General features: G+C 50.7%; 1 protein-coding gene and 1 pseudogene across 3 annotated transcripts; one reads left to right on the forward strand and one right to left on the reverse strand.

Annotated features, from left to right (window-relative positions):
- Positions 1-10,752: 10,752 nt before the first annotated feature.
- LOC129538602 (large ribosomal subunit protein eL18 pseudogene) lies at positions 10,753-11,491 on the reverse strand (annotated as a pseudogene).
- Positions 11,492-15,547: 4,056 nt separating this feature from the next.
- On the forward strand, positions 15,548-52,886 carry RPS6KA1 (ribosomal protein S6 kinase A1). 3 transcript variants are annotated; one of them, XM_055398814.2, is made up of 22 exons: positions 15,548-15,759; positions 21,901-21,945; positions 30,324-30,440; positions 30,722-30,803; positions 32,648-32,728; positions 32,910-32,989; positions 34,563-34,669; positions 35,638-35,675; positions 36,014-36,156; positions 36,564-36,634; positions 36,945-37,033; positions 37,997-38,061; positions 38,316-38,418; positions 39,813-39,943; positions 41,414-41,539; positions 41,763-41,852; positions 42,224-42,382; positions 49,330-49,491; positions 49,723-49,799; positions 50,080-50,197; positions 51,436-51,573; positions 51,928-52,886. In XM_055398814.2, the coding sequence occupies exons 1-22, from the start codon at positions 15,697-15,699 to the stop codon at positions 52,048-52,050; spliced, it is 2,208 nt and encodes a 735-aa protein (XP_055254789.2). In that variant the 5' UTR covers positions 15,548-15,696; the 3' UTR covers positions 52,051-52,886. The 3 variants fall into 3 exon arrangements, with proteins under 3 accessions (XP_055254789.2, XP_088699957.1, XP_088699951.1); XM_088843831.1 differs by lacking the exons at positions 15,548-15,759; positions 21,901-21,945 and adding an exon at positions 27,391-27,535; XM_088843825.1 differs by lacking the exons at positions 15,548-15,759; positions 21,901-21,945 and adding an exon at positions 29,244-29,474.
- Positions 52,887-70,205: the final 17,319 nt, after the last annotated feature.

Below are 70,205 nucleotides of genomic sequence, written 5' to 3' on the forward strand. Positions count from 1 at the left end.
TCTAAAGAGCCTTTGTAAGGAGGGCAGAGGGAGACGAATAGACCTGAGCAGAAGAGTGGAGGGACCTGGAGGAATTTCCTTCCGGCCCCACTCAGGAAAAGCTGCTACTGAGAGAAGGGAAGGCATCTGGCAGAGTTTGGGTGGTCAGGAATTTGGTAAAAAAGAAAAAAGGGAGAGCTTGGGGAGCTGTTGTAATAGAGTGGAACTTTGAGGAAGAGAGATTTGGGAGGCTTCTGAAAAGAGGTCTTGCCATGCATTGTGCTGCGTAATCCCTTTGCAGTGTCCTCCAGAGAGTTTTGGTAACAAAGCTTTTTGTTTCCTGTCAGTGCTTTCTGCAGTTGGATCGATTTCTTTTGGGTGAGAAGGGAGCTTTCTCCAGGTTCGCATGCGTTGTTTACTTTTTCTTTTATGAAAATGAGATAGCTTCTCTACTCTTGCTCCCTCAGTACCCGCCCCCTGGAGCGCCCTCTCTTTCCCGTATCCTTCTCCAGTCCCCTCATCCTTGAAGGCTCACCTCTCCACCTCTTTCCCTCCTGTTGGGCCTTGCTTTTCCCAAGTCCCTCATGATAGCCCAAATCAGGACAGATGACTGGCCCCTTGCTGGTAGGCCATATTGAGTAGGAATTTTGCCCCCACCAGAATCTCTTTGGTTACAAGAAACTGTGCTGGTTTGCTGGCTTTAGAAATCTCCTGCTGTCAAGCAGAGTACCCACGCACCAGTTATCATTATCAGGGGAAGACTCTATAAACACGTCCACCCATTTCCTTTTGGCATCTGAGTAGTCGGGGAAGACCCAAAGCAGTCAAGCACCGGATAGAACAATGCTTTACTCACATAGAGAAAAGACAGAACAAGATCAACTTCAGGAGTGGGTGTCAGTCTCTCATTGCCGGGGGATCTCTCGCAGTGATCAGCACAGGGAATTCACTGTATTCATCGTTTTGTGCCACAGAGGAAGGACCTTGTCCCCTCTGAGAGAAGGACAGATACAGCAACGGGGTTGGCTCGACGCCAAATGACCGACATGCTTTAAGCAGAGATGAAAGGGTACTCATGACACCTGAAACAAGGAAAGAAACACACACACAAGGTGATAAGTCCAGCCCTGGTTGCATGGGCTCTTTATCTCCTGGTTAGGAAGAGTTCCAGGTCCAGGGCCCATTCTTATGTGATTGAGTAAGGGTTAAAAAAACTGCAGGCACGAGACTGTCTCAACATTTGGCCATCATGACTCTTGTTTCCATCTTTGTTTTGACTGCTAAGAAACTCAGAACTTAAAAATCAACATTTTGTTTGTTTAAAATTATTGACATATTTTTGCCTGCGCTGGGCCTTTGCTTCGTGGGGCCTCTCTAGTTGCGGTGCGTGGGCTTCTCATTGCGGTGGCTTCTCTTGCTGCAGAGGCGAGTGGGCAAGATAGTTGCGGTACACAGGCTTAGCTGTGCCACTGCATGTGGAATCTTCCCGGAGCAGGAATCGAACCTATGTCTCCTTTGTTGGCGGGCAGATTCTTAATCACTAGACCATCAGGAAAGTCCCAGAACTTTTCTACTGCTGGATCAGTATTTTCTCTTTGTCCCAATTTTCTTAATTACTTATTTTTAGCCTTTAAAAACCTTTTTATCATGGAATATTTCAGCATTTATTTATTTATTTTTGGCTGCCTCAGGTCTTAGTTGTGGTATTCCAGCTCCACTGTAGTTGTGGAGTGCAGGCTTAGGTGCCCCAAGTCATGTGGGATCTTAGTTCCCCGACCAGGGATCAAACCTGCATCCGCTGTATTAGAAGGTGGATTCTTAACCAGTGGACCACCAGGGAAGTCCCTTTATTATGGAAGATTTCAAACACATGAAAGTAGAGAGAAGGTAATAAATTTTCGCATACCTATAACCCATCCTTAATAATTATCAACATTTTGCAATCTTGTTTCATCTGCCTTCCCACTTTTCCTTCCCTCTGAAGTATAAACCACACCCCAGACATCATATCACTTCACTGGAATTATTTCAGCATATGTCTTTAAAAGACAGGGCTTTTTCAAACACAACAGCAATGCCACTATGGTACCTAACAAAATTAATACAAATTCCTTAAAACCTTTTAATACCTAGTTCATGTTCAGATGTCTTTAATAGTTAGTTTGTCTCAATCAGGACTCAAATAAGGCTCACATAGTTCACTTGGTTGATGTATCTCATAAGTAACTTTTCATCTGTAACAGTTTTCACTTTTCTTTCATTTTTCATGATATTTATTTGGAAAGGAAACCAGGGCATTTGTTCTATAAAGCTTCCCACATCCCAGAAGATTTGGCTGATTGCTTCCTGATAGTGTAGTTTAACTTGTTCTTCTGTCTCTTGAATTTCCAGTAGACTGAATGTTAGATCTAGAGCTTGATTGTGTGTGTTAGTCGCTCAGTCGTGTCCAACTCTTTGCGACCCCACGGACTGTAGCCTGCCCGGCTCCTCTGTCCATGGGATTTTCCAGGCAAGGATACTGAAGTTGGTTGCCATTTCTTTCTCCAGGGGATCTTCCTGACCCAGGGATCAAACCTGGGTCTCCGGCATTGCAGACAGATGCTTTACTGTCTGAGCTACTAGGGAAGCCCCAGAGCTTGATTAGGTTTAATGTCTTTGGCAAGCATAGCTTATTGGCGATGGTGTTGTCTACTTGTTATTATGTCATATTTTCAGTTCAGTTCAGTCACTCAGTCATGTCTGACTCTCCGTGACCCCATGAACCGCACCTGGCCAGGCCTCCCTGTCTATCACCAACTCCCACAGTTCACTCAAACTCATGTCCATCGAGTCGGTGATGCCATCCAGCCATCTCATCCTCTGTTGTCCCCTTCTCCTCCTGCTCTCAATCTTTCCCAGCATCAGGGTCTTTTCAAATGAGTCAGCTCTTCACATCAGGTGGCCAAAGTATTGGAGTTTCAGCTTCACCATCAGTCCTTCCAATGAACACCCAGGACTGATCTCCTTTAGGATGGACTGGTTGGATCTCCTTGCTGTCCAAGGGACTCTCAAGAGTCCTCTCCAACACCACAGTTCAAAAGCATCAGTTCTTTGGTGCTCAGCTTTCTTTATAGTCCAACTCTCACATCCATACATGACCACTGGAAAAACTATAGCCTTGACTAGACAGACCTTTGTTGGCAAAGTAATGTCTCTGCTTTTTAATATGCTATCTAGGTTGGTCATAACTTTCCTTCCAAGGAGTAAGTGTCTTCATTTCATGGAGGCAGTCACCATCTGCAGTGATTTTGGAGCCCAGAAAAATAAAGTCCCCCACTGTTTCCCCATCTATTTGCCATGAAGTGATGGGACCGGATACCGTGATCTTAGTTTTCTGAATGTTGAGCTTTAAGACAACTTTTTCACTCTCCTCTTTCACTTTCATCAAGAGGCTCTTTAGTTCTTCTTCACTTTCTGCCATAAGGGTGGTGTCATCTGCATATCTGTGGTTATTGATGTTTCTCCCAGCAATCTTGATTCCAGCTTGTGCTTTCTCTAGCCCAGCGTTTCTCATAATGTACTCTGCATATAAGTTAAATAAGTAGGGTGACAATATACAGCCTTGACATACTCCTTTTCCTATTTAGAACCAGTCTGTTGTTCCATGTCCAGTTCTAACTGTTGCTTCCTGACCTGCGTACGGATTTCTCAAGAGGCAGGTCAGGTGGTCTGGTATTCCCATCTCTTTCAGAATTTTCCACAGTTTATTGTGATCCACACAGTCAAAGGCTTTGGCATAGTCAATAAAGCAGAAGTAGATGTTTTTCTGGAACTCTCTTGCTTTTTCGATGATCCAACAGATGTTGGCAATTTGATCTTTGGTTCCTCTGCCTTTTCTAAAACCAGCTTGAACATCTGGAAGTTCACAGTTCATGTGTTGCTAAAGCCTGGCTTGGAGAATTTTGAGCATTACTTTACTAGCGTGTGAGATGAATATAATTGTGCGGTAGTTTGAGCATTCTTTGGCAGTTCCTTTCTTTGGGATTGGAATGAAAACTGACCTTTTCCAGTCCTGTGGCCACTAATGAGTTTTCCAAATTTGCCAGCATATTGAGTACAGTACTTTCACAGCATCATCTTTCAGGATTTGAAATAGCTCAACTGGAATTCCATCACCTCCACTAGCTTTGTTCATAGTGATGCTTCCTAAGGCCCACTTGACTTCACATTCCAGAATGTCTGGCTCTAGGTGAGTGATCACACCATCGTGGTTATTTGGGTCATGAAGATCTTTTTTGTACAGTTCTTCTGTGTATTCTTGCCACCTCTTCTTAATATCACCTGCTTCTGTTAGGTCCCTACCATTTCTGTCCTTTACTGTGCTCATCTTTGCATGAAATGTTCCCTTGTTATCTCTAATTTTCTTGAAGTGATCTCTAGTCTTTCCCATTCTATTGTTTTCCTCTATTTCTTTGCATTGATTGCTGAGGAAGGCTTTCTTATCTTTCCTTTCTATTCTTTGGAACTCTGCATTCAAATGGGTATATCTTTCCTTTCCCCCTTTGCTTTTCGCTTCCCTTCTTTTCACAACTATTTGTAAGGCCTCCTCAGACAGCCATTTTGCTTTTTGGCATTTCTTTTTCTTGGGGATGGTCTTGATTCCCGTCTCTCGTACAATGTCACGAACCTCCGTCTATAGTTCATCAGGTACTCTGTCTATCAGATCTAGTCCCTTAAATCTATTTCTCACTTCCACTGTATAGTCATAAGGGATTTGGTTTAGGTCATACCTGAATGTTGTAGTGGTTTTCCCCACTGTCTTCAATTTAAGTCTGAATTTGGCAATAAGGGGTTCATGATCTGAGCCACAGGCAGCTCCCGGTCTTGTTTTTTGACTGTATACAGCTTCTCCACCTTTGGCTGCAAAGAATATAATCAATCTGATTTTGGTGTTGACCATCTGGTGATGTCCATGTGTCATATCATATCCATGTCACATCATATCATGTCCATATCATATCTAGTGGTACATAATATTGCCTTGAAATATTTTTATTGACTCATCCATGGTTCCAGGGCCCTTGGCCTACTCTCTTCATTATAGAGTTCCCGCCCAAGTTTTATCTGTTATTTTTAGCATCCACTGATGAGCCATTATTTCATTAGGTGCTACAAAATGGTGACTTTCTATTAATAATTCTATCATCCTTTTTGCATTCATTAGCTGGAATTCTTCCATAAAGAATAACTTTTCCTCATCCATTATTTGATTTTCCTGAAATAGTTTGTACAGGGAAGTTAAGATAAATGCTTGATTCCTTTTATGTGTTTTTAATTTTTTTGGCTAAGCCATGCAGCTTCAGGATCTTAGTTCCCTGACCAGGGTCCAGGCTCCAGTGAAAGTGCTGAGTCTTAACTACTGGACTGCCAAGGAATTCCCTCTTTTTTGTATTTTTATAAATTGCCTGAACTCCTTTGTGGAACAAGGTGTTACAAAACAAAGCGGTGGGGGAGGAGGGATAGACAGAGTAGTGGAATGTAAAGAGCACAGGCCTTGGATTTGGACAGCATCCTGACTTTGTCATTTCCTAGCTGTGTGACCTTGGGCCAGCCTTCCAAGCCTCAGTTTCCTTAACTGCAGATTGGGGATATTGCTCCCCGTTTCCCCACACCTTCAGTAGAATCATTTCTAGGCTTAGATCAAGCAATTCCTTGCACAGGAAGATAAAATATTTTATTCATTGTGGAAATTTTAGAGGATACAGATAAATATAAAGAAGAGAATACTAAAAACTCTGAAAAGCATCTAGCACATGATTGGCATATAGGCTTTTTTTTATCTTTATCTATTTGACCGTCTTCATTGTGGCACGCACAATCTTCTTTGCGACATGCAGGGTCTCTAGTTGCGGTGCATGGTAGAGAGGACTCTGAAGTGTGGAGGCTCAGTAGTTTCGACATGCAGGCTTAGTTGCTCTGAGACATGTGGGATCTTAGTTTCCTGACCAGAGAGCGAACCCGTGTCCCCTTCATTGCAAGGCTGATTCTTAACCACTGGACCACCAGGAAAGTCCCTATATCAGTATTTTTGACAACTCCAGCTTAACTCTCAGGCTGCCCTGTGTCGGCCTGCTTCTGGAAGAGAGTAAATTTAACCAGCCGTGACTCCAGCCTCAGCCTAAGAAAATCCAGGGGAAAGCGTGAGGGGGGCCTTTGGGAGGGAGCAGGAGGTGGACTCCTCTGTTCCTATGTTGAGAGCTAGTGAAGTCAGACAGGCCTGCCACAAACTTGCAGTGAGATCCTGGGAGAGTCACAAGCTTCTGAGCCCTTTTCTCACCTGTAAGCTAGAGGTTGTCAAGGCTGACCTGCCAGAGTCATTGGGAGATTCCCATGAGATGTTGATGTGGAAACGCCCACCTTGGAGACAAGTGGGAGGTGCTCAGGAAATAGGGGTTAGCTTGATCTGTCTGGAAACCCTCTTTCTGAGCACCCATCAGGTGTAAAGTCGCAAGTGACTCTTGTCACTGAAGGGCTGTGTAAGGCCTGGCTTGGCGTCCAGCTGAAAGTACTGTGTGAACTGGGTAAACCTCTTCCCCTCTGGGGCTTAGATTCTTCCATTTGTGAAATGGCTACATTTCGGGTCCAAATCCAAGCCCCCAGGAGCAGTCAGGTAGCAAGTGAATGAAATGGACGAGGCATTGGGACAATAAGGGGTGGTGGAGACTGTGGTAATCTGACGAGCTTATTTTATCTAAGAGGGGCTGCCTGCTGATGGTCACAAAACTGGACTGTGAGCCCAGGTGGCCTGACTTTTAAAGAGGCTGAAAGTTCTATTTTAAATTTTCTTCTTCCTGTGTGTGTGTGTTTTTTTATATATATATACACTTTCTTTTTACAAACCCTTCTCTCTGACTTTCAATAGATCCCAGCAAGGGAGCTGCTGTGTTACGTAGGAAACTCCGACCCAGAAGCAGGTCATCTATGAATGGTTTAATCCCAGGTTCCCCACCAGTGTGCGTTGTGTGACAGGTGAGGGGGTGGCTGCGTTTCTGGCTGTGCCTCATGTCCCAAGGGCTTTCCCTGACCAGAGGGGCAGTGGAATGTGGCTCCCTATATTTTTAATTTTAAATTTAAAATTTAAGTTCAAGTTATTTGAGATATTTAGCAACCCATATGGACTACACAAAATGTAAATATAAACAAAATGTAAAATAGGATTAAGAGCATGGACTCTTAAGAGAACTTCATGCACCAGCTTTACCACTTAATTAATTGTATGACTTTGAGCAAATCATTTAGCTTCTCTGTGCCTCACTTTTCTTATCTGTAAAATGGGGGTAATTATTGCACCTACTTCACATGATTGTTGAAAGGGTCACATGAGCAAGGGCAGGACTAGGCTGAGGTTACTAGAATGGAGTTAATGAGGAACCATCGTGGATGCAGAATTTAGGGGGAGCACCACCAAAAAAACTCAACAGTGCGTGGGCTTCTCATTCTGGTGGCTTCTCTTGTTGCAGAGTGCAGGCTCTAGAGCGTTTGGGCTTCAGCATTTGTCTAAGCTTCCTGGGCCTTAGTGTGCAGGCTCAGTAACGTGGCTCACAGGCTTAGTTGTCCCACAGAATGTGGGATCTTCCTGGGCCATGGATTAAATCCACGTCTCCCGCCCTGCATTGGCAGGCAGATTCTATACCACTGAGCCACCACCAGGGAAGCCCCATATGTGTCTTTTTGAATTGTGATTTCCTTAGGGTATATGCCCAATGGGATTGCTGGGTCTTATGGTAGTTTTTTCCCTAGTTTTTTAAAAAGAATTTCCATACTGTTCTCCATGGCTATATCAGTTTATATTCCCACCGTGGCTTTATTCTTAAAACATGATGATACACATATAGAACACCCATTCCACCTCCAGGTCCAGTGGTTCAAGGGTGAGAGAGAGAAAGCATTTGGCTTTGTTCATTGTCATATCCCCAGCACCTACCATGGTGCGTCATACATGGGTAGGATCTTAATAAATATCTGTTGAGTGGGAGAATTAACGGGATGGCACACGTCAAACCTTAGAACAGTGCCTGGCACCAAGTAGGTGGCCCAATAAAATAATAATGATGATTATGTTTGAGAAGATAACAATGTCATTGTCTGTGGGTCCTATTCTGTCTTCAGACCAATGGTGAACTTGGTATGTTTGACACCCAGAATGTATCTTTTTTTCCCCCGAGTTATCAAATTTTATTTTGCATTAACTTCTTTAACTTATATTTTCTGGTAATTTTTAAAAAATATTTTAATTTGTATTACAGTATAGTTGATTTACAATGTTGTGTTATTTTCAGGTGTACCACAGAGTGATTCAGTTATATGTATATTTATTCTTTTTTAGATTCTTTTCTCATATAGGTTATCACAGAATATTGAGTAGAGTTCCCTGTGCTATACAGTAGGTACTTGTTGGTTATCCATCTTGTATATAGTAGTGTGTGTGAAATAGGTCATTTTTTTAAGGCCAACATGACAAGATTATCTTCAATAATAATCATGAAATAAAACAATAGTGTCAGAAAAACAACAAAAATAGTAAAAACTTGCTTTTACTGAACCTCATATATACACTCAGACCAATAAAATTTTTAATAAATTAAAATAAAAATTGTAGTACAAAGGGGAACAAAGTAATGGACTAATAATTTTTGGTTACATTATTTTAACAAAAAGGGACATACACACACACGACACAATGCCTCTGAAAGAGGCAACTTGTGAAGTTCAGAGAATGATTTGCACAGAGAATGACAGAACTGCAGTAACAATTTACTGTTTTACCATCACTGTGCTATCACTGTTGATTTCAAATCTGCTGTTTAAATGCAGGGTCATGTGAACTTCCGTGGGCATCCAGTGGTTGGGACTTCGCTTTCCAATGCAGAGGGTGCAAGTTTGATCCCTGGTCGGGCAGCTAAGTTCCCACATGCCTCACAGGCAAAAACCCAAACCATAAAACAGAAATACTGAAATTCAATAAAGACTTTAAAAATGTAGATAACTGGAGGGACACAGGGACATGAACACTCCTGATGTGAGCTCCAGGGATGCTGACCCTCTGTGCACTCCCGCCTGAAGGTGTATGTTGGGGCCAGTTGTGTAACTGGGAATTCTTCAAATTAGCTTCCATGTAGAATGCATTATTTATGAAAGGTTAGGTGATAAAATGTACTAATTTGAAGCCTATATATATATAATTTAAGTTAGACCAATAAAGATCTCTTCAGGAGGGAGGGTTTTATCACCAAGGACATTGTTTAGAATTGCCAGGGCACGGTGATAATACAAGCTGACGCACCCAGTTTCACTAATGTTTTAAACCCCACAGACAATGCATGCCTTACGTCTTGCACATGGAGGACTGGCCACCACCCTTACCTGATTCGCCTCTTCCCTCAGGCCATCAGTTTCCTATCTCTGGCTGAGACAGTTTCAAAGGCCCTTCCAAAGCTGACATTCCATACTTTCTAATTCTGGCTCTGCAAGCTGTTTCAACCTGTGTGACCCTGGGTAAGTCAGGTCCTCCTTCCAAGTCTCAGTTTCCTCATCTGTGGGGGAAGAGTAACCCCAAGCCACGTCTTATCCCATAAGAGCTCAAGGAGATAGTGTGAGAGAAGACTCTGTAAAGGAGACACTGCACACAGGTGGCAGGCCTTGATGACAAAGGTGACGGTGTTCCTCCAAAGTCATAAAGGAATTGTTCCTAGATCGAGGATCTGAGATAGGGGAAGGGGATCTAGTGGGTACTGGACTTCACAAATCACTGACAGTGACTTTTTCCTTCCAGGAAAAGGCTTGATCCTCTTGGCCCGGAAGCAGGGGGCTGATCACAATGACCCCAGTTCCTCTCTTGCTGTATTACATCCCAGCTGGCGGAAACAACTTCCCTTCCAGGGGAAGGTGGCCGAGGCAGAAGCAGGGTGTGAGGAAATGCTGATGCCGGCTGGCTCTGAAATTAGCTTACCTGCTGGTTTAACCATTTCTCCAAAGAGAATGCAAGTTCCTAGAGCAGGGGTTGACCAAAAAAAAAAAAAATTTTTTTTCCTGAAGAGACAGCTAGTAAACATTTTAGGCTTTCTTGGCCATATGGTCTCTGTTGCGACTGCTCGACGCTGCTGTTGTAGTGTGGGAGCAGCCCTAGACCATACGTAAACGGAGCGTGGCTGTGCTCCAATAAAACTTTATTTATGGATCCTGGAATCGGAATTTCACATAATTTTCACACGTTATAAAATATCCTTTTCATTTTTTTTTCAGTCTTTTAAAGATGTAAAAACCATTCTTAGCTCACAGGCACATAAAAAGAGGCCAGATTTGGTCCACAGGCCATTCATAGTTTACCCACCCCTATCGGGCAGAGGCCCTCTCTGTGTTTTCCTCCCCTGAGTCCTCAGTGCCCAGAACAGTGCTTGGCATATAGCTGCCCATTAGTATCTGTTGATGACCCCCTGCTTACTCTCTGCCCATTGTCTCCAATTCCATCCTCATCTCTCGCTGCCACTGTGTCTCCCTCTCCTGCCAGCTCCCATCCTCTGTAACCAGCATCGAGAAGCTTCGGCCCCTCTCTGCCCTCCCACCCCTGGCCCCATCTCCAGGTCAGTGGAGGACCCCACTAGCTAATTCTCCAGTAGCCCTGGGACTGTCTCATCTGGATGCCTTCATGTCGCCTCTTCTTCTCTGACTGCCTTTGGCCTCACATTTATTTCTCCAGCATCCAAAATCTTTTCACTAACAAGGCAGGATCTGGGGTTAGTTCTTGTAGCAGCAGCTGGCCCATTGGTTTCTGGCGCACTTAAACTTCTAGCCCTGGGAATGCAGGATTTGCCTGTACACCTCTCAGTCTTCACCAGGACCAGAGAGCATGCCAGCACCACAGACCTTGGGAGAGTCCAGGGCCAGCTGGTTGAAGGTTGAGGATCTTGCTCCAGGCCTTGGAGATGATGCCCTGGGTGTGGCTGCTCCTGGGGCAGCCCACACACCCTCAGTTCGATACCTCCTGGGCAGGCATAGCATCAATTAGAGTCCCTACAACCACAGCTGTTTTGCCTTCCTGGCCAGGAAATTCCATCTTCCAGATCATCCGGGAAAGGGCCAGAGGTGGCTGATTGGTGTAACTTATGAACAAACTCTTTAGCACAACTTGATCAAAGGAGTTGGTTCATTTGGCCAGAAAGCTGTACAGCTTGACCAACAGCCTTAGGTAGATGTCCTGGCTTCTGGCCTCCTTCTTTACCACCCTCTTGGGTCCAAGTCATAGGAATTCCTTCAAGCTGAAGCCTCTGCTTACATCTTCATCTCACACCAATGGAGAACTCACCCAGTGAGCCCCCCAGGCCCTAGTCTACTGCCCTCCTCCTACTTTTCAGGGGCAAGAATTTGGAGAGAAGGGAGAGAGTCTATGATTGTTACATACCCTTTCCAGTGAGCACTGATCATGTACCAGACACCACACAGGTATTTTGTTCCCTGACTTCACCTGATAACTCATAACCACTCCTATTTTACAGATGTGGAAACAAACTCAGATGTGTTAACTGAAATTCTCAGTCATGCAACTTGGAAGCAGGCAAGCAGGGGTTAGAGTCCAGGTTGGTGTGGCTCTATTCACAAGCCTATTTTGAGGGCTTGTCGTGGCTGCCATATCCAGCGAGTAGCAGTAAGCAAAACAGACAAGTCCTACCTCATGGAGCTTTTTCCCTAGTGGGAGAAACAAACAATAAACCAGTAAATATATAATATGATTGCTGGTAGAGAGGCATGCCATGAAAGGAAGATGAGATAACACCATTGGGACTTCCCAATGGTTAAGAATTCACCTGCCAATGCAGGGGACAGGGGTTCGATCCCTGGTCAGGGAGCTGGATGCCACAGGCCACAGTGAAGACCGAAAACCCCGTGTACCACAGCTAAGACCTGGTACAGCCAAATAAATAAATAAAATATTTTTTAAATGTTTAATTATCCAGATTTAAAAAATAAGCTGTCATAGCTGATGATGATGATTATTTAAATGCTGAGCCAAGTTCTGGTTAAAGGTAACTACCATTAAGATTGTTCCCCGCATGCTATTCCACCTGCTGCCAGGAGACACATGTGCCAAGACCTTCCTCTACTGAAAGGCCAACAAAAAAATGACAACAGACTCCCTTCCTGGGGCAGGGAGCATGCAGAACCTGCACTCTTGAACATTATAGCAAGCTCATGGCCAGGCTGCAGGAGAAGGACCTAAAACCAGATGCTCAGCCCCTATCAGCTCAGACCCCTGCTCCAGGCCAGAATAACCTCTTCCACAGGGGACAGACTAAGAACCTCACCTGTGTCCAGCACACACTTATGAGTCATTCATTTAACAAACACCTCAACTGACTGCCCAGAAGAGCCTGTTTTCATCCTATTATGAATAGTAATCATAGCTAGCATTTATCCACGCCTCAGAGTGTAGCATTTCAGAGCCTGAGAATAGATTGACTGCCTGGATCCGAGTCCCAGATTTACTGTGTTGTAGCCAGATGATGTTGCACATATCATTTAGGCTCGCAGTGTGTCAGGTGCCAGGAAAACAAGAAAGAGCCAAGAAGAGCCGATTGCCACCCTCTCACAGCTTACTGTCTAATTGGAAAGCCAGATATTAATCAAGTAATCACAAAAACAAATGCAAAATTATACCTTGAGGTATACTTCCCTGGTGGCTCAGACAGTAGAGAATCTGCTTGCAATGCCAGAGACCTGCGTTTGATCCCTGGGTTGGGAAGATTCCCTAGAGAAGGAAATGTCAAACCACTCCAGTATTCTCTCCTGGAGAACGTCATGGACAGTGGAGCCTGGTAGGCTACAGTTCATGGGGTCTCAGAGAGCTGGACATGACTGAGCGACTAACACTTTCACTTTCATACCTTGAGGAGCACTCAGGAGCAGTGTCCATTGTCCAAAACAGGGAGGCAAAGAAAGATGTCCTGGAGGACGGGATTGTGGAGAAAACTGGCTTGAGGAAGATGGAAGACAGTTTTAAGAACAAAGAACAAGGCGCTGTGGCAGGGGAACTGCAGGAAAGTCAGTGTGGCTGGAGCCTGGAGAGAAATGGAGAAAACTGTGAGCTGAGGCTGCAGCGGGATCAGCACATTGTAGGCTATAGATTGGTGTCTTGGTGTCTCCAGCTCTCTGCTGAGTGACCACAACATCCCTACTACAATGATGGCAAGCTGACCTGCCCAAGCGCCCAGGCAGGGCCCAGGTGGCCCTGTCCCCTCCCCCACCCTCGCTCCCTTTTCCATCATGACCTGCTGCCTCTCCAATACTTTTCAGAGAACATAGGAAATGAAATATTCATAGGAAAGCACAATCACTATTGGATCCTTAAATTGAGATGATGCACTTGATAAGGAATCCTTTCGTGTAAGAAGGGGAAGGACGAGACCAGCAGCTCCAGGAAGGGGGCAGACTGAAGGCAAAATCATTCCAGTTTTCCCTTCACCTACACCCCTCCCACTCATCCACCTCATTTTCCTCACCCAGTCCTTTGCCCTTATTCTCTGGGTCTTAATGTCTCTTCCCAAGTTTAACTTATTTAAACTGGCTTGCAGCAAGATATTCGGCACCTGTGTGCAATCTGTTCTGAGCCCTGAGTAGGATGACTAGATTCTGCAAATCAATGGGATACCCAATTAAATCTGAATTCAGATAAACAACAACAATTTTTTAGTCTAAGTAGGTCCAATTATTACAACGCTATCCCTGAGCAGCAGGGGCTGGGGCGTTAGAAACTGGCTCTGGTCAACTGATAACTAACACTGATGATAATAACAGGTGCCAACACTGGCCCAGGTTACCTCCGGTTTGGCCCTCATCAGGGAAGTAACCAAGTAAGTGAATAAGAGAATGAACTCTGGGCCCAGACCACCAGGGTCGTCTTTCAGCTCTGCCATTTTCTAGCTGTGTAACCTTGGAGGGACCCAACAAATGAAATGCTTAACTTCTCTGTTCTCAGTTTCTTCATTTATATACTGGAGTAATAACAGCACCTACTTTATAAAGATGTCGTGAGGATTAAATGCATTTACAGGTGAAGTGTTTAGAACAGTACCTGGTTCACAGTAAGTGCTGTGTTAATGTTAGCTGTGATTATTTATCTAATCACACCAGGCCAAATGTAAACTCCACGAGAACACAGATTTTCTTCTGTTCATCACTAGGAGTGGGACTGGTTTACAGTACATGCTCAAGAAGAGGGCCTGGCGTGTAATATATACCCATAAATGTTTATTTAATTAAATCTAGTCCTCAGGATATACTGGAAAGACTGGAATCATGATTCCCTTTTTACAGATAAGGAAACAAGTTTAGGGACACGAAGGAGTTTTCCAACATTAAGGAGGTAGCAAAGACGGGATTCCAACCCAGATTTGTTAGGTTCCAAAGTCTTTTCCACTCAAAACTCAATTCACTTCAACAGTTGAGGTGCTACCCTTGGAAAATCATGAAATAACGGGAGCGTGTGGATTCAGGAGAAACCTTTATTGACTTTTTCTAAGGTCCTATAATCTGTTCCCGACCTGCTGTGTGACCTCAGGTAAGTCACCCATCTTTCTGAAGCTGTTTTATGATGTGTAAACCAGGTGGTGGTAAGGATCCACGGAGGTCATAAGTTGTTGAAGCCTGATCAGAAGAAGGCTTCTGATAAACAATCCTGCCTTAGAACAACTTTGCAAATGGCCATTCTTCCCCCTCCATGAAACCCGCAAGCCCATCTCTACACTCTTCCAGGTGGGAATCTCACCGCACCTGGACTCCTAACACCGCTTTAGATGGAGGCTGAGTCTCTCCAGGGGGAATCCCTCTCCCTGGCCTCTTACTCCAAGTGTAGCCCAAGTGTTGGTGGATCCTGGGAGCCTCCCCAGAGGGGGCACAAACCCAAATCAGCCCTGAGCCAGGTCTGCAGCTGGAGAGATTCTGGAGAGACTTGGCTTGAAAAGAGCAAAGCACGCCTATTAAGACATCAGTCTGGAGGCAGCGATCCCAGTGTCGCTTTGGGGGTGGGGGGGTGGGATGCGGGGAATGTCCTAGGGCCTCGCAACGAGGGGAGTAGGGCTCAGGCTCCTTTCCTTTTCCAGCTTCTCCCTGGGTCAGGCCTAGGACATTCGGTGTGACTGGGAGTAGGGGGTGGTGGTGGTGAGGTTGACGGGAGGTAGGGGAGGTAAAGGGAGTAAGGGGGTACAGGCCCGCTGGAGAGAGAGGGGGCATCTGGGGAGCTACTCCAAATGAGCTGAGTGTGGGGAGATCGGTGGCCCTGACGAGGTTTGGGCCCCGGGGACCGGGCTTGGGAGGGAAGAGCCGGGAGCGCCTCTCCTGGGCGGAGCGGAGCGTGGGCCCGGGGCTCACGGTGGAGGCGGGGCCCTCACTCCCCGCGTGGAGGAGGCGGGGGTCCTCCCTGGGAATGCCGCGCCGCGGGGGCCGGGGCGGGGCTTCGCTGGCCCCGCCCCCTCGCGCAGGTAGCCAATGGGCGCGGCGGCGCCGGGTGACGGAGGGAGCCGAAGTGCTAGTGCCGCGGCGGCGGCGGCGGCGGACGGCCCAGCCGGAGCAAGAGGGTCTCGGCGCGGAGGAAGGGCACGCTGGGGGTGCTGAGCGTGGGACCTCAGAACCCAGGAGGCGGCGCGGCTCGGGCCGCCGGTGGAGCACGGGCGGCCCGGCGGCGGCGCGATGCCGCTCGCCCAGCTCAAGGAGCCCTGGCCGCTCATGGAGCTGGTGCCGCTGGACCCGGAGGTGAGTGAGCTGGGCGGGAGACGGGCGCCGGCGGCCGGCAAGCCCAAGTCCCCACAGGGGCGGGGCGGCCCGCGGCGCCGCTGTAGCCTGGCGGGCGCCCGCGAGGACGCGAGTGCCCTCCGATCTCCAGCCTCGTCTCCGGCTCCACCCCCTAATGCCCCGGGTGTGTGTGCGCGAGGGACCGTTCTGCCAAGCCCCGAGGAAGCCCCTTACCCTGGAGAGGGAATCCGGTGCTGCGCTTAGATCTGACCCCCGCCTCACCCCACACATACCTGGGACCTGTACCCGGAGCCGTCGGAGTTTCCTTCATTAGGGCAGACGGACCAGGGCTGGGATGCCAGATGTCTTGGATTCCACAAGAGACGAGGGTCATGGGACCCCCCCCCCGCCCCCTTCCAACTTCTTGATGTCTCACAGCGGCCCTACCCCAAGAGCTCCCAGCGTCTCCGCTGCTGACCTTAGCAGGATTTCCTTCTTGATCGTCTCAGTTGTGGAATTTGGGGTGACTCTGCCCGTCTGGGGCTGAAACCCTTGGTTTTCTTTGCTCCAGGCTAGGGTCAGAGGACGCCTGTGTCACCTCTCCCAGTCTGGGAAGAAGAGAATGGGGAAAAGTCCTTAGACCTTTGAGAATATTATTCCTGGAGATGAGGAGGTCGTTGGTTCCTGCCCCCTCCTATAGGAAGGGTTGGGCCTCTAGGGAATTTGGCCTTTGCCTGCCTAGCTTCTCCCAGAAGCAACTCTTGCCTTCTGAGGATACTGTGGTTTAGGCCCTAACCTTGCAGAAGGCCCGCTCTTCCTGTGCCCCCCAGGGTCAAGGTCAAGCCCTCGAACAAGCAGATGGAGAAAACTTTCCCCTTGGCCTCATTATGGGAAGGACAGTAGGTGATACTGCCTTTCCAGGAGGGGGTGTGGGGATATGAGGGAGACGATGGAAAGCTCAGAGAGCCTGAGACCCAAAGTGATTTTCTTCTTCCTGGGGCTCGGAGCCCTCCCCACTTAGATCCCCTCCTCTGCCCTCTGTTACCTGGGGCAACCACCATGTGCCCTGCCCCTCAGGGCGGCTGGTTGGGAGCTGAGTGAGGATCCTGGGTCCCCAGCACCCGGAGTGTGCTGCCCCTTTAAAGGGATGGTCACCGCTGACACTGGCTATTGGAGGGTGGGCGCGGCAAGATTAGGTAACCAACCTGAAGGCGCAATTTGGAGTAAATTGCTCTGGGATCCCTGCCATGGGGTTTTTACGGGCCCTGCACAGCTCAGAAGTTCTCCCGCTGACTCACCCTCCGAACTGAGGAACACGGCCCTCTGCAGCCCCTATCCATGGGCTGCCCACCCCTTAGGACTGAGGCACAAGGGGTTGGGGGCAGTGCTCAGAGGTAAATTCCTTTGTCCTGGCACACCCTTGAGACCTAGGCCTCCCCAGACGAAGGTGGACTGGAAGAGGCCAGGGAGGAACTTACCGTGGGTTATACGAGTCGGGAAGGCAGACACCCAGAAACTTGATTCCCAGTCCAGGGCACTGCTTCCTGCTTCTCTTTGGGAAATCTTGAGGCAGGGACCAGGTTTAAACAGGAAACTCAACTCAGTTTTAGTCCTACTGCACCTGAACTTTGAGAGGAAAAAAAGACGGGCTTATTTCCTTGGTTTAGGGGCCTGTGATTTCTCCAGGAGCTTCACCTCGGATTTGCTGTGTGACCCTCAGTCAGTCCATAGCCTCTCTGGACCTCTGTTTCTCCAATGGCCAGGGCTGGGTTCTGGCCTCTACTTGCTGGGCCTGAGAGAGTGCAGAGCCCTAAGCAGTGCTGCCCATTTTCCTCCTCCCCGCTCCATGGAGGTGCCAGGCAATTTGGTGTTATTGTTTGGGTAACAGGAGCCATGGGGCAGCCAGGGCGCGGGTTGGGCGCAGGTTCTTACTGGAGAACAGGGCCTCGCTGTTCTCAGCCCAGGTGACATGTAAGTGATACAGCACCCTGACCTGCAGGTACAGGCTCCTGGCCGGGAGGGAGGCAGGCCGAGGGGCTGGCAGGGCATTTGGCAGAGGCCTGGGATCTGCCCTCCCTGTGACGCTGCCGAAAATGGGCTGCTCGGAGGCAGGGCCTTGTCTGGGGTGTGGCCCAGGTGGAGTCAACCCACTGGAAGTGTGGGTGAGGATTCTGCCAGGGCCTTCCCCTGGCCCTGCTGAGCGCAGTAACCTTGGCCCCAGGCCCAGCCTCGCTGGGTGCAGAGCTTCACTCTGTGCCATCCACCCCACTTCACCAGTGTGACCTTCTTAAAATCAATTCTCCAAACAGCTTCTCGAGGTAGGGATTATTACCCCTGTCATCATATGGAACAACTGAACTCAGAGGGAACTGGCCTGTGAATTAATGTCAGAGTCAGAATTAGAATCCAGATCTCTCACTGTCTTCTACCCATTAGGGGGAGGCTTAAAGACAGGCAAGAGCTGGGATCAAGCTGGCCAGGTGGAAGGTACTCCAGGAGAGGCTCCGGATGTTGGCAGACTCTCCTGTCCAGCCTTGGCTGAGGGCTAGTAGTGCCAGCCAGCCCTGGCACCTGGCCCCCAGCTTCCAGCAGCGGGCAGAGTTGCCAGTGCTGGGCTCTGAACCCAACTCCTGGGGCTGCTTCCTGCCTGTGGGGCACGTGCTGTCTTTGTCCATCTGCTGCCTGGCTTCTCCAGATATGGCCCTGGATGCTTCTCTTCCCAAGACAGAGCGGCTTGGGTGGGAAGGAAGGATGCTTATTGGAACCCATCTCTGATCTCTGGGGAGGGGGCACAATGGCCTGGGGGACCTCAGTTGCTGTGCCCATGAGTATTGCTCTCTGAGGAAGCTGGAGGAGAGTGAGTCTCCTTCCTCTAGGGGGCCAGAAGGCCTTTCCTATACCAGGCTCGTAGACAAGGTCTTTCATTCAGTATTCTGCAAGGTCAGTATCATCGTCCTCATTCATTCATTCAGCAAGTATTTATTGAGCACTTACAATGTGACAAGTACTTCTTCAACCAGCAGGGTGCCACTGAACAAGACAGACCTGCCCTCCTAGTACAGGTGAGGAAACCGAGGCTCAGAGAAGCAATGTGACTGACACATTCAGAGCGAGTGGCTGGCAGAGCTAGCATCAGGGGCTCTGTCTTTGTGGCTGCAGACCTGTGTTCTTTCCACCCTCTGAGCAACAGTCAGTCCGGAAGGGCAGAGGTGCCCTGTCTTCCCAGGACCCTGGTTTTCATGGGGAAGGTCACCTGTGGTCCTCTTTGCTCTCCTAGTCCTTTCTCCAGGGCCGCCCATTCCCCGCTAGAGACCTTGTTCATCAGCTCTTACAGGCCTGGGGGTTCCATGACGATGGTATCCAAGCCAGACCCCAGGACTGGAGGCAGCCGAACAGGCTCCCTGAATCCTCCAAGATACTGCTCTGTAAGTGCCCACCTCTGGGTTCACCCACCACCTCCTCCTCTCTCTCACTGGGGATTCATGTGACTCTGCGTCATAGCCCCATGTCTGTCACCTGCTAACAGAGAGGCCACAGTTAAGTCACTCAGCTTTTCTGAGCCTCATCTGAAAAATGGGAGGAATAGAACCTACTCTACTCTGGCCTCCTTGCTTGCTTTGCTGGTTTGAGGTTTCATTTGACAGGCTATGTGCCAGACCCTGAGCTGGGTGCCAAGGAGACAGTACTGGACAAGCCGTGGCTCCTCCCTGAGTTAATCTGAGGTTTGCTTGGTGCTGTGAGGCCCAGAGGAGGGAGGAAAGGACTTGAGACTGTGTGGACAGAGGAGAAGACATTTAACTGAGTCCTGAAAGAAGACCAGGAGTGTGCTGAAGTGACCGGGCAGGAAAGATTTTCTTAGTAGAAGGAGCCACCGTGCGAATGCTTGGGGACAAGCTGGTCTGTTCAGGGTCTCAGTTTGTTCAGTTTAGCTCCAAAATGGGGATAGTAATAATGGTGATTGTTTGTGGCCCAGTTATATGCCAGGTGTACATTTTTTTAAAAATATTTATTTAGCTATGCCGGATCTTAGTTGTAGCACTTGGGATCTTTAGTTGTGGCATGTGGATCTGACCAGGGATCGAACCTGGGCCCCCTGCATTGGGAGTGTAGAGTCTTGGCCCACTGGATCACCAGGGAAGTCCCTGGATGTATGTATTTTATAGACACTATTTTGCTTGCTTCTTAAAGCCACCTAGTGAGATTCATTACTTTTATCCCCATTTCACAGATGAGGAAACTGAAGCTTTCAGAAATGAAGTAACCTCAGGGTTATGCAGGTGATAGAAACCAGAATTTGAACCCACAAGGTCGATTCCAGAACCCACATTAATCACCTGTGGGAGCTGGAGATGACGGCTTTGAACGCCGTACCAAGGAGCTGGGACTTTATCCCACAGACAGTGGGAAGCCATGGAAGAGTCTGAGGCCTGGTACATAGCATAGAAAGTTCTCAGTAAGGAGTGAGTGGGTGACCAGGGGAGTCTTACTCAAGTGTAATGATTGCGGTTGAGTTTTAGGAAGGATGAGGGCTTAGAATGGGGGACGCTGGTGTGTAGGCCCTTGTTACCATCTGGGGTTATGTCAAGAGTCTGCAGTGCTGGGTGAGGTGGAACTCCGTCTATGAAGGCCTCATGCCTCCTCCTCCCCTCAGGCCTGGTTCCACCGGTCCTGCTCCCCAAGCTCCTGAGAGAGAACACGTATGGTGGGGCCTCTGAACGCTGGCCCCTGGGGAGGATTAGGGGCATTAAGGGGGTTCAAGGGGCAGGATGTCCAGGGACTGGCTGGGAGGGAGTGCTGCTCCAGGAACAGGGAGATTATATAACGGGGAGAGCACAGCTGTGCCCACTGCTGCCAGCAAGACTGCAGCTGCCCTGTGGACTTGGCCCCTGGCTCCAAAGTCCTGGGTCTTCCTGGTCTCTCCACACTCTTGCTGCGCAGGAGGGCTGGGGACAGCTCCTTTTAGCTTCCCGAGGCCCGGATGGGTTAGTTTACTCACCTAGGAAAGGGGTGGTATACCCAGGGTTGACAGCACCCAGCAGAGGGCGAAGTCTGGGGTCTAGAGGACTGTGCAGGGGCGAGTCACCATGCCTGCCTCTCTGTTGCCCTGCCTGGGCACTGGGCTCCTCTTCCTCAGTCCCCTTGAGCACCTCCTGGTGTCAGAGACCAGATTTTGAATCCCCGCTTAGCAGTGGTGTGGCCTTAGTTGCCATCACTAGGCCCCTCTGCGCCTCAGTTTCTTTCCTGCCAAATGGGACCTGGACCTACCTCCCAGGTCAGGAGGGCTTAATGGTGCCACAGGTGTGAGGCACCAAACACCATGCTGGGCATGCAGCAGGGGCTTGGAAGAGAGCAGCTGTTATCACCAAAGCCTCATCTTTGCCTCCCAGGACTCCCTGTTTATTAAGAGGGGCTCCCAGGTGGCACTAGTGGTAAAGAACCTGCCTGCCAACACAGGAGACCTAAGAGACGTGGGTTCGATCCCTGGGTGGGGAAGATCCCCTGGAGAAGGGAACGGCAACCCACTCCAATACTCTTGTCTGGAGAATCCCACGGATAGAGGAGCCTGGCAGGCTACAGTCCATGGGGTCATGAAGAGTCGGACATAATTGAAGTTACTTAGCACACACAGCCCATGAGTTGGTGGTTCCTGCATTGTGATAAGTGCTAAAATGAAGGCTCATAGGGAGTGGCAATGATTCTGCAAGGATGGAGAGGGGTCCCAGAGCAGGCGGGGCCAGGGCATTTCTGGGCTGGACACCCTCCCAGACTTTGTGTCCCTCAGCCCTTGCATCAACTCTGGGAGGTGGATGTAAATACCCATGCTACAGATCAGGAAACTGAGGCCTCTTGAGCGGGTTAGTTGGCACACACACAGTCCTTTCCTTCTCACTGGGAGGAGGTGACATTTGAGCCAGACCTTCAAAGATGAGATGTTTTCTAGGCAGAGAATGTGGGAGAGGGGTGCCCAAAGTGGGCTGCCTGAGTTGGGGCGATTGCAGGAGGCTTGAGGACTGTGCCCTCCCAGAACTCCCGCCCGACCTCCAGGGCCCCTTCAGCCACTGGGAGCATCCAAGGGCCGGGAAGCCCCATAGGGTCTGCCTTTGCTTTGTGACACTCTGCTAAGTTCTGACAGTGTTCCCCACTCTCTCCTCTCTTTTCCAGAATGGACAAGCCTCAGGGGAGGAAGCTGGGCTTCAGCCATCCAAGGTAAGGACCAGGGACCTAGCACCAGAGCTAGGATTGTCAGGGGTGAAGTGACTGTTTGCCTGGAGTGGAAGAGAAGGGAGGCACTGACCTTGTCCTGCCCAGGTGTGAGGCTCCCTGGCCCAGCTCAGCCTTCCTTCTCTGAAAGTGAAAGTCACTCAGTCATGTCCCACTCTTCACAACCCCATGGACTGTATAGTCCATGGGATTCTCCAGGCCAGAATACTAGAGTGGGTAGCCGTTCCCTTCTTCCCAACCCAGGGATCGAACCCCGCATTGAAGGTGGATTCTTTATCAACTGAGCCACCAGGGAAGCCCAAGTCCTTCTCTGGTCCCACCTAATGCTCGAGGCAACCCCATATGTCAGGATTACTTGCTTCAGCCTTCCGGTTTCTCAGGTCAGTGGACTATGACCCAGACAGGGTCAGAAGCTAGGCTAGAACTCAGGTTTACCCGTCACCCAGATCAGGACGCTTCCTCTGTTTATTTACTCATGGTAGCTTGGCTGACTGTATTAAGAGGGTGAAGGGGTGATGGGAGAGACTCAAGTCCACTGGGCCTGACCAGGGCCTGGAATCGTCTGGGCACCTGGCCCTGGAGGAAACCTGGTGGCCTCCAATCAAACCAGGGCCCAGTGCCTGGCATGTGGCACACAGGCCGTTTCTCAGGGCTCCCACCTCCCAGCCCCAGGCCGGCTCCCTCACCTCTGCGCTCTCTGCTTCCCTTTTGCTCCTCCCATCAGTCCCCCAGGTCCTGTTGCTGGTTTTGTGTGTTGACAGCACTGCCGAGGCTGAGGGACCCTCTGGCCTGGGCTTTCTCATCGCCCTGTTGGGAATGACCTCACCCAGTTCTCAAGGTGCTGTGAGGTCGCAGAGCTGCTGGCTGGGGAGGGGCTGTGGAAGCTGCCAGGCGGGGCAGGGCATGAGTTCTGGCAGTAGAGCTGACCCGAGTTCTAGTCCTGTCTCCACCATCGCTATTTGACCCGAAGCTTCTCCCTTCTGAGTTTAGTTTCCTCAGCAGTAAAATGGGAATGATGGTACCTGCCTCCTACCTCTCAGGAGTGATGTGAAGGACAAACGGAAGAGCAGCTGCCTGCCACACAGTAGCTTTAGCCCTGGCAGCCTGAGTGCCTGGCCGTGTTGCTCAGCTCCACTGCCTGTTAGTGGCCGCGCCCTTCTGGCCTGGGTCTGCCTCGGTACCAGACCATAAGCCCGACCTTTGAGACAGACCGAGGGCTGGTCCTGATGTTTGTCTTGACTCAGCCTCCTAAGATAAGGGAGGCGAGTTTCTGGGGTAGGGCAGGCCAACAGAAGTAAATTCCCACCCTCTCCTCTTTTTGTTACTGTGGCAACCTTGGGTCATCAAAGGCCAGGCCAAGTCGTGTGGACTGGGCCCCTTGACTTGTCTCAGCCTCATGTGGGAGAATCTCTTCCCACCAAGTATCTGCCCCTGGTTGCCTAGTAATGAAGGGACTATAGGTCTCCAGTGAAGATCCAGATGTTCAGATCTTGGGGCTGTAGTTCTGGAGGTTGCAGAGGTGCCTGCAGCTCTGAGGGAACTGGTGGTGAGTGAAGCTTCTCACCTCAGAGCTAGAGGGGCTGGTTAAGAGGACAAGCACTTACCCAGGTGGACAACCTACATTTGATCCCAAGTCTGTGACTCCTTCCTGCTTCTGGAGCAGATCCTGGGGTGGGAAGGGAGACGAGGCTGGACATGGATGGGGCAGGGAGAGCCTTGAATGCCACATTAAGGGAGAGAAAGTGCCATACCAGGAGCTTTGCATTTGGTTCTCATAACACCCCCAGAGGTAGAAACTGTTACTCTCCCCATTTTACAGATGAGAAAGTTGAGGCCCAAGGTCAGATCGCTAGTGGGCAACGAAGTCAGGTCTTGCTTGACCACGGAACCCACTTTCCTCGCAGCCCAGGAAACACACTGAGTGCTGAAGAGGAGGAGCACTGCGTCCCGTGAGCCCAGTTTCTGTCATTACTCCGCACCTGCTCATTCACCTTCTCTGTTGCTGCAGAATCTCGTAGCATCCTCAGTGCCCACTTTTGGGCTCAACACACCAGGGGGCGCTCAGCCTGTGGTCAGAACCTCATTGCTTTGTGCAGTGGAAGGAGCTGGTTTATCTTTTGCATCATCACATTTTCGTGGCACTGGGAACCCCAAAATGAAGTCAACACCCCACCCTGAGGGAGTTTTCAGCGTTGGGGAAGGGTGGTGACAAGAAAGCTGTGTGGTGGATGCAGTGATGGGGAACAGCAGGCTGTGGGCGCACAGAACCTCCATTCAGTGCCAGGCCTAACAGTGGGCAGTGAAATGTACCACCTTCCTACCTGCCTCTCTGCGGCATGATGAGGTGAGCGCGTCCCAGGGAACCCAGTAGCATCCACTCTCAAGGTTGAGGGTGAACCGGACGGACGGGCACTGCTGCGTGTGGCCGAAGAGGAAGCGTGGGCTATGGGGTACCAGGTCACCTTCCCTGCAGAGCTGGCGTTTGCCTGGGCCTCAAAAGCCAGGATTTGGGCAGCCGGAGAGAGAAGTGGGCCTTCCAGGGGGAGGAGAGGCCTGACTTGGAGGAGAGGCAGGCTCTCTGAGTTCAAAATCCTGCTCCTCTTTCTTATTTGCCGGCTGACCTTGGGCGCGTTGTTTTACCCCTTGGAGGCTCAGATGCCTCTTCTGTAAAAGGATAAGAGTCCACCTGTCAGGGCCACCCAGAAGGAGGGAACGTGATGTGCATAAATTGGAGCATCCAGCAGTGTTTGAGACATCATATTGGTGTTTAATGCTTGTTTATTTGATCCGTTTCAGGCAGAAGGGATTGGGGTTTTAGCGGCTGTAGAGCGGACTGCAGTCTAGGCTGAGAGCTCCCCGTGTGCACCTGGTCCTTCAGGCATGCTGGGGCTCCATTCACCCTCCCTCCCTTCCTGAGGCTGGACTGGGCACCCCAGGCCCCCTCCCTGGCTATCTCCGGAGCTGGACCCCTTGGAAGCGCCTGCAGGTCTATTTTGAGAGCTGAGCGTCTCCCCCGCTCCCCTCCTCTCTTCCTGTTTATGAAACCCTGATCCCTCCCGGATCCCTCACGCTCCCCTGGCTGGAGCTCAGGCAGGATGTGATGGTGGACTTCGGGGAGCCTTGGGAGTCTCAGGTGTTGAGGGGGACTTTCCCTGGGACTGGCCGGGGAAGGTTCCCCCACCCTCCACCCTCTCAACACCTGAGACCCATGGACTCTGTCCCTTTGGCCTGCCCAGAGGAGACCCTGCAGCAGTGAGAAAGCACTTGCCATTCAGGGAGTTCTGCTTACCACATCCCTTTATCTCTGTGGCCCAATTTTGCTTCTTGAAACTGCCTTTTGAAGGTGCAAACATTTTATGGAAGAAACTGAGGCTTAGATCGGGAGAGAGGGTTGCGTGGAAACAAATGAGCAGAAGGTTCTTAACTTCCCACCCTGCCCTGCTGGCCTCAGGCCTCTTTTCCATGCTGGTCTCTCTCTACACGGGTGTCTTTTTTTCCTCCTCTCTGCTTGGCCTGCTCCTGATCATCTTCAGGGTCCAGCTAGACTGTTGCATCTTCCCGGATCTCACCCTGGGCAGATAGAACCTGTGGGCACCTCCAGCACCTTGCCTGCACCGTTGTGCACCATGCTTCCGTTTGGTTCTTGTGTATTTGGGGGAGCTGCCTGAGAACAAGGCTGGAGTCTTCCTTAACACGTGCGCCTCCTAGTGTCTGGCTCCTGGCCTGGGGACACAGCCAGGGGCCTATAGCTGTGAGTAATGTCCAGAGGGGAGGCAGGCTGGTGGGCCTCACAAGGAGGGTGATGATGAAATGCTTCAGCCTGTAGGCTTCGATTTTGCCCCGAGCTTTCCGCCTTTCTGGCCATGTGGCCTTGGGCAAGTCACTTTCTGTCTGAGTCTAGTTTCCTCCTCTGTGAAATGGGATGACAGCACTTCCCTTGGAGTAGGACACCTGAGCCTGGCAGAATCCACACCAACAAAAGCTGAAGGAAAGAATGGCTTCCTGCAATAAATGCTCAGTTAAAAGACATGATTCTCATTGTCACTGCATGCCAGTCCTGGCCTTGGGCCCAAGGCCAGCTTGCCTATCAAGGAGGCCTGGGAACTGTGGACCCACTGCCCAGAGGCATGCCGGGAGAGGCATCTGGGGATGTTTGCCCCATGAGAGGGGGCACCCCTGGGAGGCCCTGCAGATGCTGCCAGCTGGGGGGAGGGCTGTTGATGTCCGTTAGGGCCAGAAATCAGCAGGTGGGCTTGGGCTGCAGCTGCTGGAGGGAGGCCCGGGATGGGGACCCTACAGGCCAGGGATCAGGCAAGGAGTGTGGTAGCGGGGTGGGGGGGCGGGCGCTCTGGGCTTCTCTCCAGCTGCCTTGTGGGAGGAAGTAAATAAGAGGAAGTGTCTATGGGGGGAACGGGGCCACAACCAGGGGGTGGGGTCTGGTGCTGTCCTCCCTGCTGCTGCCACCAGAGGCTCCCAGGCCCTGCACAGACCCTTCCGATGCAGGCAGTTTGGAGACAGTTTCCTTCCTGTTGCCCCTTCTTGTACCCTGCTAGCCATGGAGAGCCTTCCTTTGCTTCTGAAGGATACGGGGCTAGTGGGGAGTCAGGGTGGGGGGCGTAGCTGGTACTGGACCAGAGAGCTTTGGGGCTCTCAGGGCAACCCCAGGCCCTCCAGAAGAAGCTGGAGTACAACGAGAGGCCTCAGTCTAAGGAAGCATCTTGCACAACAGCCAGCAGGCCCTCCTCAGACTGTTGTCAGGGGCTCTGTGGGGACTGGAAGGGGAAGTTCTGTGTGCGTGGGGGCGTGTTTCCACATAGGGGATGTCTGTGGAAATGGTTTCCGATCAGCAGACTGTGTGCATTTGTGAGTGTGTCAGTTCCTGTGAGGGTACTGGGTGAGTGATGTGGTAAGGCCATGTGGCAAAGGGCCGGGCCTGGTCCCCCCCTGCCCCACGGCTACCTGTGAGGTCCATTCCTTTTTGCCCCGTTCCCCCCACCACCAACCACCCCCACTCAGGGCTCTGGGCTGACAGGCTTCTTCAGGGCAGTGCTGAGTGTGGTCGTGCCGGCTCTGTGGGCTGCCATTTTGGGTGGGCCCAGCCACGGGAAGGTCACCGCAGGGGAAGGAACGCCCATGCTCTGGGCTGGACTGTCAGAGATGGTGGCCTTGGTGCCTTTTGCCCCCCACTGTCTCCCGGGGATATTTGCAGGTAGAGGGTGTTCCCTCTGTCGCTGCCGCCTCTCCTTGTGACTTCTGTCTGTGTCCGGTCTCCTTTCCTTAGGATCAGAGGAGACGAGGAGAGGGGTCTCTCTGGGTCCATCTTGGAGTCGTGGGCTTGGGGTCTACGGTGTCCCCCCCTCCGCAGGGGAGCCTTACCCGTGTTCAGTCCCTCCTCCCGGCAGAGGGGGAAGTGAGAAGGAGGGGGTCAGGGACCCTGCCTTCTGGGCCAGGAAAGTTGAAAAAGCAGAAGTGAGGGGAGTAGCCAGGCTCTCTGGCCATAGGCGTGGGCCCCACCATGCAGACCCCGGCAGACTTCCCCAGAGTTGAGAGAGACTCACGCCCCTGCCCCAGAAAGGTGAGCAGAGGCTTGGCCAGCCTCCAGCGGTGTCTGTCACCAAGACTCTGAGCCAGGGATGGGTTTGGGGGTGGCTCTGTACCCTGGGGTTTCCGAGTGACTACCTCTGTCCCCAGGGACAGTTGTCAGTCAGAGGCAGACCGAGAGGTGGAGACTCAGACCTCAAGACGGGGTGGGTAGGTGTTGCTGTGTGGTTGTGGCCCTCCCCAACCCCTCTTTGAGCCAGGTTTTCTGCCTGTCCCACCTACTGGGTTTCTCTCAGCGCCCTGATTGACCTGCAGTTTTTTGTGACTGCAGCTTCTGTGGCTGTTCAGGGTCCCTCAAGGGAGGCGTCTCTGAGGGTCGACATCTAGAGTGGGAAGTCCCCAGTCTGTCCCTGGTACTGAGGGAGGGGGTGGGCTTGGCTCAGCAGGACGTGGCTCTGGCTGACTTACTGCCCTCCCTTTCCTGGCCGCTGAGGCCTGCTTACCCCCAGCCAGGCAGGGGCCAGGGAAAGGACTTGGGTTTGAGCCGGCTTTGCCACGAGTTCACTGTGAGCCTGGGTGAGTTGCTATCCGGTGGAGCTCGGTTTCTGGTTCTTGAAGTGGGGCATGACAGCTTCGAGATATCTGTCTGGGTCAGGGGCAGAGTCATCAGATTACACTCAGCAGACATCCGTCTCTGTCTAGTGACTTGATCCTGGGCCCCTCTCAGGCCCTGGCACGGGACAGAAAGCCCAAAGAAATGGAATTCCTCAGAGATGAGTTGGCCACAAGTACCAGACTGCTCTCTCTCAAGTGCTGGGGTTTTGCAGGTGATGTTCCCCCAGGTGGACCAGCAAGAACCCAGAACTCTTGCCCTTAAGTCCAGGGTCTGACTCTCTGGGTGCCTGTGTATCTGCCCTGGGTGTCTGTCAGCCTCCTTGGGCCTCACTGACGCTGGCTGCCTCTGACTGCTGCCCACCTGCTTCTGTTGTTGCGTTTCTGTCTGTCTGCACTCCATGAGTGCCTGTCTTTACGTTGGGTCCTTGTCACATTAGCTGGGTGCCTGTTGGGTCGTGTCCCTTCTGTCTCTGCCTGTTGAGTACATTCCCCATCTGTCTCCACCTGTTGGATGCAAGCCTCCATCTGCCTCTGCCTGTTGGATCCCCATCTGTCTCTGCCTGTTGGGTACATGTCACCATCTATCTTTGCCTGTTGGAATGTGTCCCCCCCATCTGCCACTCCATGGTAGGCATGAGTCTCTGTCCACTTCTGCCTGTTGGATATGAGTCCCTTCCTCCCTCCTCCGTGTGTTGGGTACATGTCCCCCATCTGTCTCTGCCTGTCGGATATATATTCTTCCCACCTGCTTCCTGTTGGGTGCATGGCCCCATGCATCCCAGCCTGTTGGGCACGTGGACTCTCGTACCCAACTGTTGGATGTGTGCCTTCATCTGTCTTCACCTGTAGGGTGCCTGCCTCTGCCTGTTGGGTGTCCCTCCTTATCTGCCTGAACATGTCGGGTCCCTGTGTCTGCCTGTTGGGCACCTGTCTTCTCCTCAGCAGCTGGCTTGGCATATGGGGCTTTCCCTCTGCAGGCCCACAGGGAGGATGGGGGGAGGGCCAGAGGGCAGCCCTCCGGAGATGGGGAAGAGGGTGGAGAGAGAGGAAGGGAACGTGGTAAGGGAGCTGGGAAACCACAGGCCCTGAGTGATTGGCGGCCCTGGGCTGGCCCAGCCCCCGCCTTCACCCTGCACATCCGCCTTGGGCCTGGCCACCTCCGCAGCAGCCCCGGACGCTGCCTGCTCCTGCCATGGTGCCTCGGCCCAGCCGGGCGCATGGAGCAGGATCCCAAGCCGCCCCGTCTGCGGCTCTGGGCCCTGCTCCCCTGGCTGCCCAGGAAGCAGCGGCCCAGGATCAGCCAGACTTCCCTGCCTGCACCCGGCCCTGGCCCTGGCCCTGGCCCCAGGCAGGACTCGGTGAGTGTGCCCAGATGTCTGGGCCTGGCCTGATGGTGGCCCCTGGAACAAGTGCCCCGGTAACCAGTTTGGAAACAGCTGGCTCTGGGTTCTCCTTGCCCATGCCTGACCCTCCTAGGTGACTAGACCCTGTCCAGCCTTGCTTCCTGGGAAAGTGAGGAGGCACTTCCGGGCTCCAGGGCGGTATCGACAGATTAGAGGGGAGCAGAGGGGTTCTAGAACATCTGGGGCCTGGCAGGGGTTTCTAGTAGTTTGTGTGAAGGAAGTTTCAGAGGGTGGAGCATAGAGTCTCCGGTCTTGCTCCCCCCACACCAGGCTGGCACTTACTGGGTTGGCAGAGGGAGTCTGAGGTGACGACTTTGTGTTCTTGTATATCTTAGCCCTGTCCTTCTACCAGATAGAGCCCATCTTCCATCTTGACCAGAAACAAAAGCCCAGCTGTGCCTTCCCAGTTTGTGAGCAAACTCTACTTCCTATTGTGGCAAAACCAAATCTTTGTAGCCGCGGGAGGGGAGCCTCACAGGGAGGACCTGGGGCAGGTCTGTAGGCCTCAACCAGAGCCTGGCATTGGCTCAGCCCGGCCGTGCCTGGGCACCCCTCTGGGCCTGACCAGGCTGGAGCAGCAGGAGCAGTACAGGCTCACCTGACCCGGCACCTGGGTAGTTTGACCCTCCCCGGGTTTTGATATTGATGAACTGGGAGGCCCCGTCTTCCAGGGTAGCTGGCTGGCTGGGCCTGCAGGACCCTGTCTGCTGAGATCCAGCAGGAGTAGGATCTCAGGATAGGGGGCCATGCCCTGTGCTGACCTGGATGGGCCCACCATGCTCACCAGCTCTGTTCCCCCGTCAGGATGAGGGCGTTCTCAAGGAGATCTCCATCACGCACCATGTCAAGGCTGGCTCAGAGAAGGCCGACCCATCCCATTTTGAGCTCCTCAAGGTCCTGGGCCAGGGATCCTTTGGCAAAGTGAGTCACGAGCCCACAGCTGGGAGGGCAGCACTGGTCATGTCACAGTGAGGGTGGGAGGACCACCTTGGAGCTCAAAGGATCAGAGGGCAAGGGTTGATGGGTCTGAGGGGAGGAGGAGGGAGGTCACTGTGGTGCCCAGGGGCGACACAAGGGCAACCTGGTGCTCAGGGAAGCTGGAGGTCAGCCTGGGACCTGGGGCATGCGAGCTGGCAGGTTCAGCCCCCTGCCCATCTTCTCTTCTGCCTTCCCCTCACCACCCCACCCCAATGCCTTCTAAGGTCTTCCTGGTACGAAAGGTCACCCGACCTGACAGTGGGCACTTGTACGCCATGAAGGTACTAAAGAAGGCGACGCTGAAAGGTGAGTGGGGGGTACCTCCCCTGCAGAGCCTCAGGCTGGGCAGAGATAGAGGACAGATGACACCCAACTCTTAAGGGCCTTGGGTCTGACGGGAGAGACAGCTCTCTCACCAGGAATATCCGGTCTGAAGATACAGAAACAGGCCTATTCTCAGCCCCTCCTTCTCTCCCACCTCCCCTGATGGCAAAGACAGGATCCATTCAGAGGAAAAGACTTCCAGGGATTAACCCCTTCCCACCCCCTAAGCCAAGTGCCAGTGTCTGTAGCTGAAGGGCATCTGGCAGGAGGCAGGGGGTGAGTGCGGTATGTTGGGGGTGGGGGACAAGGGCTTCAGGTATCAGGCATCAGCTTGGTTGGGCAGAGGCACTCTGTGAGCAGAATTGCTTCATGATGCTTGAAGAGTCTGAGGGAGACCTCTCAGAGTGGAGGAGAGCATGAGAGCAGAGGCGGGAACCCAGGGAACGAGGCAGTTGGGTGGGTTGGAGAGGGCGAGTCAAGGCAGGGCCCCAGAGATGGATGGAGAGGTTCAGAAGGGAGCTGAGCCCACGTCTAGAATTCCCAGACTTACAGAGGGTGTAAGGGTGGTTGGGAGTGGGCTTTGGATTGAACAGCGACTTCTTGATCAGCCTGGGGACCAGGCTGGTCCCACTGACAAGGAGGAGTAGACCCTGGCTAGGATGGTGGGGACAGGATAGGAGGTTCTGGCCTTGGGTTCCTGTGGCCACAGTGGGCTGGCTGTGGGGTGACTTAGCTGTGGTGCTCTAAGACCAGCCTGGTAGGGATGGGAATCCTTCCCCAGGAAGGATGATGGGAGGAGAAAGATGCTGTGAAGGGCTCCCAGGCTGGGACATGGGAGTGGGTGGGGGACCCCACAGGGTGGTGCAGTTGGTGCTGGGACCCAGGAGAATCTGGGTTTCAACCTCACAGGGGAGGGGCTCCCATGGGAGTAGCCAGGTGAGCTGTGCCTTTACAGGGTGAGTTAGACCTTCTCTCTAGACTGAAAACATAGAGGAAATATACCCCAGGAGGGAATAACTATGCCTGAACAGAAATGTAGAAGGATATTAATAGTTTGAAAATGTTAGGTGTATTTTGGAAACAGTGATGAGGGTAGTTAGTCCAGCATGGTCCTGGCCTTGCCTGTTGAGGGAAGCAAGAAAATTACAAGAGGGTGAAAGGCGCTCTGCATGGGGAAACAGAGCACTGCAAGAGCCCAGAGGGCTCCAGCTCAGCTTGGCAGGTTAAGGAAGGCTTCCTGGAGGAGAGAATGCCTGAACTGAGTCAGAGGAGAACCTGCTGATGATCAGAACGGCCTAGGGACTTTTATTCTTTAAAAAAAAAAGAAGGGTGAGGTGCCTGCTCAGACCTGTGAGTCTGAAATTCAGGCCCAGGGAATCTGCCCCCAGCTAGAACTGGGGATTTTTTTCTTGCTTTTTTTGGCCACACCGCATGGTATGTGGAACTTCCCCAACCAGGGATCGAACCCACGCACGCTGTAGTGGAAGCACAGAGTCTTAACTACTGGCCCACCAGGGCAGTCTGGCAATTGGAGATTTTTTATGCCAGATGGAGAGGGGGCTGATGGAGGCATCCCAGGGGGAGCCACAGGGGCAGAGGCTGGGGGCACACAAGGAACAGGTTGCTTAGACTGGCTGGATTGAATGGCCCCTTGGGGCACAGCTGGCGACAGGGCTAGAGAGATGGGCAGGGCACCAAGGGCCAGTCTTGGGCACTGCCGAGAGACGTGAGGAGCAAGTAGAAAAAAGAGTCCTTCTTAGCCACGGCGGGGGCGGTGCTGTGCTGGGCGGCCAGCCCTTTGGTACGCCCCTTCTTCCTTCGACCAGTGCGTGACCGCGTTCGGACCAAAATGGAGAGAGACATCCTGGCTGACGTCAACCACCCGTTTGTGGTGAAGCTGCACTACGGTAAGACAGCAGACCCTCCCTGACCACCTGCCCCGCCTGCCGGCCTTTGCCCTTGCCGGGGGGCTATTGCCTCCCCTGTATACGGCCCCATCTGCCACCCAGCAGACCAAGGGAGCTGAGGGGCAGAGGGACGAGGCCCAGGGCCCAGCTGGACCCCCATGGCCTTTTCCCGTCTCCCCAGCCTTCCAGACTGAGGGCAAGCTCTACCTTATCCTGGACTTCCTGCGTGGCGGGGACCTCTTCACCCGGCTCTCTAAAGAGGTGAGCTGACACCTGGGACACCCGGACACCCCACTGCCAGGGCCCCAGATGGAGCTGTCGTGACAGTGAGGCCTCCACCTGGGACTCCCCAGGCCTGCCCAGCATTCCCTGACCCACCCTGGGACAGAGCCCATTCCCTTGCAGAGCTTCTGAGAGTTCCCTGAGATGGGTGAGGAGAATCAGGCCCAGGATGTGATCCTGCCTTGATTCCAGGAACCCGAGGGTGGCTCTCACCTCTTCACCATGCTTCTTTTTTTTTTTCAAGATTTATATATTTGAGAGTTTTTATGTATTTTTTGGCTGGGTGGGTCTTTATTGCTGCATGCAGGTTCTCCCTAGTTGCAGCAAGTGGGGGCTATGACTGCAGCGCTTGGCTTTCTCGTGGAGCACGGGCTCTAGGGCGAATGGGCTTCAGTAGTTGTAGCTTGTGGCCTCTAGAGCTTGGCCTAGCAGTTGTGGCACACAGATTTAGTTGCTCCAAGGAACGTGGGATCTTCCCAGACCAGGGATCGAATCCGTGCTCCTTACATTGCAAAGTGGATTCTTAACCCCTGGACCACGAGGGAAACCCCTTCACTTCCATTTTTTTCAGGGCTTCCCTGGGCAGGGTTATGAGGATTCAGAGAAGCCCAAATCCACCTGGAAAGCTGGATTCTTTAGGATTATGTCCTGTTAACCAAAAGGCTTTTGAATTCACATAAAAGAATTTGAGCCAGATATAAAAATGGGACCATTAATACAAATTAAATTTTAGAAGAAAATCAAAGTTTTTAAATGTTTACTGTTTGAATGATCGAATAGATAATACATGACTGAGAAGAAAAATATCCATTGAGAAGTCTTCCTCCCACCCCAGCCCTCTCGACTCCCCGCTAGGTAAACACTTTTCTTATCTAAATTTCCCATGTTTCTTTGGGAAAAAAATACAAACCAATTCAATGTATGATCTGAATCCTGACCCCTACTTTCTTACATACAAAATACCGTTCTGTATATACTGTACTTTGCTTTTTTCATGACAGTGTGTTTTGAAGTGACTTGGCACTTATCTGTAGCCATCCATCGTATGGAGGGATCCTTGTTCTAGTTTATGGATGCATTGTTGTTTAGTTGCCAAGTCCTATCCGACTGTTTTGTGACCCCATGGACTGTAGCCTGCCAGGTTCCTCTGTCCGTGGGATTTTCCAGGCAAGAATACTGGAATGGGTTGCCATGCCCTCCTCCAGGGGATCTTCCCGACCCAGATGTTAAACCCGTGTCTTCTACTTGGCAGGCAGATTCTTCAGCACTGAACCACCTGGGAATCCCTCATGGCTGGCATAGCACTCCATTATGTGGGAAGGAGACAGTTTAGTTTACTGCTTGACCCTTGGGCTGTTTCCAGCCTTTCCCTACTTGCCTTTCAATGCTATCATGAGCGACTTGTATATTAGTCATTTCATTCTTCAAACCTCTTCATAAAGAGAAGGGGGTATGAAATCTCTGAGGAGGATGAGGAAGCTGCTGACTGCCCAGTGCCCCAGCTCCTGAGAAAGGGGTGATCCCGGCTGAAGCCCCCTCCCACCTGTTGCAGGTTATGTTCACGGAGGAGGATGTGAAGTTCTACCTGGCCGAGCTGGCTTTGGGCCTGGACCACCTGCACAGTCTAGGCATCATTTACAGAGACCTGAAGCCTGAGAAGTGAGTGAAGGCCCAGCTCTGCCCAGCTCCCTGGGGTGTGCAGAGGCAGGCCTCAGGGGCCTCTTCTAGAACAGAGCCAGTCTGAGGGGGATGGGGGTGACTCCCCCTGAGAAAGTCCCCCTCTCTTGGGTTGCCCCAAGAATGGGTGGGTGGAGCAGAGTGGTGGTGGCAGCAGGCTCCCCTGGGGGGCTGCCTCATCACCAGTGCTGCCATCACCAGGCACCAGGCACCTCTGTGCCTGGGGGTTGCCTACCTTTTTTGCTAATCCAGCGTGACATCTGAGATGCAACCATTAAAGGTCCTTCCTTGATATGACCCTCTGTAGAATTTTCCTTAACATATAAATATCCTCAAGTGGTAACTTGGGAGCCAGGGGCAGGTGCTTACGTGGAGTGAGATGCACCTTTAGAGTCAGGCAGAAAGTGACAAGTGAAAGTGTTAAGTCAGTCATGTCCAGCTCTTTGCAACCGCTTGGACTGTAGCCCACCAGATTCTTCTGTCCGTGGAATCTCCAGGCAAGATCACTGGAGTAGGTAGCCATTCCTTTTTCCAGGGGATATTCCTGACCCAGGGATCGAACCTGGGTCTCCTGCATTGCAGGCAGATTCTTTACCATCTGAGCCACCAGGGAAACCCAGAGTCAGGCAGACCTGAATTCAATCTTATCTCTGCCACCTCCTAACTTTCTGACTGGGGGAGTTATTTAACCTCCCTGGGCCTTAACTTCCCCATCATTAAAATGGGGCCATGAAAGTACCTACCTCACGCAGTTGTTTCAAGAATTAGCGGAAAGGTAGGCAACACACCTGTACAGCACCACCAGTACCTGCTCCACCCACCCATTCATCAGCCGGACCTGGGTGGATCAGCTTCTCTGGGCTGGGCCCAACCCCTACAGACCCATGGTGTAACCTGACCCCACCAAAGGCCCACGACTGAGGGGCCCTGACCCCCTCTCTCCATTGCAGCATCCTTCTGGATGAGGAAGGCCACATCAAACTCACTGGTGAGTGGAGGGCACCTGCCCCTCCGGTTTCAGGGGAGGGCAGGATGGGCTCTAGATGGACCTGGGCTGAGTGCTAGGGTATCCACTTGTCCTGAGAGGCTGTGCCAGGCACTTAGAAGTGGTCAAAAGTCCAGGCCTGGCATGACCTGAGTTTGAATCCCAGGTCCCCACTGTGTAATGCTGAGCAGACCATCTCACCCCCGTGGGCCTCAGCTTCCTCCTGAGTACCGTGGTGGTGATGCCCTCAGGCCTCTGGGCAGGGGGTATGGGTGTGCAGGGGTGGCAGCAGTGAAGGCAGGGGGTCCTGAAGGTGTGTCCACTTGCGCTCCTTGCCACAGACTTCGGCTTGAGCAAGGAGGCCATCGACCATGAGAAGAAGGCCTATTCCTTCTGTGGGACAGTGGAGTACATGGCCCCCGAGGTCGTCAACCGCCAGGGCCATACCCACAGTGCAGACTGGTGGTCCTATGGGGTGTTGATGGTGAGTACCCAGGCGGGGGTAAAGCATCCAGCCCAGGCAATGGGCCTCAGTTTCCCCATCTGTGGGGCATGGGGGCGGGGGAGGGTGGCTGCTGGTCTCTAAGGCTCGTCTCTTGTCCTCTCATAGCTAAGCTGGCCTCACACTCCTCCGAGCTGCAGTTTCCTTCCTTGGAAGGATTCCGGGCTTGGCCCCACCTGGGGTGCCCCCCGCCCCATACTGGTCCTCTCCCCAACCTTAGGCCCCTAGTTCTGCTCCTGGTGGTCTGACTGATGGAGAGGGGAGGGACACACGCAGTTCTTGATCCAGGTGGACCTCCTGGGCGGGGGGCGGAGTGGCTGGCCTCGTGGGAGGAGGTGGGGGGCCTGTTGGGCGGGACCAGAGCCTGAACGGACCCTTGTTCCCTGCAGTTTGAGATGTTGACGGGCTCCCTGCCCTTCCAAGGGAAGGACCGGAAGGAGACTATGACTCTGATTCTGAAGTAAGCTCCAGCCTCTCTCTGACACCTCCAGGTGTCTCCTCTTCTTGGCCTCGTTTGGGGGCCAGAGTAACACCCCACACCTCTCCTCAGATTCTCCAAGAATAAGACACTCCATGGATTCGAGTGCTGTGCTTTGGCTAGGGCTCCCTTTTCACCCACAGGGGCCTGTGGGTGGAGAACCCTGAGTCTCTGGGAGGGAAGTTAGTGGACGGCTTGTCTGGACTGAGCTGGAAATGAGATGTGGACAGAGGTGGGAGGCGAGCCCCGCCCCGGAGGGGCTCAGCCCTAACGAGACCCGGGGCCATTGCAGGGCGAAGCTCGGCATGCCCCAGTTTCTAAGCACAGAAGCCCAGAGCCTCCTGCGGGCCCTGTTCAAGCGGAATCCTGCCAACCGGCTCGGTAAGTGGCCCCAGTCCAGGGGAGGGGAACGGCTACAGCTGTGGCCTAGGCCACGGGGCCACATCTGGGGCTGAAAGGGGCCGTTGTCCTTTGTGTGGGCAGACAATGCCAGCGGCCACCCTGCCTTCTGGCCCCATGTGTGGAGTGTGGGGCGGGGGGGTGACCTGTGTCTGGGGGAAAGCAGGAACTGAGTCATCTCCACTCCCCCTGGGGATGAGGACAGAGGCCGGCACGGCTCCTCCGCCAAGGCTGCTGGCTCAGGAGAAGGGGCACGAGTTCAGGCGCCAGGGGCTCGGGACCCCACTGCTGGCACGCGGTGGTCCCTGCACAGATACTGTGGTCTAATGAGTGCTGTTTGTGAGCAGAGTGACCCAAAGCAGTTGACGTCTCCCCCGAGAGCCCGAGGTCCTTGTCTCCACCGGGGACAATGGTCTCAAGCTTCATGGATTAAATGAAGTCACATGAACATGCCTGTAGGAGCTGCTCAGTATGTGTTGGCTCCTTGGCTCCCAGGTTCACCTGGACCTTGACCAGATTCGTCAGGTCCCATCCAGGTGTCTGGGCTTGAAGGGAGAGCCTGTCTGGTAGCTGACAAGGGCGATGGGCTAAGAGCAGCAGAGATGAGGCCTAAGTTGGTGTGGGGTTGGGGGAGGTGGGGACCCCCTGCAGATCTCAGGACAGTTTTGACCTGTCCCAACTTTGGTCTTGGACAAGTTGTCTACCTTCTCTTCTCTGGACCCTCCTTCTCCCATCAGTACATGGGTGCCTGATCATCAAGAGGCTCCAGAAAGTGGAAAATGCTGAGTGGTCTGTAGGCCTCGGGGTGATGGCTGGGTGGACTTGGGGTGGCATGAGCCCAGCCTCTGGTCCCAGACCCCAGTGAGGTGCAGCCACTCGGAGGACAGGGCGGGTGTCTGGGGGTCAGAACGTTGTGGGGCAGACCCCTCATCTGGGCTCTTTCAGGCTCCGGCCCTGATGGGGCAGAGGAAATCAAGCGGCATGTCTTCTACTCCACCATTGACTGGAATGTGAGTGAGTCTGTCCACCCTGGGGCCCCAGGCAGGGCTTCGGCTGTGGTGGGAGGGGGCTTCTGACTCGAGCCTCCAACGTGAAGCAGAGGTGACAGCGTGGCCTTGGGGGCACGGACTGGCCTCCCGAGGGCGAGCAGTTATGCCCTGTCTGCATAGCCTGTGCTCTGTCCAGGCCATTAACTCCTCCTCCTGGGGCTGCTGGGGGGCTGTGGGGGTGCCGAGATAATCAGGGCACCCACCCCACCTTGCAGAAGCTGTACCGGCGTGAGATCAAGCCACCCTTCAAGCCGGCTGTGGCGCAACCCGATGACACCTTCTACTTTGACACTGAGTTCACGTCCCGCACACCCAAGGGTGCGTCCCTATCTGACTTTGTCCTGGGCTTTCCCTTCCCCAGGAGTGAAGCGGGGAGTCAGGAGCCTCTTGGGGCACAGGGGCCTTGAGGGCTGAGGCAGGCCCAGGTGTGTGGGCAGACAGGCCGGGAGTCTCTGACTCTTTGTCCCCGTCTCATTCAGCCTGGCCGTCCCACTCCGGGGCTCTATGGGCTTCTTTGTGCCTGGGCAAGGGGGTGGGCGTGAGTGGGTGAGTGGGCCACAATAGAAAAGTCAGGACCCTTGGCCCCAGGCACCTTCAGCCCACTGGAAAGACCAGACACATCAGGCTCCCACTCATGTCAGGCTTGAAGAATCTGACCTGGCAAACACGCGAGGTGGGGACGGTCCGGCAGAGCAGGGGTGACAGTGCCCAGAGGTCAGGGGCAAGCGTGGGAATCAGCTTTGGCTGCTCTGACAACTGGGCTTCGGTGACGCATCTGGAACACGGACTTAGCCGTAGACCCACTCAGTCCATGGGATTACAGCTAGAAGCCAAGGATGGGGCTTCTGAGAGGGAACTTAGTAAATCCTAACCTTTTGGCCACATATTGGGGAGGAGTGTTCTGAAAGGCCTCTTAGAGGGACAGGTTTTAGCAGAGGGGTGCTTTTCTCACTGTGGCTTGCACGTCTCTGATGTCATGGAACTTGTCACTTTTCCGAGCAGCCTGTCCCATCTTTATCTGACAAGTATGGGCCAGGTCCCTATTAGTGTGCCAGCCATGCAGGGATTGATGGTGAACAAGATAGACCCAGGCCCCGCCTTCAGATGGCTCAGGCTATGGTGGCAGAGAGACACAAAGTCAACTCTGGGCAGCTCGGCAAGTGCAGCTTAATGGGCAACGGGCTGGAGGAGCTAGTGAGGCCAGGTTTCTCAGAGGACAGTGTGTGAGCTGAGCCTCAAAGGATGAACGAGGAATGGTTGTCTAGTTAGCACGAACGGCAGGTACAGTGGCTTAGAGTCTCCTCTACGGATCTGAGAAGCTGGGCGTGGCTGAACTGTGGAGTGAGGCAAGAGGAGGCTAAGATCACAAGCATCTCATTGCCCGGGCTATCCCAAGGGCAGAGGAAGGGTACAGATAGGTCACAGACTTGTGATTGGAACTGTCCCTCTGGCTGCTGCAGAGAAGATGGACCTGAAGGGGCAGACCAGACACAAGGAGGCCTCCAGGAAGCGATAAAGTGCCTTGGCCTGGGCAGGTGGTGGATGTGAGGGGTTTTGCTGTTTCTCATATAACAGAGCTGGACTGGTCTGAACACACACAGGCAGATGGGCTAAAGCCGGAGATGAGAGGTCCTGCCCAGTCTCCCATCCCGGCCAGCTTTCTGGGCTACCTCGGGTCAAGTGTACCTCACATCCCCCTCCTGCCTCTGCAGACTCCCCAGGCATCCCCCCCAGCGCCGGTGCCCATCAGCTGTTCCGCGGCTTCAGTTTCGTGGCCACTGGCCTAATGGAGGATGACGGCAAGCCTCGGGCCACACAGGTGCCCCTGCACGCGGTGGTACAGGTGAGGGGCGGGAGAAACTTCTCAGCTGTCCTTTCCTTCTTGGAAGCCACAGGTAGAACAGCTGGGAACACAGGCACTGGACTTGGACAGACTTGGGTTCAGACCCTGCTGCCACCGGGGAGCCCACTGCGCCTCAACCTCCTTGAGCCTCAGGTTCCCCACTTGTAAAACAGGGAAGGCAGCATGGTTATGAGTTTCTTTTTTTTCTCAATATTTTGAAACTTTATTTTTAAAATATTCTGAAATTTGAATTTTTCAAGAATCACCATCTGCTTTCCTTTCACACACGTTTGGTCCTAATAAGCCCTGTGTGTGTGTGTCCAGTTGCTCAGTCCTATCTGACTCTCTGAGACCCCTTGGACTATAGCCCAGCAGGCTGCTCTGTCCATGGACTTTTCCAGGCAAGAATACTGGAGTAGGTAGCCCTTCCCTTCTCCAGATTATGAGTTTCTTGACACAGAGCCAGAATGTTGGAGGGCCAAGGCATACCCAGGTTGGTGGTACTGGGCGGTGGCTGGCTCTGACAGGGTTGGAGGGAACTAGGATCTCTTCCCACTGTCTCCCACTTGCCTACTCCAAACTCCATGGGAAATTTAGAGTTGAGAGGCAAGAATGGAGACTTTGGAGCTCACTGACTGGGTCAGAGCTTCCAAGGTCAGAGATTGTAAAGGGGACACTTCCTGGTGCCTCGGTTTCCTCATATGTAAATGGGGGTGATGATAGAACCTATCCCTAAGGGTTGTTTCAAGGATTATGTGAGTTATATAACACAAAGTTATGTGTAAAGTTAGGGTGACTGTGACTTATTATCCAACTGGGATATCTTGGTCCCAGACAAGTGTTAAACCAGGCTGGATGTGAGGACAACAGACGTGAACCAGGGCCATGTGTGGGCCGTGTGGTCGCCTGGTGAAAAGGGCTCAGAATAGTACCTGCTACACACTCAGCATCACAGAAGCATTTGATACAGTTAATGTCTTAGAGCCTCAAGACATCCCACAAGGCGGGCTGTGTCACCCAGAAAAGGGAAACAACCCTCCAAAGGCCACAGTAAGTGGCAGAGCTGGGACCTGGCTCAGGGCTCCCAGGCCCCTCTCAGGCCTGCCTGGGTTCTCAGAGCCTCCAACTGTTCCTCATGTGTGTTATGGCTCCTTACCTGCCTGCTCCAGCACCCGCTGACCACCAACTGCAGCCAGGCACCCGGGAGCCAGCCAGTGTGCCCATCATATAGTGCAGAAAGCAGGCCCAGAGGGGCCAGATTCTTGCCCAAGGTCTGCTGCCCCAGGCCTCCAGCCTCCCATTGTTGTTCAGTCACTAAGTCGTGTCCGACTCCTTATGACCCCATGGACTGCAGCTCACCAGGTTTCCTTCTTGCCCAGGGCCACCTCCATGGGCCCAAGGCCTGGGGTTCTGGGAGATGACTCTCCATTCTAGAGCACATAATCAGTCCCACCTCTTGGTCTCCTGCAGCAACTACATGGGAAGAACCTGGTTTTTAGTGATGGCTACGTGGTAAAAGAGACGATTGGTGTGGGCTCCTACTCTGAGTGCAAGCGCTGTGTCCACAAAGCCACCAACATGGAGTATGCTGTCAAGGTGAGCCTCATGACCTTGTCCGGGCCAAGGCTGCTCGGCTGGGGTGGAGGCGGTGGGTGATGTAGCCCTGGCCCTCTGGTTGGGGAGGGGTGTTGCTGGAAGCTCTGTGGATGGGTGAAAGGTGTGGGGCTGAGACTCCACGCCCTGCAGCATGGGGCTCTGTGGCAGGTCGGGACTCTGGAGCTGATCCCCCAACGCCGCCACATGCACCCCCTTTCCTCAGGTCATCGACAAGAGCAAGCGAGACCCCTCAGAAGAGATTGAAATTCTTCTGCGGTACGGGCAGCACCCCAACATCATCACTCTGAAAGATGTGAGTGGGGGTCCTTGAGGGTGGGGTTGGGACACGGGCCCTCAATTCTCGGACGGGTCTCGGGGTTGCCATCCCTTTGACTTCTGATCCTCCTCTGCTCATGGATGAGAGGTCCACTGAGGTGCCTCTAGTCTGGCTGCACCAGGTGCCCTCCCTGGGTGATGCTGACATTCTCTGAGAGCATTCTTGCCCTCAGGACAGAGCCAGCATCATGTCCAGGGGCCCAGGTGAAAGCCCTGCCAGGGTGATGAGACACAGAGCAGAGCACAGGCCCAAGCCTCAGGTCTTGCCTCCCTGGCCCAGTGAGCTGGTGACCAAGGAGCCCAGGCCTGGCGTCGAGAGGAGGGGCCTGATGGTGAGGTCTCTGGCAGGTGTACGATGACGGAAAACACGTGTACCTGGTGACAGAGCTGATGCGGGGAGGGGAGCTGCTGGATAAGATCCTACGGCAGAAATTCTTCTCAGAACGTGAGGCCAGCTTCGTCCTGCACACCATCAGCAAGACCGTGGAGTATCTGCACTCCCAGGGGGTAAGTCTTGAGTAGGAGGGCACCGAGTGGGCCTGGGGCAGGGAGCACCCTGGGGTCTTACCATCAACAGAGTGCATGGACCATGATTGGCCCAGAAAGTGGCAGTCTTCCACCAGCCAGCCAGAGGGGAGACTCGAGATGCGTGAGTGGGCCAGTGGATGGAGGTAAGGAAGGAAACGAGGGACAGGTGAGGCCACATTGTGAAAAGGAACATTTATTCAGGACCTAGGCAGGCATCATGCTGAGTTCCTTCCTGCATTATCTCAACTGATTTCACAACAACTCTATTAGATAGATGCTGTTCTTGGCCTCACTTTATAGTTATGGAAGCTGAGGCTCAGAGATGTGAGCTCACTTGCCCAAGGTCACACAGCCTGGGAAGAAGGGAGCCAGAGTGTTTGACTGAGAAATTCGGGTGGGGAGCTACAGATGCAGAGTAGTTTTGAGTTAGGAAGCAGCAAGATCACTGTGGGAGCTTCAAGGCTTCAGGGAGAAATCAGGCTGTGGGTTCAGCTGTCAGGACAAGAGGAAGTGAATGTAGGAGGAAATGCTGCTGGAAACACAGGCTAATTTCTTTACAATATTGTGGTGGTTTTTGCTGTACATCGACATGAATCAGCCACAGGTACACGTGTCCCCCCATCCTGAACCCCCCTCCCACCTCCCTCCGCACCCCATCCCTCTGGGTTGTCCCAGAGCACTGGCTTTGAGTGCTCCGCTTCATGCATCGACCTTGCACTGGTCATCTATTTCACATATGGTAATATACATGTTTCAGTGCTGTTCTGTCAAATCATCCCACCCTCGCCTTCTCCCAGAGTCCAAAAGTCTGTTCTTTACATCTGTGTCTCTTTTGCTGCCTTTCATATAGGATTGTCGTTACCATCTTTCTAAATTCCATATGTATGTGTTAATATACTGGTGTTAATATATTGGTGTTTTTCTTTCTGACTTACTTCACTCTGTATAATAGGCTCCCGGTTCATCCACCTCATTAGAACTGACTCAAATGCCAAAAATGTCTTTCTGCGATTGGTTTATTGGATTCACAATCTCTGCAAGGTTCATATTTTTCATTCACTTATCATACCCCTTAAGCCTCTTATAAAACTGAGATAAAATTTGCCTACAGTGGATCTTCAGTGTACAATTTGATGAGTTTCATTAAATGTGTACATCCATGTCACCTCCATAGTAAAACCTCTCTCTGCTGCCACTGACTTGAAGAGAGCAGTTCTGTGGAATGTCCCACATTATTTACTTATTTATTTGGCCGCACTGCAGAACATATTGAATCTTAGTTCCCCAACCAGGGATTGAATCTATAACCCTTGCATTGGCAGCATGAAATCTTAAGCACTGGACCATCAGGGAAGTCCCAGTCCCCCATTTTGAATGTGTTTGCTTCCTTGTGACATCATTTTAATTGTTTCTCTATTGCTTATATTTCCTGTAAACTGCAGGATGCTCTGAAGTCTTAATTAGATTTTGCTTCAACTTCTTTTTGGGAGCAAGGAGTCAAAAATCACTCCATGGGAGGTGCAGTGAATTTTGCACAGCCTCATGTCCAGGAGCCAGTGTCTCATTGCCCCTGTTAGTCATCACAGTCTGGGGATGGGTGAATGGGTGTCAGGCAGTGGGTGGGTGTGAGGTGTATCATGGAGATTCTCACCAACCTTTCATGCAATGGTTTCAGCTTTTCGTGACATTTCCCTGAATCAATCATTTCATTAGAATTTGCAAAAATAGCAATGTGTGATTCTGTCTAACTTATTGGGGGGATTCTTTTGTTAAAAAGAACTTTATCTTATCACCAGAGGTCTAGATTGGTTACTGCATGGTCGTATTTGAAGTGGTTTTGTATTTTGAAATGACCAGTGCAAACAGACTGATATGGAAATGTGTCAGGTCAGACAGTACATAGGCTTCCTTTTCCTGTTTTGTTCTCACGTGAGTACTAGCTAGCATTGCCTGAAGAAGGTTTAGAAGATAGAGCTGAAGTGGTGAGTTTCCAGCAGGCCACCTAAAGCTCAGAGCAGGGACGGCTGTACCTCAGAGCTCATAGGATATTAGTTCCCTCAACGAGGGATTTAACCTGCACCATCAGCTGTGAAAGTTCAGAGTCCTAACCACTGGACCACCAGGAAATTAACCAGGGAAGGGCTTTTCTAGAGTGGGAGCTGCTTCCAAAAGTAGTGAGGCTCTCTATGAGGGGTAGGTGAGCTCCAAGTACAAACATTCACTCTGTAAAGGTGTCATGGGAGAATACTATTTCTTGCCCAAAGGACATCTTTGGGATTTTGGAACCCGTGGGCCCTAAAGTTTCTCCAGGCCAGAATACTGGAGTGGGTACCCTTTCCCTTCTCCAGGGGATCTTCTCAACCCAGGAATCAAACCCCGGTCTCCCACATTGCAGGCAGATTCTTTACCAACTGCCGCTAAAGTTTCTGGCCCTTTCCAAATACTAGGGGAAAATGATGAGGAAATTGGAAACTCTCATGGAGGTTTCTGGAGGGAGATTCTCGAGCCGTTTACACTTTGGCAGCATCTGTGGTCCAGAAGCCAGAAATCTCATAACAGCTGAGGAATGAGGAGGGGGTGACCAGTTCTGGGCCCTCCTATTTGTTTTAATGTTATCTTCACATTGAAATGTCACATAAACAGGTCATCATGTACAATTCAATAAGTCTTCAAAAAGTGAATTCACCCACGTAACCAGCCCCAGAGCAGACAGGCCTGTGCCTCTCAGCTTAGTTCCCCAACCAGGAATTGAACCCACACCCTCAGCAATGAAAACTGGGAGTCCTAACCACTGGACCACCAGGGAACTCCTCAGGGAAGGGCTTTCTAGAGTGAGAGCTGAAGGATTTCTAGTTTCCCCCAAGCCCCTCGAGCTCCTTCCACTCTCCCTCCTCAAAGATAACCGTTCTAAGCTGACTTCTAATTTTATATAAATGTACTCGTTCATATCTGACTTCAGCCACTCAGCACTCTGAGATTCACCTGTGATGTTGTATGGCTTCTGTTCCCTCAGTCTCATTGCTCTGTGGTGTCTACTGTGTGAATAGACCACAGTTTAATGATCCTTTCTACTGTTAATGGACATGGATTGTTACTAGTTTACTTATTCTTTTAAAGAAGGTATTCAAGAAGGAAGGAGTTGATAGTGATGCTGGTCCCTTCGGCATATTGCTTCACAAAGCTGATAAAGTAAGATTTTGATGATATTCAGGATTCTTCCTTTTTGGCTGCTGTGGGTCTCGGTTGCAGGATGCGGGCTCTTTAGTTTTGGCTCATGTGATCTAGTTCCTTGACAAGAGACTGGACTGCGTTCAGAGCCCCCTGCTTTGGGAGCTTGGAGTCTTAGCCACTGGACCACCAGGGGTGTCTCTGTTACCAGATTTTGACTATGACAAGCAACGCTGCCCTGCCGTTCTCACACTTGTCTCCCGTGAACACTTGTCCACTGTAACCCAGGAGTAAACAGAACAGGGCAATCGCTGGGTCACCGTGCAGGGTATGTTCATCTTGAGTAGATGCTCCTAGGTTTCTAAAGTTGTTTTACATATTTATACTCTCCAGAAGTGTGTGAGAGTCCTGTTACTTGCCAACACTTGGCATTTTCCATCTTTTTAATTATAGCCACTCTAAGAGATGAGGAGTGGTATCCCACAGTGGTTTTAATTTACGTTTTCCGGATGACTGATGAAGTTGAGCACCTCTTCGGCAGTTTATTGCCATTTGGACATCCTCTTTTATGGAAAGTCGGTTCAAGACTTTTGTCCACTAAATGAAATTGGGTTGTCTGCTTTTTTTCATCTTATTTTGCAAGAGTTCTTTGTTTAATATGTGGAGCCCTTTCAAGTCTCTAGCTTCCCTCAGGGCCCCAGGGTGCCGAGAACAGCCTGTCTGAGAACTCAATAGTGCTTTGCACTTTGACTTCTCTGTTTAACCGGATGACTTATGTAGAAGAATGTCACCCTTTATCTGTGTGTGTGGCTGGTCACAGGTGCCCTGATGCACATCCTCCGATGATGCAGGCGATGACAGAGGACTTTGCTGCCACTGGCATCACAGAGCACTTTCCACAGGCCAGACAGATTCTCAGTATACATCCACTCACTTACCTGTTTCAACCAATCTCTGAAGAAGATGTGAGTATTAGGTCACCCATTTTATAGGTGAGGAAACTGAGGCTCTGGGAGCTTAAGGAAAAGTCTCATAGCTAAACTGGCTTTAGAGTCTGTGCTTCTTCCTTGCATATGATTGGCTGCTGCTTTGGACACATCTGTGCCCTCATTTTCCTGCCCTTCTTGTCCTCTAATTTGCAAGGGCTTCTTAACAAGCACTCGCTGTATCTTGATATCCAGCATGATGGTGGGGTTCACCCAGGAAGTGCTGGGGTTACTATGGCAGCAGCTGTCATTTTCCAGGCCCTGTGCCACATACTTCTGGTACATAACTCGTATGTGCCTTCCTGTAACGCTGGGGGCCGAGCACTCTTATCAGCCCCGTTTTGCAGGTGGCAAAACCAAAGGCTGGAGAGGTTCAGTAACACATCATGATCACACAGCTGCTGCCGGTAGAGCCAGGATTCACACTGCAGCCCGTCTGCCTCCTGACTGAAATCACAACTTCACTAGAGCCACAGCCTGTGACTCAGTGGCTGCGTTTGGCCTGCGCAACGTGGGTGTTTTCTTGGTTTGGTAATTTGGTTTGGTAATTTGGCTGCTTTTGAAACCTGGGCCCAAGTTGCTGTGTAGTGATTATCACCTGGAGAGAGCAGCAACTGCCTCTGGAGCCTGTTGGCCTGGCTCCACAGGGACTGTGCAGGGATCCTCTCATAAAGTCAACTAACCGGCGAGATTCGGCCAATCTAATCTGCAAGGTCTCTTGTGTTTCAGAGGTGTGATTCATTAATTCATGACACAGAGTTCACATAGCGCTTGCTGTGTGCACGTCCCTGTGCTGGGTCCTGGGGGTGAGCAGGCATTCCACAGAGAGATATGGCTGTTCATGGCTTAAAGACCCCCCTCTGACCTGAGCTCCAGGCGCTGGAGGGATGTGGTGGACAATGAGGCTAGAACGGACAGCTGGGCTCTCCACACCAGGATGGGGACTTCAGACTTTATCTCGAAGTAGTAGGGAGCCAATGAAGGTTTTTCACAGCTCTCAGGGAGGTACCATGAGTTCATGGGAGAAGGAAGGTAAAATGAGTTTAGTCTGGGATTGTTGGGCGTGAGAGGTTAGGGGACATTCAGTGGTTGCCATCTGGTCAGCAGCTGTGTGATCCTGGACTCAGGAAAGTTCCGGGTTAGTGTCAGAGATCTGAGAGTTGTCAATAATTAGGTGAGAGTTAGTGACTCTGAATGGAATCATGAAGAGAGAGAGGGTGTGGATGAAAAGTAAGTGGAATGGGTCATTCCTCAGGTTACACACAAGCACAGGGGACCAGGGGAGAGTCATGTTCTTAAAGCCTCCATTTCTTCAGCAGGTGTTTATTGAATACCTACTATGTGCTGGGACCTGTTCTTAATGCTGGGATGCAGCAGTGAGCAAAACACTCATGGAGCTTACGTTCCAGTGGGTGGGTTCTGAAGACGATGAAGTAAATATCCAACAGTGGTAAATGCTGTGGATAAAGATAAAACAGGGTGAGGAGATTAAGGAGTACTGGTCTGTGGTTGCTATTTTCTATGGAATGGACCAGGTGACATTTTATATTTTCTATGGAATGGTCCAGGGAAGGCCTTACTGGTAAGGTGACATTTGAGCTGAAACCTGAAAGAAATAAGAGAATGAGCCAGGCAGATGCCTAAGGGAAGAATATTCCAGAAAAAGGGAACAGCAAGTTCAAAGACCCTGGGGCGGGAGTGTGCTTAGCACGTTGAAGGAAGAGCAAAGAGGCTGGCGTGGCCAAAGCCAGCTAAGCAAGGGAAGGAGTGCTAGAGGACCAGAGTGCCAGTGATGTGGGTGAGGGGTTGGGGAGAGAGGAGGTGAGGCCAGCAGGCCATTGTAAAGACTTTTCTTCCTAAGAGGGGAACCCTTGGAGGTGACATGATCTGACTTACATTTAACAGGATCACTCTGGCTGCTCTGTTTAGAACAGGCCATAGGAGATGAGACAGAAGCAGGGAGACCGGTTAGGAGGTTGTTGCCGTAATCCAGGGGAGGGATGATAATGGCTGGGATCCGCATGCTGCCAGTAGAGGGGCGGAGAAGTGCCTGGGCTCTGGACTTTAAAAAAAAAACATTTATTTATTTGACTGTACCAGGTCTTAGTTGCGGCACTCCAGATCTTTATGGCATGTGGGATCTAGTTCCCTGACCAGGGATCAAACCTGGGCCCCCTGCACTGGGAGCATAGAGTCTTAACCACTAGACCACTATCCAGGGAAGTCCCTGGATATATGTTAATGGTAGAGCCAGCAGTGTTCGCTGATGGATTGATCGAGGAATATGAGGAAGAAAAGAGGAATTAAGAATGACTCTTTAAAATTTTGACCCATGCAATGGGAAGGATGGAGTTGCCATTAGGTCACACGTGTGGCCCCCCGCTTCCCAGGTGGCACTCGTGGTAAATGCAGGAGACAAAGAGACTTGGGTTTGATCTCTGAGTCAGAAAGACCCCCTGCGGTAGGAAATGGCAACCCACTCCAGGATTCTTGCCTGGAAAATTCCATGGACAGAGGGACCTGACAGGCTTCCGTCCATGGGGCTGCACAGTTGGACCCAGCTGAGGAATGCACGCACAGCCATTGACCTGGAGGGTTCAGGTTGGTGACACCAGCAGCAGCAAGGCCCCTTGGCTGCCATCCCCCCTTCAGATTCAGGGTCCTTCTGCCCCCTCTCTGGGCCCATCTTCTGACTCTCCCATCCCCGGGAGTGGGCCTGGGCCCCCGGCAGCCTGCCCACATGGAGAACTGACCTGGACCCTCTGCCCCCAGGTCGTGCACAGGGACCTCAAGCCCAGCAACATCCTGTACGTGGACGAGTCTGGGAACCCTGAGTGCCTGCGCATCTGTGACTTTGGCTTTGCCAAGCAGCTGCGGGCTGAGAACGGGCTCCTCATGACACCTTGCTACACCGCCAACTTCGTGGCACCTGAGGTGAGTGGCCCGGCCTCCTCGGCTTAAGAGTCAGGGGGGGCCTGGCACAGGCTCCTTGTGTCCCTTCCAGAGGCCCTACACTGTCCAGGACGCTGGTCTGTGTGGCCTCGGTCCAGGTACCATGGGGAGATCAGTCCACACCTGGGACCCTTGTCCTGCACTTTGGGGAGTAGCAGGCAGGCATATGCCCCTCTCAGCCCGACCACCCTCCCCTGCCCACCTTCCTGCCAGGTCCTGAAGCGCCAGGGCTATGATGAAGGCTGTGACATTTGGAGCCTGGGCATTCTGCTGTACACCATGCTGGCGGGGTGAGTGCCCCTCTGGCCTGCACCCTGTCTGCCCCCGCCCCTTCCTCCAGCCCTAGTGTACAGGCTGGGGTGGTGCTTGTCTGATGGGAGAGACTCATCCCTGCTTCAGGAGGGGCTGGAGACAAGAATGTGGTGCTGCCTTTGGGAGCTCCACCTTGGGGAGGAAGTGCCTCCTTTGGGGGCACCCACTCCGAAGGGGGAGACACAGTTCCCCCTCGCCACCCCAGCTGCCAGGATAGAGGCCAGAGGCTATACCCACACCGGGTGGACTTTCCTCCAGATACACTCCATTTGCCAATGGACCCAGTGACACACCAGAGGAAATCCTGACCCGGATCGGCAGTGGCAAGTTCACCCTCAGTGGAGGGAACTGGAACACGGTTTCAGACACAGCTAAGGTGAGTCTGTAAGGCCTGGACCCTGCTCACTTAGGGCTGGGGAGGCAGGGTCCCATCCCAAGGCTTTTCGGCATTTCACAGACAGGTGACTGGCAGCCTCATTTCTCCAAGTGGAATATCACACATATCTCTGTTGCTGTATTTCTGCAAGTGGAAGATTCCCAGGCAGACTGCTGCCCCCTCCCCTGCCCTCTATCTTGTGTATTGTTTGGACAACTTGGTGATTGTTCACTGGCCCGTCCTGTGTTCTGGGCCCTGAAGGGGGACAGAGGGCTGCATCGTCACGGCCCCTGCCTCCTGGAGACTTAGTGTGAGGAGAGAGACAGGCTTGCACACAAGGGGACAGAGAGGCAGGCCCTCCTGGTCAGAGGTATAGGCAGTGGAGACCCAGGCAGAGCTACAGGCCACCAGGCAGACAGGCCTTCTCAGAGGAGGGAACATTTGCGCTTTCAGTACCAAACAACAGGTCCCAGTGGTGGGAACCTCTGTGTCAGACACTGGGTTTAGTCCTTAGTGAACAGTACCCCCTTGCATTGACCTTATGCTGCTGCTGCTGCTAAGTTGCTTCAGTCGTGTCTGACTCTGTGCGACCCCATAGACGGCAGCCCACCAGGCTCCCCCGTCCCTGGGATTCTCTAGGCAAGAATACTGGAGTGAGTCGCCATTTCCTTCTCCAATGCATGAAAGTGAAAAGTGAAAGTGAAGTCACTCGGTTCACTTTCATGAAAGTGAAAGTGTGTCCGACTCTTAGTGACCCCATGGATTGCAGCCCACCAGGCTCCTCCGTCCACGGGATTTTCCAATCAAGAGTACTGGAGTGGGGTGCCATTGCCTTCTCCGATTGACCTTATGAGTTGGGTACTTTTGTCATCCTGTTTCTCAGAGGGGAAGCTGAGGCTCAGAGAGTCAAAGTAACTTGCCCAGGATATGCAGTTGATGAGCAGCAGAGTCAGGTTTTGATCCTTCCCAGCCCCAGCCTTTGGTTCTTCCCACATTCCTGCATGACTAGACAGTGAAAGAGAAAAGAAAGAGCCTTCCAGGAAGAAATCCCCAAAAAGGGCATGTGCCACTCGAGGAGGCCCTGGAGCAGTGTGGAGAATGGATTGCACGGGCTACTGCAAAGGTCCAGGCAGGATACTGCAGGAAACGGCTGCCTTAGCCATTCCGCATCAGCCAGGCCCAGCACTCTGCTCCCCTGCTAGCCTCTCCGACCAACCCCCTTGCCTGCTCTTCCCCAGGACCTGGTGTCCAAGATGCTGCACGTAGACCCCCACCAGCGCCTCACAGCCAAGCAGGTCCTGCAGCACCCGTGGATCACCCAGAAAGACAAGCTTCCGCAGAGCCAGCTGTCACACCAGGACCTGCAGCTTGTGAAGGTACCACCACCCTAGGCTTCCAGGCCACAGGGGCCCAAGCCAGGGTTCCATGGGCAAGGACTCAGGGTGGTAGAGCCAGGAGATGCCACGTGCGTCTCTCCCCAGGGAGCCCCTGTCTGACATGCCAGGGTGTTGACAGTGCACTCATGGCCGCCAGTCCTTTGGAGGTGGGCACAGCTCCTGCCCTCTGAAGCCTCCAGTCTGAGGGAGGAGGCCAGACTGATGACCATGAAGAGCCACCACGGCAGGATTAACAGGAGACTGGGTGGGCTGTGGAACCCTGGGAGGGGCTGGCTTAGCCCTGGAGTGCATGTACCTCCCACCCTCGTGAACTGAGTCCCCCTTGTCTCCCAGGGAGCCATGGCAGCTACCTACTCAGCGCTCAACAGCTCCAAGCCCACCCCTCAGCTGAAGCCCATCGAGTCATCTATCCTGGCGCAGCGGCGGGTGAGGAAGCTGCCATCCACCACCCTGTGAAGGGCCCGAGCGTCCAGGCCGCAGGGCGGTGCTAGCTGGATGGAGGCAGCGTGCTTGCTTCCCAGAGGAAGCAGGCCTGAATCCCAGGGCCAGAGGGAGCGGAGCCCCAAGGGGCCCAAGAAGCAGCCAGCCCGAATCACCCCAGGGAGGGTGTGAGAAGTGCCTTCTCCTTCCCCAGGACGGACTCTTCTCGGCTCAGGCTCTGCTGGTTGAAATCGATTCACTGTACAAACTCTTTATCTATTTTTAAGGACAAAATGGCATCAACCACCATGGATTTCTACAAGATCCATTTGCCTTTCTGGGAGCAGAAGTAGCCAGTGGAGCCCCAGGAGGGCGCTAAGTCACACAAGGGCGCTCTGTGGCTGAGACCCCTTAGAGCAGCTTTAGGATTGCCTCAGGGGGACCCCCACGATTGTTCGTCTGTAGCCATCTGCACCCACCTCCGAGGCAGTCCGGCGTCCCCTCCCAGAGCCTTTGGCTGTTTAGCAGAACTTGCTCTATCCCGGTTGGCTCCTTTTCTGTTCTGTTGTGCTGCGGAGGGGAAGGTCTGGAACCACTTTCTGCTAGAGGAGAGGACCAAGGCCCTGTGGCTCCCAGCTCCAGGCACCAGCATCCACCCCTGGGTCCCTTGCAGTCAGGTCGAGCAGTCCCTGAAGGAGCATCGAGAAAGCACTTTCTGGCTGACTTCTGTTGGAGTCCGCCACAGGACAGAGTTCACGAGAGGCCTGTGGGGCGGGCCGAGAGGGGCCGGAGCTTTTTTCATTTCTTCCTCAGCTGGTAACTCAGGGTTCATCTGTCCATGGCCTTTCTAATAAACTTACAGTTGAATTGAAGCATGCTCGCCTCCGCTTGTCATCCCTGGATTTGCCCGCCCTCTGCTGTTGGGTGTTGAGGTCTTCGGCCATGATCGGGACTGGGCCCGAGCCAGTTAGCCCAGTGCTTGGAGCTCAGCTGGGGAGCAGTGGGAGTCCCACTGGCTCTCCCCATTTCTGCCATGGATTCCATTATCGTATTGATAATAGTAATGGGATTATTAGCCACTTGTGACCAAGTGCCAGGCACTGTGCCTGAGCCTTACGTGTGTTTCTCATTTGATCTTTTTTTAAATTATTTTATTTTTGGCTGTGCTGGGTCTTCACTGCTGTGCTCAGGCTTTCTCTAGTTGCAGCAATAGGGGGTGGGGGCTACTCTCTGTGGTGCACAAGCTTCTCATTGCAGGGGCTTCTCTTGTTGCAAAGCATGGGCTCTAGGCATGCAGGCTTCAGTAATTGTTGTATGTGGGCTCAGTTTGGTGACCTTTGACCTCCAGACCACAGGCTTAGTAGTTGTGGGACACAGGCTTAGTTGCTCTGAGGTGTGTAGCATCTTCCCAGACCAGGGATCAAACCTGTGTCCCCTGCATTGGCAGGCGGATTCTTAACCACTGAACCTGTAGGAAAGTCCTTCTCATTTAATCTTAACTCTGTGAGGAAGATGCTATCATGTTACTGCTGCTGCTAAGTCACTTCAGTCGTGTCTGACTCTGTGTGACCCCATAGACGGAAGCCCACCCAGGCTCCCCCTTCCCTGGGATTCTCCAGGCAAGAACACTGGAGTGGGTTGCCATTTCCTTCTCCAGTGTGTGAAAGTGGAAAGTGAAAAGTGAAAGTGAAGTCGCTCAGTCGTGTCCGACCCTTAGCGACCCCACGGACTGCAGCCTACCAGGCTCCTCCATCCATGGGATTTTCTAGGCAAGAGTACTGGAGTGGCTTGCCATTGCCTTCTCCGATCATGTTACTATCCCTGTTTAAAAGATGGGGAAACTGAGGCTTGGGGTGGAGGGAATTGACATTTCCTCACACGGTAAATTTCCTCTGGGTACCTATTCTGGCCCTGTCCCAGATGCCAGTGAACCAAGTAGAAAACAAGGTCATTGTTTTCCTGGACTTACTTCTTAGTGGAGAAACAGACAGTTAAACAAAGGTCAGCTACTGGTGAAACATGCAGAGTGAAACTGGGGTGAGAGATAAGGTGATCAGGGAAGGCCTCTCAGGGGAGGTGACCCAGAAGCTGAGACCTGAATGATGAGAAGGGCCCAGCCAGGACCAGGAGACAGAGGGCAGGGTCAGAACAAAGGCACCAAGGAGGAAATAGGCCGTGCTCAGGGACTGGAGAGAAGCCAACAAGACTGTGGTGTCAGGGCCAGGGGGTTACCTGAGATGAGGCTCAGAAGGAAGGCAGAGGCCAGACATGCTGGGTTTATAGGCTAGGGTAAGGAGTTAGGGTTCAGTTCTAGATGAGATGCCAGCTCCTAAAGGAATTTCATGAAGCAGGAAAGTGACACGATTTGATTTATATTTTAGAAAAATCACTCTAACTAATGTGTAGAGAATGGATAGGGGGAGAAGGGGGAGAGGGCAGGCAGGAAGCAAAGTGACCAGTGGCTTCTGTAGTAGCTCACACAAGCAAGGAGGTCACCTGGACTAGGGTGGTGGGAGTGGAGAGCAGAGGGAGTGAACAGGGTCCAGATAAGCTTTGCAGCTAAAGCAGACAGCACTTGCTATCAGTTTGGATATAGAGACTGAGAAAAAGGGTAGTCATGGATAGTTTCTAGGTTTTTGACTTGAGTTCTTGAGTCCTGAGGGAGACGTTGGGCAGGAGTAGGTTTGAGAACCTTGTTGTTGTTTAGTCACTACATTGTGTCTGGCTCTTTTGTGACCCCAAGGACAGTACTCCGCCAGGCTCCTCTGTCCATGGGATTTCCCAGGCAAGAATACTGGAGTGGGTTACCATTTCCTTCTCCATGAGATCTTCACAGATCAGGGATCGAACCCCTGTCTCCTGCAGTGGCAGGCAGATTCTTTACCACTGAGCCACCAGGGAAGCCCTTGAGAAATTTAGGAGATGCCTTATAAACATCCAAACAGAGGTGTCACCTAAGAGTTGCAATTAGAAGTGGCAGTTTGGGAGAGAGGTCTGGATTGGAAGTCTAAATTTGGGAGCCATTAATTTAGAGAAAGTTTGCAGAGCCAGGAGGTTGGACTTTCAAAATGTGCCCCCTGGACCGGCAGTATCAGCATCACCTGAGAACTTGTCAGAAATGTAGAAACTTAGGGCCATCCCCAGAACTGCTCAATCGGGATCTACATTCTAATGAGATCCACATGTGACTTGTCTGCACATTAAAGTTTGAGAAGTGCTATTGTAGGGACTGCTCATACCAAACACCCTTTTCCAACAACACAAGAGATAACTCTACACATGGACATCACCTAATGGTCAATTCCGAAATCAGACTGATTGTATTTTTTGCAGCCAAGGATAAAAAAGCTCTATACAGTCAGCAAACATAAGGCTTGGAGCTGACTGTGGCTCAGATCATCAGCTCCTTATTGCAAAATTCAGGCTTAAATTGAAGAAAGTAGAGAAAAGCATTAGACCATTCAAGTGTGACCTAAATAAATTCCCTTTTGATTTATACAGTGGAGGTAACGAATAGATCAAGGGATTAGATCTAGTAGATTGCCTGAAGAACTATAGATGGAAGTTCATAACATTGTACAGGAGGCAGTGACCAAAACCATCCCCAAGAAAAAGAAATGCAAGAAGGCAAAGTAGTTGTCTGAGGAGGAAAGAAGAGAAGTGAAAAGCAAGGGAGAAATTGAATTGCAGCACCCACTCCAGTGTTCCTGCCTGGAGAATCCCAGGGACAGCAGAGCCTGGTCGGCTGCCGTCTATGGGGTCGCAGAGTCGGACACGACTGAAGCGACTTAGCAACAGCAGCAGCAGCAGAGAATAGCAAGGAGAGAAAAGAAGGCCTTCTTAAATGAACAATGCAAAGAAATAGAGGAAAACAACAGAATGAGAAAATTGGAGATAGCAAGGGAATATTTTGTGCAAGGATGGGCACAGAAAGGTCAGAAATGGTATGGACCTAACACAAGCAGGGAGAAGGCAATGGCAAGCCACTCCAGTACTCTTGCCTAGAAAATCCCATGGATGGAGGAGCCTGGTAGGCTGCAGTCCGTGGGGTCACTATGGGTCGGACACGAGTGAGCGACTTCACTTTCCCTTTTCACTTTCACACATTGGAGAAGGAAATGGCAACCCACTCCAGTGTTCTTGCCTGGAGAATCCCAGGGACGGGGGAGTCTGGTGGGCTTCTGTCTATGGGGTCACACAGAGTCGGACACGACTGAAGTGACTTAGCAGCAGCAGCAGCAGCAACACAAGCAGAAGAGATTAAGAAGAGGTGGCAAGAATACACAGAAGAACTACACAAAAAAGGTCTTAATGACCCAGAAAACCATGATGGTATGGTCACTCATTTACAGCCAGACATCCTGGAGTGTGAAGTCAAGTGAGCCTTAGAAAGCATTACTACAAAGTTGGTGGAGGTGATAGAATTCCAGCAGAGCTATTCAAAATCCTAAAAGATGATGGTGCTAAAGTGTTGCACTCAATATGTCAACAAACTTGGAAAACTCAGTGGTGGCCAAAGGACTGGAAAAGGTCAGTTTTCATTCCAATCCCAAAGAGGGGCAATGCCAAAGAATGTTTAAACTACCATACAATTGCATTCATTTTACATACTAGTAAGGTTATGCTCAAAATCCTTCAAGCTAGGCTTCAACAGTATGTGAGCCAAGACCTTCCAGATGTACAAACTGGGTTTAGAAAAGGCAGAGGAATCAGAGATCAAATTGCCAACTTTCGTTGGATCATAGAGAAAGTAAGGGAATACCAGAAAAACATCTACTCCTGCTTCATTGACTACTCTAAAGCTTTTGACTGTGTGGATCACAGCAAACTGTGGAAAATTCTTAGAGATGAGAATGCCAGATCATCTTGCCTGTCTCCTGAGAAGCCTGTATACATGTCAAGAAGCAACAGTTAGAACCAGACATGGAACAACTGACTGGTTTCAAATTGGGAAAGGAGTACGTCAAGGCTGTATATTGTCACTCTGATTATTCAACTTCTGTGCAGACTATACCATGTGAAATGCCAGGCTGGATGAATCACAAGCTGGAATCAAGATTTCTGGGAGAAATATCAACAACCTGAGATTTGCAGATGACACCACTCTAATGGCAGAAAGTGAAGAGGAACTAAAGAGCCTCTTGATGAGGGTGGAGGAAGAGAGTGAAAAGACTGGCTTAAAACTCAGTGTTCAAAAAACTAAGATCATGGCATCCAGTCCCATCACTTCATGGCAAATAGATGGGGGAAAAGCGAAAGCGGTGACAGATTTTCTCTTCTTGGGCTCCAAAATCACTACAGTGAATGCAGCCATGAAATTAAAAGATGCTTGCTCTTTGGAAGGAAAGCTGTGACAAACCTAGACAGCATATTAAAAAGTTTAGAGACATCACTTTCTGACAGAGGTCCATATATTCAAAGCTATGGTTTTTCTAGTAATCATGTACAGATGTGAGAGTTGGACCATAAAGAAGGCTGAGCACCAAAGAATTGATGCTTTTGAACTGTGGTGTTGGAGAAGACTCTTGAGAGTCCCTTGGACTGCAAGGAGATCCAACCAGTCTATCTTAAAGGAAGTCAGCTCTGAACATTCATTGGAAGGACTGATGCTGAAGCTGAAGCTCCAGTACTTTCGCCACCTGATTGGAAGAGGGACTCATTGGAACAGACCCTGATGCTGGGAAAGACTGAGGGCAAGAGAGGGGGATGACAGAGGATGAGACGGTTGGATAGCATCACCGGCTCAGTGGACACAAATTTGAACAAACTCGAGGAGATGGTGAAGGACAGGAAATCCTGGCATGCTGCAGTACATGGGGTCGCAAAGAATCAGACACAGTTTAGCGACTGAACGATAATAACAGTTGTAGGGACCGAGAGCAGAGAAGGGGACTGATGGAGAATGAGCAAACACTGGCATTCAGAGGAGATGGCCTTCAGGAGGGAGAGCAAGCAGAGGAAAGGGGACGACAGTGAAGGGGGCCTGCCAGCCGGGCACCGTCCAAAGCTTTACGAACCAGAGGCTTTTGCTTCTGCTATTTCTCAATCTCCTCACTTTACAGATGAGAAAGCAAGGACCCAAGAGATGAGTAAGTCTTATTATGATAGAAGGAGATTCTGACACTAGCGGTTTAACTTCTGAGCTGACCTTGACTTGCAGTTTCTGAGCTAGCAGTCTCCCGACAGGAGCAGGGAAAGCTGCACTGGAACCCCAAAGGCTGAGGAGCTCTCGTGAACACCCACTCACACACGTAGCCCTGAGCCCCTGACCAGGGTATGTTCCAACATTTTCTGTCCCACCCACCACCCGAGGTCATCCACCCTGGACGCCATCATCCTTGCTGGAATCCTGAGGCTCATCCCTGACCCCTTCGTCCACTTCCTACATCCAATCTGCCTTCTGGTCCCATCAGTATTGTTCCCTAAATACTTTAGGGATTCATCCCCTTCTCCCCATCTGCCTCTTTTTTGTTGCTTATTTGTTTTTGTTTTTAATATTTATTATTTATTTATTCCCAGCATCTGCCCTGGAGTGGCTCCCTGCTGTCCACAGAGAGAGCCCAGGCAGTCAGTCCGAGTCTGACAGTCAGTGTCCTGTGTGACCTGGTCCCTACTGAGCCCCAGCATCAGCTCTCATAACTTGTCCCCAGATTGCTCACAAGACCTAAACTTGCCAGGCTCCTGCCTCCACTGGATTCTGCCTGGCTGACTTCTACTCATCCTTTAGGAAAATTCAAATGACACCTCCAGGAAGCCAGCTAGGCCATCCCAGACAGGGTTTGGCAGTTCTCCTTTGGGATCCGCAGACACTGTATATTGCAAAGATTTGGAACTGGCTGATGATGTGTTTTCTCCTTACCCAGTTTGTGAACTCAAAGGTATGGGCTGTGTTTTGTTCATTTCTGTATCCCAAGCACCTAGCTTCAGGCCTGGCACACAATATTTTGGTCCTCAGCTAGCATTTGCTGAATGAGTGAATGAGAGAGAACGCAGGAACAGTGGGCTTGGAGGTGCAAGGGGAAGCATAGAAACTTCATACAGAGTTGCAGGAGCCTAGAAAGGCATCTAAGGATGAGGAGAGGAAGCCGATGCTCTGACGCACCAAGCAGTTAGTGTCTTGCCCCAGGAACCAGAGGGGGGGTTCAAGAACCAAGATGGGTCGAGTGAGAGTCCACGACTGCTTTCTCAGCGGCTAAACCCCGACACTCATATGCTTCACCTCTCTGAGCCTCAGGTCCCTCACTTGCTAAATGGGAATCACAATCTGGGCTCATCTCACAGCTTAACCTCAAGATCAAATGAGCAAGTGAGTTTGCACATGTTTTGGAAGGTAAAAAGTGTAGCTTACACAGTTAAGCTTGTTCTAACTTTTACAAGGTGAGCCCCCAGCCCACCCACTGCCCTCAGGAACTCAGTGGATTTCAGAAGCAGATTTCCCAGTCACCAACATCTTAACAAGGAGCTTTCCTCTCTTGAGTGCTGACTCCCTGGGCAAAACCCACTTAGAGAAATAACCCAACTTAAGGAATCGAATTGTCAGTCCAGATGTTCCCAAGTGCCAGGGTCACTCTTCCCATTAAGGCTCGAATAACAGTGACTGAGCTCACATCCTCTAGGATGCCCATTCCATGAAATATCCCCATGCACCTATTAAACAGATACTCGCTCTGTGGAGGCGCTGGATGCCAGGTGTTTTCCAGGCTTTATTTCAGTTGATCCTCATGTGAAGGAGATTTTTTTCCCCCCCTGGCTGTGCCACATGGCTTGCACGATCTTAGTTCCCCAACTAGGGATTGAACCCATGCCCCCTGCAGTGGAAGCTCAGAGGTCTAACCACTGGACCACCAGGGAAGTCCCCAGAGATACAATTAATTCCATGCCAAGCATGAGAAAGTTGAGGCTCGGAGGTTAAGTGATTTGCCCAAGGCTACAAATAAGAGAAAGAGCAGAATTCAAATTAAGGTCTGTGTGGTTCTGAAACCTTGCTCTTAACAGTGTACTGTCCCACCTCTCTGCTTCCAAGAAGCCCCAAATCTACTTACCATGCTCCACAGAGTTGTCTGGCTATCACTTTTCCCCTCAGCCAGCCATGTGGTCATAAAGGTGCCTACAGTATTGGGGTCTGGTCTCAATTAGAAGATGTTGTTAGAAAGTAGTATTTCCCAGCTGGCAAAGGGCAGAAAACAACTTAGGGAATTTGGGGAGTTTCCTATGGACAGTCTCAGAAGGTAGTTAGTTCCCCATAGCCTGGGCTAAGGCAGAGAACTAATGAGACTTGTCAAGATCTTCGAGAAGATTCCTGTTGCCAGGTGGGGACTTAGATGATTTTACACATCCCCTCTGAGTCAGAGACGCCAGTTCTCAATTGTTGGCACAGGCATCGAAGTCCCTAATTGTTTCTTGTATTTCACCCACTTACATTTTATGTTTTTCATGGTTATTTCTGGGACAAGCACCCTCAGAGAAAAGGCTGGTTTCCCCTAAATATTAAGCATCCAAACATGTGGTACTTTGATTAACATATGGATTTAATCCTTGATCTGGCCATTCATTTATTAGCAATGATAGTAGGCATGATTGAGTTCCTGCTTTATACTGGGCCCAGTATATACATCACCCCTAATACTCAAAGCAATCTCATGAGGTGGGTATGATCATTTCCATCTTATAACAAGGAAACTGAGGCGAGGAAACTCGCCCACTGGTCACCAGCAAGGAGGTTGACTGAGCCAGGTTTTGAGCCCAAGTCTATTTGGCCCCGGGTTTCCCTGTTGGCTCAGCAGTAAAGAATCTGCCTGCAATGCAGGAGCCTCAGGAGACACGGGATTGATCCCCAGGTTGGGAAGATCCCCTGAAGTAGGGCATGGCAGCCCACTCCAGTATTTGCCTGGAGAATCCCATGGACAGAAGAGCCCGGCGGGGTACAGCCCAGGGGGTCGCAAAGAGTTGTACACCACTGAAGCAACTAAGCAAGCACACACGCTATTTGGCCCCAAAGCTCATTCTAGGCCACTTTGCTGTACAGCCTACATTTCATCCCACACTGACTTGTAAAATTTCACAGTTAAAAGGGCTCTAAAGGCCTCAACCCAGTCTCCACCCACGACAGGAATCTCCAACAGATGGTTCTCCCGTTTCTACTCAGATACCGCCAGCGATTACATAGACCCCCCCCACCACCACATCACAAGGCAGTCCCCCACACGGCAGGAAGGTTCCTCTGCTTTGAACTGAGGTCTTCTGCGTAGCTTCCATTTCTTGAGGGGGTTCCCACTAACTCCAAGGACTCGAGGGAGAAATGCCTCAGCAGTAACAGGAGGGAAATCTAAAGGACATCCCCATCCCCACCCTCAGGGGAGCAGCTGTAGCCACAGGCAAAGGTTGTGCTGTCAAGAGACACAGATGCGGAGGTGAGCAGGAGGGCCTTGCGAGCCATGCCCTCCCCAGGGCTGTGCCGTGGATCCTCTGGCCCAACTCATCCCTGAAAGCAGGTGGTGGTGGGGACAGCCGGATCTGCAGTCACTCCCCAGCCCCAAGGCTGACCTGCTGTTTGACCTTGGGCGAGTCATTTAACTGCTCTGAGGTTTCCCCAATGGTCAAGCGGGGCTGATGTGAGTGTTAAAGGAGAGGGTGTGTCTACAGAGTCTCTCGGTTATAAGCAAACGTCAAACAGAACGTAGAAAGAAATCCAGAGTCCAGGGGTTACGCACGGACTCCAGTCAGAGCTGTCCTGGTTTTGTTTGTCGTGGCAGTCCGAGCGCAGGTTAGAAAAGAATTTCCAGACACAGGGAGCTTTAAAGGGAGTGAGTTTATTAACAGCAGGGAGCGGAGATAATGAGGGTGCGGTGAGCACAGTGGGTTGACTTCCTGACAGACCAGTGAGAGTTGATTGAGACGCTCTTAGAAAAGCGGGTTGACTCAAGGGAGCGCTGACGCTTTTTGTGGGTTAATAGCCAATTTTTATAGCCTCAAGACAAAGAAAATTCCTGCTGGAAGGTTGGCATTGTGAAGTGAAAATCGCTCGGTCTTGTCCGACTCTTTGAGACCCCATGGACTGTAGCCCCCCAGGATCCTCTGTCCATGGGCATTCTCCAGGCAAGAATACCAGAGTGGGTAGCTGTTCCCTTCTCCAGGGGATCTTCCCAACCCAAGGATCAAACCCAGGTCTCCTGTGTTGCAGGCAGATTCTTTACCGTCTGAGGTACCGGGGAAGTTAGGTGACTAGATAGGGCACTATAGGGTGAGCACTGAGGTGGGCATTTTTGCCTAATATGGGGTTAGCTGAAACTCCAATACTTTGGCCACCTAATTGTGAAGAACTGACTCATTGGAAAAGACCCTGATGCTGGGAAAGATTGATGGCACGAGGAGAAGGGGCCAACAGAGGATGAGATGATTGGATGGACATGAGTTTGAGAAAGCTCCAGGAGATAGTGAAGGACAGGGAAGCCTGGTGTGCTGCAGTCCATGGGGTCGCAAAGAGCCACACATGACTGAGCGACTGAACTGAACTGAACTGGGGTCAGGAAGCCTGCTGGTGAAAATCAGGGGGGCTTTTGGCACCGGTTACAAAGGAGCTCAGTCAGTTCCCAAGATGACCTTGTTTCTAGATGCTGCTTCTGTAGCCTTGGTGCAAGGCCTTGCTCAGTAGCCTTGGGGCAGGACTCCACATTTTTTACTTTTTTTCTTGAAGTATAAGCATTTCTGGGTTAGAATCCAATGTTGACCACTTGTCCATGTGACCGTGGGCAAGTCATTTAGCCTTTCTGTCTCAATTTCCCCTTCTTTAAAATAAGAATTAATAGCAGTGTCTACTCTGATAAAGGTAAAACTAAGCACCGCCTCAGAAGCACATGGCACAGGGCTTGACACATAGGAAATGCTTAACATGTGTTGCTAACACTACTACCCACTCTCTCCTCCCAGAGCACAGACTCCTCTGTCTCTGCCTCTCTGTCTTTTTGTCTCCAGAGCAGAGATACCAATCAACTCGTCTGAACATCTTTGTCCCACGAGAAGAAGGAACCCTCTCAAAACGACTGTCTCTGTCTTTTCCTCTCCTACCTCAGAGCCTCTCTCTGAGTTATAACTCATGTGTATGACTCAATCTGAAACTTCTTTTTATAAGTAATTTCCTCTGTTTCTCTTCCCTTCTTCCGCTCCACACCCACTCCTCAGGCTGTGGGCTAAATTGAGAAATCGAGGGGCAGATGACACATGTTTGAGCGGAGTCTGAGGTCTGCACCTGGGCTGGGCCTGGCATCACTCACCCATCGCAGAATCTTCTTACCAGAAGACTGGGTCGGGACAGTCATTCCTTCTGTTACTATAGAGCATTCCAGGTCCCAGACCCTATGTGTGAGCATCAGGGAGCAATTGAAGGGGACTGAATATTCTCACCTGGAGAAGTGAGTAGAGGGTTAGAATCAGAAGGCACGAGAGAGAAGTTAGATCTCAACATCGGCCATGACAGGCTGTGTGATCTCGGGCAGGTCACTTGACCTCTCTGAATTTCGTTTTCCTCATTTGCAAACCATCCACAGAGGGTCATAAGAGTGAAGGCTCTAGCAGAGATTAAGTGCAGAAAAAATGGTAGCTATGTTGCAAGAATGCTTGATAGAACATTCAGAGCTGAAAGAGACCCTCCAGAACCAGGGATCTTAACTTGAGGTCCATGGGCTTCCCAGAAATGAGGAAATGATTTGTAAAAGGGTGTATGCTTGTGTAGTTTTCTGGGGGAGAAGTTTCAGGGTTTTCCTCAGATTCTCAGAGAGGTTTGTGATCCCCTAAAATTGTGTCCAGGGGAGCAGATATTAGACTTTTACTTGACTAGCGTGCAGAACAGTCTTCTCGTCCCAGCACCGAACAGTAGTTCATTTAGTAGACATGCACTGCAGATGCAAAGACCAATGCTCCTCGCCTGTCTGGAGCATGGGGCTTCAGGGCGGATAAGTGATTTAGCCAAGGGACAGACATCTGAGAATGGAAGGAAGCCTACTGCTGGGATTGGAACCCCAAATCTCTGACCGCAAAGTTGGCCATCAGGAGAGGGCCCCCCTCCAGGCCTGTGACTTGCCTAAGTTCCCTCTGGTTAGCGAAGACTAGCAGGATCAGCATTGCATAAAAAAGGCGCTGGGGGGACTTCCCTGGTAGTCTAGTGGTTAAGAATCCACCTTCCAATGCAGGAGATGCAGGTTCGATCCCCTTCGGGGCAACTAAGCCCATAGGCCTTGCCGCAACAACCAAGTCCATGGGCACCACACGCAGCAAAATAAATAAATAAATAATAGTAATAAAATGTTGGGAATCCTCTGGCAGCCCAGTGGTTAGATACCTTCACTGCTGGGGCCCAGGTTCCTTTCCTGGTCAGAGAACTAAGATCCCACAAGTCACACAGTACAGCCAAAAATTAAAATTAAAAAAAAAAATGCCTTGGGGTCACAGGAGCTGAGGTGTGGATACAACTTATGGGGGTGCAGACAAACTGCCAGCAGGTGGGCAAATCCTTAACTCTGACTGGCCCTATTCTATTCTGAGCTGACTCAGGGAGGGAGGTTCCTTTCCTAAACTCCAACACAAGCTGACAGACCAGGAAGCAATTCCACAAGTGTATTTATATCAACTATGTGAGGTTTAATTCACAGCTAACAAGATGCATGGATTTTATGTATACGATCAGATGAGTTTTGACACATATGTACACCTGTGAAACCCATACCACTCACAAGATACAGAACGTTTTTATTACCCAGAGAATTTCCTCCTGTCCCTTCTCAATCTCCCCCAAGGTCAGAGGCAGCCACCATTCTAATTTTTTGTCTCCATAAATTAGTGTTGCCTCTTCTAGAACTTGTATAAATGGAATCATACAGAGTGTGCTCTTTCATGTCTGACTTCCCTTGTTCAACATAATATCTATGAAGATTCATCTGTGTTGTTGCCTGTGTCAGGAGTTCATTTCGTTTTGTCCCTGAACAGCATTCCACGGACTGAATGTGCCACAATGCGTTTAACCCATTGATCTGTTTATGGACACTTTTTCCCATCTTGGGTCATATGAATATTCATGTAGGAGCTTTGTGTGGACATACGTTTTTATTTCTCTTAGGTAAATATATAGAAGTGTCGTTGCTCCATGCTAGGGTAGATGTATGTTTAACTAAAAGATGACTCAGCTGTTTTCCAAAGGACATTTTAAACACCCTGACTAGCAATGTGTGAAAGTTCCATTTGCTTCATACCCTTGCCAGTCTTTGGTATTATCAGTCTTTTTAACCTTAGTCATTCTAGTGGGTGTGAATTGGTTTCTCTTTGTGGTTTTAATTTGCATTTCTCTAATGACTATTTTTGCTGAACATCTTTTCATGTATTTACCAGTTATTCCTACATATTCTTTTATGTGTTCAAAACTTTTGCTTCATTTACAAAATTGGGGAGACTTCCTGACCCTGGTGGTCCAGTAGCTAAGACTCTGTGCTCCTAATGCAGGGGCCTGGATTGGATCCCTGGATAGGATCCCTGGATAGGGAACTAGATCACACATGCTGAAACTAAGAGTTCCCAGGCCTGGCACAGCCAAATAAATATTTTTAAAAAAGCAAGTATGAGTACAGTATAAGATTTATCTTCTTAATGTTATATGTATAGAAAAAACCAAAATGATAGACAACAAAATGTTAACAATGACTCTCCTTTGTGCTTTTAAAATACTTGACTAACTTTTTAAGATGAAGCTATGGATTTAAAAAAAAAGTCACAAACTCATACACAAAAAATTGCCTGTGTGTTTTCAGAACCCAATCCAGCCCTAAGCACATGTCCTAAGAACCAAACCGGTGCAGAGATTCAGAATTAGCTGCTGTACCCTTGACCATAGCCCTATAGAGCCACCTTTCTGCCTTCTGGATATCAAGGAGAGTCTTAACTACTCCCCAGGATCTCAGAGACACCATGGGAAAAAGGAATGATTTACTGATTCCCAGCACTGAAACTGAGAAAACCTAACTAGGGATGGGCAAGTGTTTTGGTTGCCTGAAAAGCAACATGTTTAGGCAGATGAAATTTATTTATTACACGATACATCGCAGTGATGTTGGCATCAGCTCATTTGTCAGTCAACAAACATTTCCTGGGCACCTACCCAACATCTAATTTTTGGAGGAAAAAAATGATGACTTTGGTTTGGTGTTTGTTAAAAGGTAATTACTGTTCTTTCCCCATTTACCACATGCTCAACACTTAACCGGGGCCTTGAAATGCTTGTTTTTGTTGTTGCTGTCCAGTGGCTAAATTGTGTCCGACTCTTTGTGACCCCATGGACTGCAGCATGCCAGGCTTCCCTATCCTTCACTATCTCCTGTAGTTTGTTCAAACTGGTGTCCATTGAATCAATGATACCATCCAGCCATCTCATCCTCTGTTGCCCCCTTCTCCTCCTTCCCTCAATCTTTCCCAGAATCAGGGTCTTTTCCAATGAGTTGGCTCTTCAAGTCAGGTTAGCACATTTAATTATCAAAAACCACCTCAAAGAGATATTATTATTTCACACATGAAAAAATAGAATGTCAGAGAACTTAAACAACTGAAATATCAAAGAACTTAAATCCTTTAATCAGTAGTTCATGTGTATTGAGTGCTTATGGGTGTTACCCACTGTACTAAGTGCTTTATAAGAACTACTGCCTTTATTTAGTTACCTTTGATTATACTCATTTTACTTAAGAGTATGAGGTTAAACTATTTTGATGTTAAATTATCTACCCAAGGTCATCCTGTTAGAAAGTGGTAAAGCTGGGATCAGTACTGGACTTGGCATTGGTAGACTTTGTTCCGATTTTGCTTTTACCGTGTGATTTTAGGCAAGACACTGAACAACTCAGTTTAGTTTTTTCTTAAATTTTTTGGAGCTTTGGGGTTTTTTTGAAGTGGTGTGCAGCATCAGATCATCCCAAGACAAGGGATCAAACCTGTGCCTCTTCACTGGGGACATGGAGTCTAAACTACTGAGCCACCAGGGAAGTTCTTGCTTAAGTTTTTTAATGAGGATTTTTTTTAGTTACAAATGGGCTTTGTACACTTTTAAGGCACTTTAAACTTGTATTATTATTTAATCAAAAAACATTATTGGGATTTCCCTGGTGGCCCGGTGGTTAAGAGTCTGCTTGCCAATGGAGGGGACACAGGTTCAATCCCTGGTCCAGGAAGATTCCACATGCTGTGGGTCAACTCTGTTTACCCAAGAGAAATAAAAACATATGTCCACACAAAGCTCCTACATGAATATTCATAGGAGCCAAAATGGGGGAAAATGTCCATCAACAGATGAATGGATTAAACGAATTGTGGCACATTCAGTCCATGGAATGCTGTTCAGGGACAAAATGAAATGAAATCCACATGCTGTGGAGCCTGGGCACCATGATTACTGAGCCCGTGCTCTAGTGTCCAAGAGCTGCAATTCCGGAAGCCCACACATTTCAGAGCTCATGCTCTGCAGCAAGAGGGGCCACTGCATCAGGGGACCGCAACTAGAGAGCAGCCCCACTTGCCACAACTAGAGAAAGCCTGAACACAGCAACAAAGACTCAGTGCAGACAAGAATTAAAAAAAAAAAAAAATTATCGATCACAGCCAATACTGGGAAGCACTGGGAGGATGCATAGATGAATAATTTGTTTGCTCTTTAGTAGTTTATAGAAAGGAGAAGGAAATGGCAACCCACTCCAGTGTTCTTGCCTGGAGAATCCCAGGGATGGGGGAGCCTGGTCGGCTGCCGTCTATGGGGTCGCACAGAGTCGGACACGACTGAAGCGACTTCGCAGCAGTTTATAGAAAGATGATCAGATATAAATAAAAATAAGGAGCACAAGTCCAAGGGATCCCATTCTTCCAACTAGACTGGGCTCTAGAATCAGACAGACCCAGGCTTGAAAACTTGACTCTACGACCCACCATCTATATGACTTTGGGTAAAATATCCAACCTTTCTGAACCTCAGGGTTTTTCTCTATCATCTTCCGTATAATATACCTACTTTACACAAGTGTTTCAGAGGACTGAGTCAAGTAAAGTGCCCAGCACCGTGTTTGGCACTGAAGCAGACATTCATTGAATGAGGTAGTTATTTATGTGCCGTGGGCAAGGTTCCTTTGGTCTGTGTCCCCTCCGACTCTGTTTCCTCTTCTTCCTGGGCACACAGCTAGACTACATTTGCTATTAGATGTGCCCATGTGACAGAGTTCTAGCCAATGGGATGCGAGCAGACATTATCTGTTCACAAAATCCTCCCAAGAAGACCTCCCCATCTCTTTCTCCTTTCTGTGGTTTAACAAACATAGTCACTTTGGGCTTTATGTGGTGAGATGGCAGAGCCATGAGATGGAAAGAGCTTGGATTAATGAATCACTGTTTAGAAGAAGGTCACATGTCAATCAGGGACACCTGTTCTGGACTTCGCATTAGCCAAAAATAAATTGTTCATGGGTTTGTTTCTTACCCCAGCAAGTACTACCCTAAGAGATCAACAAAGGGTCCATTCTCATCATCCACAGCCTCCAGGTCTCCCAGGATCTGTCTTTTTGAACCTGAGAAGCTCACACAGGGTCACACCCCTTACACCACACCTCTTCATACTCTGCACCCCCACTCAGTAGACACAGTTATGAAGTGACGGAAGAGCTCATGACTGAATTCTGCGTTCAGTGTGTTGGAGAGTTTCCCTGACCTAAGACTCTTGGAAACATGAATATGATCTAACCTGAAAAAGCAAAGCTTCGGTGAAAGATAACATTTTGGGGTTGGCAGGTTTCTAGAGGAAAACACTCTGAATGGGATAGCAGGGTACCTTGTAAACATATTCCCATGAAATCTACCTTCTCCCCTGTAATTAAACTCTCTTGCTCACAAATGTCACTATGGCTGTCTTTGCAGGTTTACATCAAGTCCCGCCTCCTTCAGAAAAGCATTCTTAATCATTTGAGCCCCATAGCTTGCTCTTGCCTCTTTGTATTTTTGTTGCTTCAAACACTCATTTGACTATTGTTTTTTCAATCTTTTTTCTTAGTCTTTCTTTACTCTTTTCTTAAGTAACTCTTTGAGGCAGAGAAAAATGATAGAATGAAATTGGAGAAAAAGTGTCTCACGGAAAAATCATAAAAACACTGAAGCCAAGTTATTGTCCCAATCCTGTTATTTACCAGCTGTGTGACCGTGGGTAAGTCACCTCCTTCTCTGGACTTCAGGTTTCTCACCTCTAATATGAGGGACTAAAACCCAACCAACTGTTCTGTTTGTTTAAAACCACCATATCTCCCTTTGTGTTATTTTTTCTTTCACTAATCCTGTGTCTAAACTCAAACCACATTTGCTGATGGGAACAGTGGGAAGAGACTGAGATTTGAAGTCAGTTAGATCTAGAGTGGGCTCTCAGCTCAACAGTTCATCAGCTATGTGAACGTAGGTAAGTGACTTTTCCATTTCTGAGCCCGAGTGATGTTTTCTTCTCCCTCACCTTCGCTTTCCTCTTCCCCTCCCTCCTCCTACTGCTTTTGTCTTCTTCTAATCTTTTCTATTTTTAAGATCAAAGTGAAAAAGTGAAAGAAGTGTCCTATTATAATTTTCACTCAATAAAATACATCCACTTAAACTATACAGTTGAATGAGTTTTGACAAATATATATACTTATGCAAAAACTCCCCACGCATGATACAGAACATTTACATTAGCCCCCCAAATTCTCTCATACTGTTTTGCTATTACCCTCTCTACGCAGAAAACCACTGATTCTATTTCCAGTTGTTCCTTAAAATTTCATGTAAAGAGGGTAATATATGATGTGCTGATATACTCCTTTTCGTCTAACTTCCTTCATCAGCATGATGTTTTCGAGATTCATCCATAATTGCATATTTCAATAGTTCATTGCTTTTTATTGCCAAGTGGTATTCCTTTGTATTATTATGCCACAATCTATTTATTCATTTACCTGTAATCAAAGACTTTGGGTTACTTGCAATTTGGGGCTATTATGAATAGAGCTGCTATAAACATTCATATACAAAACTTTTTTAAGGATTAGGTTTTTTTAAGTTTAAAAAAATTAATTATTTATTTGGCTGCAGCATGCAGGTTCTTCCATCTTTATTGAGGCATGTGGGATCTTTTTTTTTTTTTCTGTCATGCAGGCTCCTTA

The sequence above is a fragment of the Moschus berezovskii genome, chromosome 2 (genome assembly GCF_049115385.1).
Source record: "Moschus berezovskii isolate FMDL1 chromosome 2, NW_MosBer_1.0, whole genome shotgun sequence".
NCBI classification, from domain to species: Eukaryota; Metazoa; Chordata; class Mammalia; order Artiodactyla; family Moschidae; genus Moschus; species Moschus berezovskii.

Bases quoted from the DNA above. Each gene is read 5' to 3' on its own strand.
- RPS6KA1 (XM_088843825.1), top strand. From the start codon at position 29,334: ATGGAGCAGGATCCCAAGCCGCCCCGTCTGCGGCTCTGGGCCCTGCTC. The intron at 30,441-30,721 runs GTGAGTCACGAG...ATGCCTTCTAAG, and splicing joins GCCAGGGATCCTTTGGCAAA to GTCTTCCTGGTACGAAAGGT. The intron at 41,540-41,762 runs GTGAGCCTCATG...CCCTTTCCTCAG, and splicing joins ACATGGAGTATGCTGTCAAG to GTCATCGACAAGAGCAAGCG.